General features: G+C 42.1%; 7 protein-coding genes across 17 annotated transcripts in view; 3 read left to right on the top strand and 4 right to left on the bottom strand.

The window, feature by feature from the left end:
- Nucleotides 1-10,592: 10,592 nt before the first annotated feature.
- Nucleotides 10,593-28,683, bottom strand: LOC117427672 (protein HIRA-like). 2 transcript variants are annotated; one of them, XM_058994201.1, is made up of 25 exons: nt 28,551-28,683; nt 27,314-27,376; nt 26,879-26,989; nt 26,706-26,796; nt 26,027-26,121; nt 25,297-25,392; nt 24,764-24,924; nt 24,503-24,670; nt 22,961-23,074; nt 21,124-21,194; nt 20,812-20,917; nt 20,032-20,238; nt 19,653-19,738; nt 19,104-19,289; nt 18,363-18,545; nt 17,637-17,847; nt 17,108-17,206; nt 16,811-16,959; nt 16,105-16,266; nt 15,913-15,971; nt 15,494-15,599; nt 12,950-13,072; nt 12,391-12,554; nt 11,931-12,019; nt 10,593-11,431 (listed from the first exon to the last, which is right to left on the bottom strand). In XM_058994201.1, exons 1-25 carry the CDS (start codon nt 28,585-28,587, stop codon nt 11,315-11,317), a joined length of 3,054 nt encoding a protein of 1,017 aa, XP_058850184.1. In that variant the 5' UTR covers nt 28,588-28,683; the 3' UTR covers nt 10,593-11,314. The 2 variants fall into 2 exon arrangements, with proteins under 2 accessions (XP_058850184.1, XP_058850185.1); XM_058994202.1 differs by having other exon boundaries at nt 28,538-28,628.
- Nucleotides 28,684-28,801: 118 nt separating this feature from the next.
- Nucleotides 28,802-31,511, top strand: LOC117427897 (large ribosomal subunit protein mL40-like). 5 transcript variants are annotated; one of them, XM_058994203.1, is made up of 6 exons: nt 28,827-28,889; nt 29,002-29,060; nt 29,366-29,473; nt 30,123-30,206; nt 30,602-30,757; nt 31,103-31,511. In XM_058994203.1, exons 2-6 carry the CDS (start codon nt 29,005-29,007, stop codon nt 31,410-31,412), a joined length of 714 nt encoding a protein of 237 aa, XP_058850186.1. In that variant the 5' UTR covers nt 28,827-28,889; nt 29,002-29,004; the 3' UTR covers nt 31,413-31,511. The 5 variants fall into 5 exon arrangements, with proteins under 5 accessions (XP_058850189.1, XP_058850187.1, XP_058850186.1 ...); XM_058994204.1 differs by lacking the exon at nt 29,002-29,060 and having other exon boundaries at nt 28,808-28,889; XM_058994205.1 differs by lacking the exon at nt 29,366-29,473.
- A 148-nt stretch (nt 31,512-31,659) lies between these two features.
- On the bottom strand, nt 31,660-33,937 carry LOC117963101 (UPF0545 protein C22orf39 homolog). Of its 5 annotated transcripts, XR_009307990.1 has the most exons (5): nt 33,850-33,937; nt 32,711-32,878; nt 31,911-32,260; nt 31,807-31,865; nt 31,660-31,762 (listed from the first exon to the last, which is right to left on the bottom strand). XR_009307990.1 is itself a non-coding variant. In XM_034901707.2 (3 exons), exons 1-3 carry the CDS (start codon nt 33,910-33,912, stop codon nt 32,129-32,131), a joined length of 363 nt encoding a protein of 120 aa, XP_034757598.2. In that variant the 5' UTR covers nt 33,913-33,937; the 3' UTR covers nt 31,660-32,128. The 5 variants fall into 5 exon arrangements, 1 of the variants encoding a protein (XP_034757598.2); XR_009307991.1 differs by lacking the exon at nt 31,807-31,865 and having other exon boundaries at nt 31,660-31,709; XR_004660623.2 differs by having other exon boundaries at nt 31,660-31,865.
- A 900-nt stretch (nt 33,938-34,837) lies between these two features.
- LOC131699010 (ubiquitin recognition factor in ER-associated degradation protein 1) lies at nt 34,838-44,432 on the bottom strand. Its single transcript, XM_058994207.1, has 12 exons — nt 44,281-44,432; nt 43,552-43,684; nt 43,141-43,173; nt 42,798-42,919; nt 42,530-42,660; nt 42,215-42,287; nt 41,938-42,006; nt 41,765-41,833; nt 41,496-41,546; nt 41,134-41,222; nt 40,788-40,869; nt 34,838-35,439 (listed from the first exon to the last, which is right to left on the bottom strand). The coding sequence occupies exons 1-12, from the start codon at nt 44,281-44,283 to the stop codon at nt 35,365-35,367; spliced, it is 930 nt and encodes a 309-aa protein (XP_058850190.1). The 5' UTR covers nt 44,284-44,432; the 3' UTR covers nt 34,838-35,364.
- A 231-nt stretch (nt 44,433-44,663) lies between these two features.
- LOC117427597 (cell division control protein 45 homolog) lies at nt 44,664-51,409 on the top strand. The gene is made up of 19 exons (XM_058994208.1): nt 44,664-44,851; nt 45,396-45,455; nt 45,747-45,839; nt 45,945-46,082; nt 46,259-46,414; nt 47,082-47,140; nt 47,235-47,283; nt 47,427-47,488; nt 47,687-47,737; nt 47,844-47,963; nt 48,296-48,427; nt 48,644-48,742; nt 48,832-48,993; nt 49,504-49,642; nt 49,973-50,056; nt 50,178-50,296; nt 50,569-50,645; nt 50,975-51,041; nt 51,221-51,409. Exons 1-18 carry the CDS (start codon nt 44,801-44,803, stop codon nt 51,037-51,039), a joined length of 1,716 nt encoding a protein of 571 aa, XP_058850191.1. The 5' UTR covers nt 44,664-44,800; the 3' UTR covers nt 51,040-51,041; nt 51,221-51,409.
- Nucleotides 51,410-60,586: 9,177 nt separating this feature from the next.
- LOC117427767 (claudin-4-like) lies at nt 60,587-62,684 on the bottom strand. Its single transcript, XM_034046036.3, has one exon. It carries the CDS (start codon nt 62,481-62,483, stop codon nt 61,836-61,838), a length of 648 nt encoding a protein of 215 aa, XP_033901927.1. The 5' UTR covers nt 62,484-62,684; the 3' UTR covers nt 60,587-61,835.
- A 3,227-nt stretch (nt 62,685-65,911) lies between these two features.
- The window catches only part of LOC117428048 (septin-2), a 19,293-nt gene continuing 16,068 nt past the window's right edge, over nt 65,912-69,136 (top strand). The window contains exons 1-4 of one of the 2 annotated variants that reach the window (XM_058994213.1): nt 65,912-66,055; nt 68,286-68,346; nt 68,838-68,937; nt 69,122-69,136. The exon at nt 69,122-69,136 is cut by the window's right edge and continues 72 nt beyond it. In XM_058994213.1, coding sequence (XP_058850196.1) covers nt 68,311-68,346; nt 68,838-68,937; nt 69,122-69,136 — 151 coding nt within the window. In that variant the 5' untranslated portion in view covers nt 65,912-66,055; nt 68,286-68,310. The remainder of the gene's footprint in view (nt 66,056-68,285; nt 68,347-68,837; nt 68,938-69,121) is intronic. The other variant, XM_034925479.2, reaches the window with a different exon arrangement.

Here is a 69,136-nt window from a genome sequence, read left to right on the forward strand (position 1 = left end):
GCAGAATCCCATCAGAAAAGTGTGATTTATTGTACTGGGAAGAAGCAAGACATCAGGGCTAGTCAGTACCAGGGTTTCAGTTTTAATTTTCACATGCAGAAAGGATGAACATGTTCAGATTCCCCATCGCTCATCCCTTGTCACCAGCATTGCATTGTGAGTCCCATTGGGAAGGGCCCTGCTACCACGGTAGCCATGGTAACTTGTAGCACAGTGCACCGTGGGATAGCGATCCGTTACCGGGGTAACTCTTTTTTTCTATACAAATGTGTCAACTAGATTTTGTGAAAAATCCCCAAAGAACCATAAAAAAAAATCTCCTGAATTGACACAAGGCAGTGTTGTTTCAAACTACGTAGCACTGTTTCCAGTAATACTAAGTGAGGTTACAGCTCTTCGATCTGAAACAGAGCATGACAATTGGTGATATTAATGATTAAATTAAAGATTATGATTGAAGTTATTGGACAATAAAGATCTATATACAAACTGCACAGGAGGAAACACAGCAACAGATGCTGCAGGACACAGGGACACAGAGGGTTAGGACAGCATTACTGTCTTACAGTGCATGGTCTGTTTAATAACTATTTGACTGTCAGGACCCACAGGGCCATCATGTTCGTGGTTAAGTTGCTGAGGTCCATCACTGTAAGCAATATACCGCAGCATTGAGACAATATAAATGTCTCTTTAAATAAAGCATGAGGTATATCCAAGAATCCTTTTCTGAACTAACTGGAAGGGTGTTTTATGAAAAGGGATCTCCGATATGCAGGGAACTGTGTCAGAAATAACTGCGATAATTGAATAGACACAGCGTTAGGGGGGTTCTTTTAGTAATAGATTGTGAATCAAGCAGACAGTTGAGCTGTACTCTACGAGTGCAGCCGGCTTCGCAGAGTGTCATCAAAATAAGGATGAAACCACGTTTTAGCACCGCTTCATAAATGCAAGCTGACAGGCGGGTGGGGTCGATTTCTGCATTTCTGTGCAAATGTATTTATTTCTCTTTTCAGTTTTTATGGAAAAACTAAAAAATAAGGGGAGAAGGAGAAATTTGAGTCAGCAGTTTTTTTTAACTCTGTGTTGAAAGCGGAATAGTTGTCAGCTCTGCATAATGAAAGCTGATATTGCAACTATGCCTAACAACATGCATTGTGTGTAAGTACACATGTATTTATTAAGTAACTGCTATGTAAAGACACAGTAATTAGAGACACTTCATGGAAAGCATTGCCAACACATATATAACAAAGTGTAACAAACGTATACAGTAAGTACAGAGCCATTAATCAAGCTCTCAGGATGACACATTAATGGATAGACGATGTTGTGACATTGACACATGAAAGGAAGGAGAGGGGTTTCATTTCCCTGGAGTATTTTACACTCACTGACCCACGAGAAGGAGCCTGGCTAAACTCAACACCTTTAGCAGCCAGTATCGGTGTGCACTATTCTCCAAAATGCTGGAAGTCTGATCTGTATATTCCTGTTAATGTGTTGACTTTATTTCTTGTACAAATGTTCAGTAGTGTTAGTTTTTACTGTCAAATGTGTATATTAACTGAACCCAGGAAAGGGTTTGGGGTAGGGTTAGGGGCAGAGTGTTGTCAAATGTGTATATTAACTGAACCCAGGAAAGGGTTTGGGGTAGGGTTAGGGGTAGGGGTAGGATTAGGGGTAAGGGTAGGAGTAAGGGCAGAGGTAAGATTAGGGTTAGGGGTAGGGGTGAGGGTGAGGGTGAGGATAAGGGTTAGGGTAGGGGTAGGGGCAGGGTGTTGTCAAATGTATATATTAACTGACCTCAGGAAAAGGTTCAGTTTGAGTCTTGGTTTCAATACCCTTTCCACGAGAGAATGTGGATGGAATGGAGAGAACGGTGGGTCTTAGTGGTGCAATCAATGCAGGAATTATTCAGTGTGGGTTAAATGATGCAGGTGAGCATGAAGGGCTGTAGCCTGCCTGTCTGTTAAGTCTTGTAGAGGCTGGGGATTAGGAAGGAGCTCCAGTGGGTTGCTATCAATAGGCAGCCAAAGCTTTGACTTGTTATTGTTTGTTAAAAATCCCTTGTGTGGCTCTTCCTGCCTTTTTGCCAAGCTCTCACAATGCCAGCATTGGGTTCTACGTGCATGCAGTACATGGTAGCTGTGCAGTGACCACTGGAAATCAAGGGATCTGTGTTCTGAAGTGTATCCAATATAATCGAAATGATCACGTTACTGTCCTTGCTCTCTTCATAATGGAACTCTCCTTAACCTTCAGGTAAAAATATATTCTAAAAAAAAATGCCTGTGAAAAGAAAAGAAAAGAAAAACACGCTTTTCAAAGAAACGAAAAACGTTAATGTAATGAAATACTCAAATCCACCTTCAATACTAGATGTACCTTTACTGACATCCAGTGGTATAACACTGCACCATTCCAATGAAATACACACAGTAATTATAATGTGATTGATTGATTTAAATTATTTACATTTATAGCGTGCAAAAGACTGACACATAAGTACATTGTAACCCACAGAAGCAGCGCTTATATTAACTAGACCTTCGACCCCCATCACTTGTGCCTGTTGACTCACCTCGTAGACTAGCAATGAACCTCATCTCTAACTCACCTAGCATGCGAACAATCTAATGTGCAAATCCACAGCCTCAGATTCTACATGAATGAATGTGACATTACATGGACACCGTGTGAATATAGATGAGCACAGTATCACAGCGATTCCTAGGGCTGGCTCAGATTCCAGTGACACTGAGCAGTGCCTCGGTCCGTGTCTGCGGCTCAGCCACACATTCTGGCCTGTGATGCACATCTTCACATGCTCGCCAAGCCCCTGTGCACGCACGCTGCAGCTCGGAATGTCACAGACTTTTGTGTTTCACGTGACAGTGTGGCAAAAAATAAAAAAATATATACTCTTTTTTTTATTAAAGTTAATTCTGTACAAACTGTATAGGTCATAATTGCATCAGATTGCTTAATTGTACTCCAATTAATAATAGAAAATCACAAAACTCTTTAAGGGGGCCTTGATGATTGAAAGATAAATGTGCCACATGGTAATTGCTTAGCTGCTTATAAGATGGTGTACCAGTTAACAGAATTAATAATAACCCAATCAAACTTAAAAAAAAGAACAAAGTCAGGAAAATAGTTACTGATTGCACACAGCAGGCTAGAGAGGAGGAGAAACGTTTCCAAACAGCTTTCAAAAATAAAGGGAGCCAAAGTGGAGCAAAATATTAAGCAGGTTGTAGTAGGTTGTAAAAAGCTGTAAAATTCAGTTTCTTTTTTTTCACCCAGTTTAAACCCGATCTCTCTCTACCAAGCTGTGTTTTCCAGGATCCATTAATACAACAGCCGCCTCATGGGTGGCTCAGAACAGGCCATATCAAGGCTGCAGAATCCAGTGCTTGCCGTCACCAGGAAATCACACATCACCTGTACCGGCATCCTTGCATTAGCTTCCACTTGGATTTCAAGGTCTTGCCTCTCACTTGTAAAGCTGTGCATGGCCTGGTCCCTGTGTACATGAATGAGCTGATTACCCAATACTCCCCCTCTCTGTCACTTTGCTTCTCTGACCTCGATTTTCTCTCCAGTCGCATCCCAAGCGCCGCACTGAAGAGGACGAGGCTTTCAGCTTCTCCCCTGCTGCCAGGCTGTGGAGCGCCTTTCCTGTCTCAGTCTGGGACTGGTTTTAATGGCTGTTTTTAAATCTAGACCTGTGTTCATTTTGTTAGCCCTTTTACTATATTGTTTGAATTTATCTATTGATTTAACTTTTCTGCGTGTTTCTTTTGTAAAGGTGTTAGCTACAAAGGACCCGGACAGGAAGATGCCTTTATTTTGCCCTTTTTTATTTTTGACCCTTCAGCTGCCATACCGTACTGCCCTTGGAGTCGGGTTACCGTGTGACTCCATGTACACTAGGGCAGTTTAGGACACCACAGTGCATTCTGGTAAGTGTAGTCCTGCTGTGAAAGGTACCTGAGACAGGTAAAACGTACCAGAATGCATTGCGATGTGAGTTGAAAAGTCCCCAACTGTCCTAGTATACATGGAGTCATGTGGTAACCCTGCCTTGGACTGCAAAGAAATGAAATATTTTCCTACTGCCATCCTTCCCCATGTCAATGATAATTATTTTCCTTTTCCTTGCACAGGTGAATCTCTCGGGAGCTCTCAGTAAACCATGATGCGGCTGTGACTGCTGTAATTACAGTGCGTTGTGTGGTTCTGAGAGCCAGGGAGATGTCTTCGTCTCAGTCATCGCTGTGCATTCCAGCAAGCACAAGGCAATTAGAGGTGACACGAGACCTCTGATCTCATCCCGTCAAAGAAATAATCAAGACAGGCTAATATATAACCCTGATAAGAGAGACCTTCATTGCTTTTCATTTAAACGACATTTGAAGTTGTTTATGTGTATCGTACTGGTGAATTCATGAAAAAAAAATATAATAATAATTATATCAAGTCCATTGATTGGTTTGTAAATGTTCAGCTGAGTCTTGAGTAATTCACAATAAATGCCTTTGTTTTTCAGGGTTTTTCATTTCATATGCATTAGTATGAAACTCTATTTCTTTATAAATACATAGCATGACTTGACCTGCGATTTCTACACAGCTACTGATGGCAATAACAACACGCTTTTGATTTGCGTTCCTGCTGCAATTGAACTTCGACTCAGCGCTGCAGAGAAATCATTTGCATGATAGAAGCTGCAAAACCCTTTCTTCCTTTAAGTGGCAGGATGTTTGGAATTTGCATATTATTCCCTATTAACTCCAATTTGAAGCTGCACAAAACGGAAAGATTTAGCTCTCTGATTATTTGGCTCTTCGTCTTTCTGTTCTACAAAGGCACACCTGATGCTTTTGAGCGAGGGCTATGACAGCTTGCACCTTGACTATTTATACAAGCCTGGTACAGCTTCTATACAAATGGGATGTTATTTCTAAGTGCTTTCATTGCAAGCCGGGGAAGATGAATACTGGAATTCTATGAGCTCAAGAGTACAGTGATTTGTGTCTGGAAACTTGTCACTCACACATATTATTCGGCTCAATCATGCGCTGTTCTTCAGCATTTTTTATGTTTGTGTCATTTTTGTTTTCCGAATCCTGTTTCTTATGAAAGATACTGGATTGGCACAGCACAAGCAGAGCCGACATGAGCTGCCATGGAGGGACCACCTCTGAGCCATCTGTGTCAGACTGTGGGATGCTATTGTGACAATGAAACCACCGACTGTTAGTTGCCCAGTCGAGGAGTGTCCTGGAAACCCTATGAGGTGATGCGCACTATTGCTGCATGTTATGAAGTAAAAACAGCCTGCTTCAGAAAGAAACATGACCGCCGAAACAGAAACATGAAATCCTCTACTCCTTCATGGAACTCCGTTGAATAGGGGTCAACAAAAAAAAAATAAAACTGCAGGCTTCTGTTTGTAACGCTTTGTAAATGAGGAACGGAAACCCCCGTTGTTAGCAAATTGTTCCAGAGCTTAAGTAACAAAGAGCTGACAAGTTAAAGTTCTTGGAAGGTCTAATCTGATCAATGAACAACATTTAATTAGTCTCTAATACACTGCCGGAGAAGCGTTGAGGGAGGGCGGGCGTGATTGAATGAATAGCAAATACCCGTTACTTATACAAGGGGAGAGATCGTTCATAGACTGTTACTTCCTCTCTGAGTTTGAAATCCATTCCATTGTGGGAAGAAATATATCTGTTAATTTCTGAAGAAAATCTAACAATTTGTATTATTATTGTGATACAGTTGTTATAAATCAGAACTATAACCCTAACCCTTACCGTAGCCCTCGCCATAACCCTAACCCTAATAGCTGAGATACCAAATACTATTATCATCCTAACACTTGCTCTACCAGTGCACTGTGAAAGCATGACTTCACACCAGAAAATGATTAATTATTACTGTTCAGGATTCATAAGATCTCTTTATATTAGGTCTAATCAGTGTTCTAATGATGTCCTGCGGATTTAAATGATGTTATATTGGAGCACATGCTGAGTTGAGCTTGGGTCAGGGAAGGTTAAGTATGAAATCTACATACACAGTGCTTTCTAATCAGACACCTGCGATTCTCCTGTCACCGGCTGCACCACTTTCATTCCTGCCGTTCATAATGTACAGAAGTGCATGCCTTTAAAAACAACGCACAGATCTGAGCATTATTTAATGGTGCAGATTTAAATATAAACAGCCTTTAAATGTTGTTGTGCTTGTGCTGCAAATTAAAGACCTACAGTTTCTTGGGGGGGGGGAATCAGTGCATCAAAAACACTGTTAGTTATATTCCTGAGCTGTGAAGGAGCTGTCCAATGTTATCATTCCCTTCAGGAACGCTCCTGTCCGGCTGACATCGGTCCAATGATATCATTCCCTTCAGGAACGCTCCTGTCCGGCTGACATCGGTCCAATGTTATCATTCCCTTCAGGAACGCTCCTGTCCGGCTGACATCGGTCCAATGATATCATTCCCTTCAGGAACGCTCCTGTCCGGCTGACATCGAGGCACCAAGTGTGTACCTGCAGCTCTGAGACAGTGAACAAGGCCTGCTTTCTGAAGGCATACAGAGCATTGGAGGCTAAACGATCGAAGAACGTAGTGATCAGACAAAACCGCACATGAAAGTGTATAGCATTGTACATCTTCCCCATTCTTACAGCCTACTACAGTATGTACCTGCCATCCGTTACCATGGCTTCTCTTATTATTTTCCATAGGCTTTTGCAATGCTGTACATTGCTGAGCTTTAACCCCAGTATACTGCAGTAAGCAGCTTCATTGTTTTAACAGTCTCATGCACGCTGCATCAAGTGCTAGGTTTAGCAGCAGACAGACAGCATGCTTTCAAATCCTTAATGAAATGTAATGCCGGCACGTCCCTGTAACCTTCTCTTAATGCGTTTGATTAGCGGGGCCCGCGATTTCACAACAGGCTGCTATGCGACAGCTTCATGCTTTTGAACCAAAGCTGGTTCCAATCTGTATCGTTTACTGCAGTAAAGATGGGAGAGGAGTTCATGGGCTGGAAATCAAACACTGAATAAAGAAGCCATTAGAAATACGACAGATACATGACTAGCAGAAATATGGTTGTGTGGAAAATGGGAATGTAGCTGTGGCTATGTGTAGGCATTAGTATTGAACACCCTGTACACACTACACAGTTACTACCAGTTTACTACTGCTAACGTATTAGCCACTTACTACACACCCAAGTGACCCACAAATTGACATTAAAACCTGCCGACCCGCGACAGTCACTTTATAACCTGCAAAATAAAATGTATGTGTAAGGTAACTGTTTGAGGGATGTAAAAAACTGAAGTTTGTCCATTGATTCGAAATCAGATTAATAAGGAAGTGCGCATAAAAAAATACTTATTTTCTTCGAATTAATAATAATTCAGTCATCGACTTGTTCTATAGACACATTAAATATGATGATGCATCGAGCTAGGGTTTCCTAAATATGTATTTAACCGCGCAGCAAGCTGAGTTTGAAATAAAGACAGTGAAAAAGTCATGCGGTTCACTTTTCATTGTGAGGGAAATGCAAGCATGTGTGGGTTTGCATGTGGAAAGAGCAGGGCCCATTGATCACAGGCTGTGTCCCAGCTGGCTCTCACTCTGGTGGCTCAGGATCCAGTAATATTAATAGGGTAATAAGAAGACCTCCTGAAGCTGGCAGATGACAAGCTTCATTAGAAACGAGAGGAGCTCAGAGCGGATACAGGGGGCAGCTCGGAGTTTTCAGTGATTGCCAACGTTGCTGGTTTATTCTCCTCCGTAGATTAAACCGAACGTTATTCATTGGCAGTCCTCACACTGAGACTGACAGCACCCCACAATGCCCCTCTCATACTGAGCTCCTGGTTAAGATGACCATGCATACCCTGATGAGCCTCAGAGCCCCCAGCCCTGCATGAATGAGGTGGTGTTGTTCTAGCATGCAGAATCTGGACCAGCAAGGCAAGCTGTAGCAACTCGGTTATTTGGTGGCACTCGGATCTCTCCAACACTTGAAGCCAATGATCTAGCCTCCCGTGAGGAGTTTAATGAATGTGCTGAATACGATGCGTAGCACTTATTATTGTGCTGTGCTAGCCACCCACAAAATGTTAAATTTCCAGATGTGATAGATTACACTTTTACTGCTGCTTCCCCCTTAACCTTTTCTGCTTCACCACAGCACTGCTCAGGCGCAGTGATCGATTGCACAGAACGTTCTTTAAGAGAAGCCAAGAAAGGGAGGCTTTCTATTCGATCCTCCAACCTCCCTCCCCTTTAAAATTCCAATTCAAACTGGATTGAGCAGGTGTGCTCCACTGCTGGAGTGTGCCAGCTGTAACAACAGCAAGCAGCAGGTTCCGAAAATCGATTTTAAAGTCTTATTAAATAACCCCACTCTGTTACCTCTCTCACAGGCAAACACAGACATAAAACTAATGTAACCAAGGAGAGGGGAGACCCTGTTTTAACCTGCATGTGTAATGGATGACTCTTTCGCTCTTCTGTTCATACCATAAACCTGTCAAGGGCAAGTCCATATAAGCAGCGTCTCCTTTGCCAGCACACCTCTGTGTTTATTAATACAGCAGTGATGGGTGTCTAAGAGTGTACAGGCTGGGACGAGCATTCATAAGAAAGTGTGGCTGCTAACGCTTTGCATGAGGTAGACAGTCATTGCTGTTTTCTTTATATATTATCCCGTTAAGTCGTACGTCTTGCTTTATTAGTTTTTTTTCAAACCCACAAATTCAATACCGCTATTCATTCGTTTGCTCGACATTGATCTCCCACAGGTGGCTGAAACAATTCTGGTGAATTCAGCGCCAGCAGTTTTCTGCTGATTAAATAGATCAACCGTAAGAATATCGCCCACTTTCAGCATCCCCGAATGTAAAAAGCACCTTGTCGACACTTTGAGAATATGCAAAGCGACCTGTCTATGAGACACACTGCTATTCCCTTTACTTGCTTTCTAAATGAAATGATTTATTTATTTTCTACTGAGATGCATACGTACCCAAACTAATCTTGTGTAATGTTACCTATGATTATATTTCTTGTTAACCTGTAATGAAGTTCATCACCTACACCTGTCATACATACATACATACATGAGTTATATTAATTTTCATAAACAGCTCATGTAAATGGCAATTCTTCTCATCATACATGAAGTAAAAACTCACAGTACTGTGTCCTGATCCCAGACCACACTTCCTTGGTCTTTCCAGCAGGACTCTGCTGCACCCTGGTGGTTAACTCTTTCATTGCACAGGTTCCTGGGTCCTGGATCTGGATTGCGGTTTAAAACCGCTCTGAACTGCTACCAGTGGAAAAAAGTCTCCAGTTATATACAGATGGTTCTATTGTGTTTTTGAGTCTCTGTTAGCTTTCCAGTAGTTTTGAAAGTGTTTTTCGTATTGATTATTCCAGCTGGGTTTGTCCACGTTTTCCAGTAAAATGATTTCATGAAGGGCTGGCTCCCTTTGGTAAGCACATTTCGTGTTGATCAGGCATCAATAAAATCACACAAACACCATTACTGTTTGCACAGATGAAAACTCAGGTGCCCAATTTGCAATTATCATCAAATAGAATGATTTCAATCTTCAGCGAGCAGGACTGGCATCAATAGTATTTATGGCTTTGAATTTTTCACAAAACTTTGCTTGGAAAATTCTTTTTGTTGTGCATCATGCAACCGTATAGCAGCCAAATCAGCTATTTAATAAATGGCACGGCAGGAAAACCGTGCCCTTAAAACTACTGCATTCGGGGTGTTCTCTTTTAAAACGTACCGTGCATTAACATTGAGATTTATAAGCAGTCTTTTTCATTTTTTGGAGCTCATATTTTCATTTTAATAGTTATTGATACCCTGTAGCTTGTGATGGGATCTTGGCCTTAATCAATGTACTAATTATATTATTATTATTATTATTTTTTTTTAAGGCTTCTATCATTCCTACCAGAAGGTCAAAACCTTTCCGAGTACCAGAATATGAACTCCTGCTGCATTCCTTTAAGAATTACACTACCCACCTCCTTCTAGGATGGATCGAAGCAGCACTATTTCATTTTTGCATTTTAAATAGCAGTTGGATTGTGAGCTGGTTGTTGTGTTAGGATGAGAGGTTCTTCTTTGCACCAGTAAAACACTTTTCTTCTATATTGGTCCCCGTCCCCCCCCCCCCCCCCAAAAAAAGGCTTTAGAACAAATATGCACTGTAGAATATTGCTTCTCAAATATATTATTCCAATCTTCCGAGAGCATATTTTAATTGGAGTCATCCATCCTGCCATATCTATTACAAAAATGAGTTTTTCCCCCATCTCTTCTTACGATACTTGAAATCGTTCTGAGAGATTGAGATGTGTTTCTCCAGTATGGGAGCTGTTTTCAGCTAAATTCACTCAGAGTGATTGAGATGAGAAATCAAAAGGCAATGCCCAGGCACTTAGCCTTGCACACTAGAGAAGAGTACCTGACTGCTAGAACAACATGGGGGGAAAATGAACAGAGCTCAGAAACCAACCAATCTATTTAATTACTGTTATTTAGTCGAATTTCCAATCACAGCAAAATATAAAATTATGCCAAAGCATTGCTCAATTAATTTATTTTGTAGAAAATGAAAAAAAAAAACTAAAACAAAAAACAAACAAAAACCTAAAAGAAAAAAAGAAAAACAGGTCTCTTGTACAAACATTTAGAAATTACAAACAAAACAGGACCTGTTTATCTCCATGTACAAACTGCACAGAGTCTGGTTGTTGCTACTGTTAAAATGTCCGTTCTTGGGTTGTTGCTGTTGTTGCTGTAGTGACGCGATGCACCAAGCACTGCCACTGTGTTACCTGCCCACACTCTACTGTACAGGCTTTCTGTTTCTAGTAGAAACATATTCCAACTGCTGATAGAAAAACTATGTTATTACCTCCCGTAAACATCAGGAGAATTTTTTTCTTTATTTTTTCTTTATTTTTATTTTTTTTTTTAAATGGTTTCCGCTGTTCTGCGTGACGGTGGCATTGTGCTTGTCCGAGCACCCCGTGACCCGTGCGGACAGTGGAATCTTAGTGCCTTCATACTGAAGAGAAGCGTCTCTTGTTTGTTCTTTTGTTTGCCCCCACCCCCTGCTTCACGGGGGTCCTTGCTCAGGGTAGCAGGTGTTGTGCTCCTCCCGAGACGGCACAGCGGGGCTCTGCTCTCTCGTGATGACGGTCTCCCTGTGGAACGATGGGAAAGTGCTACTTGTTTTTCAGCAGCTCCAGCTGATCCTGGTATTCTGTGAAGAGCCTCTGGAACTGCAGATTCTGGCCTATAACTGGAAGCACCTCTTTGAGAAGGTCTCGCTTCCTCAGTCCCTGCGTTGTGAAAACATGCAATATTGACACATTGATATCAGGATTACCAAACAATCATTTATTCTTAGTTTAAGATTTGCAGCTTGGAAATGATAACAACAAACATGTGTCTCTCTCAAGGTCTTCATGACAAACGTTTCGACTACAAGTTTCTCTCAATGACTTTGTTGAGAAAGAGTTATAACACGTTTGTCAAGTTTCTTCAAGTATTTCTAAATGTCACTCACTATTGAGTGTTATATAGTTACTGATGAAGATTTTGTAACATGAGAGACACCAGGCAAAACCCTCAGTTAAAACTGTAATGCTCATAATAATAATAATAATAATAATAATAATAATAATAATAATATTCCACACAGTAAGTGTACCACCACTTCCCCAAGTCCTCCCACTCTTCAAACTACGGTGAGTCAACAAGATCAAACTTGGGAGGCTGTAAGGCAGCAGACCAGAGCTAAACGTATTACTGAGGTATGTGAGAGCCTCATATTCTTACCAGCACAGTCGCCTCCCAAACGCTTGCCGCTGACTTGTGTACAGGACCCAACAAATCTTTACATAGCTCTCGTAAGCGATACTGCGATCCTGCAAGACGAAGTTCAACAGAACGTCATGAAAGAAGCCCATTGTAATGCTTTCTTCAATGCATGCATGTCTGTAATGTTTCCCTTTCCAGGCATTTTAGGAAACACTTTTTACTTTATTTACCTGCAACATTTGTTTCTGGATTGAAAACAGTTCTGTTTTGTAAGGCGCAATTAAAACTTGACAACCTACAATACAAACTTGTCTGCAAACTATGAAGATTTAAATTGTCTATCTACATTATCAATTCCACCACACCTTCAAGCTAAATCTTGCAGCCAAGCTAAAACAGCTGCAAATGACATGCAAAACGCAACGACGAGAACCAAACTGTTGAACAGAGGAATTCCCAGCGCTAGACCCGATCCTACCTTCATTTACCAGGAACCGTGCGTAGATGAGAAGCCAGTGCCTGTACTCCGGACTGGATTTCAATGCAAGTGCTGATGCCATCTGGTTCTCCAGGTAGGCCAGCGTCATTCCCTGCTGCAGGAGGTGTGGTGTGGACGACAGCCTGGACGCTTGCCTCCCAGCACTACATTGCAACAGAAGCAAAGGAAAACAATCAGAAGCAAGGCGCTTGCAACTTACTTCATTAACAGAGACGTTAAAGAGCTTTTTAGCATTGTCAAAAATATGCATGTCAAAAGGTAGGTGTTAACCTTGCACGGTGGTAAGTGCACATCACTTTTTTTTTTTTTTAAATGTAACTAATCAAATATTTTTTTAATATGCATGCATTTTTTTTCTATTGGAACTTGCAGACATTCCAGATCTTAACGCTGCTGTAACGCTTCACACTGGTTTAGTCTTACAGTTTAAATGCTTAGGAAATAAAACGCATACCAGCAACCCTACAATCTTTAACTGGTCGTCTTATCAGCTACCACACAATGACCATTGCCTGAAACATTTAAAAACCCAGCTTACTTCAAAGTGTGACCCTGCACGATGGCCAAGGGTCCAGAGGACAGCATGGCCTCCTGGGAAGGGAAGCAGTTCCTGTAATCGGCACACTGCACCAGGGAGTCCTGTTTGTCTGCTATCAGATTCCTTATGGAGAAACGGGAATGGGGATGTTAACAGGTCACTGGTACACCACAGTGGGAGCGTATTTCAATGATCTAAACACAGCTGCTGCCACTTACCTCTGAATGAATCCAGGCGTGAAAGAGGTGCTTTATGAAGTGTGGTGGTTAAATCAACTGCTTGTTACTGAAAACTAAACATGTGCTGCTAAGATGCATTGGGGGGGGGCAGCAGTGTAATGGAAAGTAGACTTCAAGCACTTTTTAAATGCCTGGAATCTCTGAAGTTAGTTTTATAAGTATAGCTGCATATATCATTGAAGACTCTGCACTTTCAGCATGTAGTGGCGAGGTGTCTACATATTTCCTGAAGTTTTAAGAAGCCTAATAAAACTGGAAGATTTATATGGCCTCGTAAGTCAGCTGACTAGAAAACGTGTGGGATTGGAGTGACTAAATGCCAGGTTGAGAAACCCAGTCTGTGTGAGCAGCTATGACAGCACTACCCAGACACATGAAATGAGCTGCCAGGCATTTGAAAAGGGCAGCATATCACTTCAGAATCTGATAAGGGCTACAGCAGTTATCATGGCCAAGGAAAGAGGGAAATTAAAATAAATAAATAAATAGAGGAGGTAGAATTACAACTGTTCCGCAGTTTAAAGGTTTTTTTTTCTTAAGGTTTAAGATATAGCAATCCGTGACTGACATAAAGAGCTGTGGTGCTTAAATGAATTTGCAAATAAATGTTTTCTTTGAATGTCACGGGAGCGGTTTTGTTGAAAGGGTAGAAGCGTTTTTATTCAGCTCAGTGTCTCAGATCTGAATGCACTTTCCCTGACGAGGTCAAAAAATATCTGCAATTAAATTTTAAACTGTCAAATCCACAAGCCAGTGGATGAGAGCGTTTTGAACAAAAATAACACAAAAGGTCACAGGGTGTGTTCATATTGAGGGTTTTCATGCGACGTCACATTTGTGACATATGTCACGTATGTCAAAGGCGGATTACTCATTATTATTATTATGAAGTTTAACACGCTTAATTGTATAGCCGATTTTTTCATTAAAATATACACTTAACAGATTAAACTTAAATGGGTTGGTGACTTTCGTCCTTTAAAAAAAAATCCTTCATCGTGAAAAGAATCACAAAGGCACTACATTGTGAATGAATTTACTAAGCATGGCGGTACAATAATAATAATAATAATAATAATAATAATAATAATAATAATAATAGTATTATAAATTAATTTAATCCTTTTAATTGTGTTTCATACACAATTTCTACAGCAAAAAAGTAATGTATTTTAAGTGTGGGATGCTAATAATAATAATAATAATAATAATAATAATAATAATAATAATAATAATAAATAAAAAATCTGTGGATTTGAATTTGAATCAGCACAGTCATTAATTATTAGCTATACTGTTCTATGTTTTTAATAGTGTAGATTCTAATTTCACGACTGTAATCACTAAAGACATTGTTTTGTTACAGTAAGTGTTCTGTACTGGGGGGGAAGAGACCTAGCATCACAGTCTGTTTATCATTGTGAGTTGCTGTGTTTTCATAGCTGAATATCTGCATTGTGCAAACATTAATCTGTATTTCAGTACTGAAAGAAAAACGAGTAAACGGAACAACTGTACTTGCTGTCTGTTCATCTTTTTTACAGGTAGAAATCATGTTTTGCCGTGTTGTTTGAGCCTGCGATAGTCATGTTCCTAACATTCCCTACCTTGGCCTTGATAACATAGAACAACTTCTTGTCTAAATGCCAGACAATCGGTAGGTTTACCCATCCTGAGATGAAGTGCTTATAACTATCGGTACTTTTACATGCCTTCATCTGGGAAGCGGTGTAGGGAGAAGGGTTCTCAACTAAATAGATCCAGATATCTCCGAAGTCGAGGTCGGGGAGTTCACGGCTCTCCAAGTGCTGTAAAAAGCACTGGCGGTGCACAATAGGGATCACAGACTCCTCGAATCTGGCACTTATCTCTGAGTCTTTTCAATTCCTGACACTGGAGGCGAGACGTGCGTTCTGTGGCAAATAACTCGCACTGTAGTGTGGAAGACACCGGATAACTCGCACTGTAGTGTGGAAGACACCGGATAACTCGCACTGTAGTGTGGAAGACACCGGATAACTCGCACTGTAGTGTGGAAGACACTGGATTTGCATTAGCTGCCATCGCTGTTTTGACCACCAGTATGGCGCTGGGGTCACGTGGGTGAAAACCCTCAATAGACAATAAAGAAAAGACTAATTTTTAGGACACATTTATAAAACTTGCAATTTCGATTCCATGGTATTTTAAGTCAGTAATGTTAAATAATGGGGTGAAACGAATCACAACAGGTGGAGCTGGATTACTGTTAATAGAGCGAAAGACTGGCTGCATTCTGATCAGTATAAATAGAATCGGACCTTACCATGTCCCAAGAGAGGAGTTGAAACAGTACGACTTTCCACTGGCCAGGCTCACAACCGGGACTCCGTGCTGGGTCAACAAGGACTGGGAGACTGTGGTATCTGTTCCTGTAGACAATCACAACCACCACAGATCAAACCTTACTCCAGAAAAACACTGCCGACCAGCAATAAGCTCAAAACAGTGAACCCATGAAATTATAACAAATCAGCTTCACTTGTGGAGAACTGGAGACTGAGTAACACTGCGCAACACTTCAAAACAATACGGGTGACTGGTGTGGGTGCCTGAAATATTTTTTTGGTTTTATGCTCAAGCTTTGTAAAGGTAAGCTTTTGTTGCTAGCTGCTTTTCAACATAAGTAAATGGAACAGAATGCAAAAAAAAAAAAAAAAAAAAAGCATTTAAATAAGCAATTACCTGATAAGATACTCTGTAGCGATTCATTCTTGACCAGTACCGACTGCTTCTGCACATCCCTGAAAACGCAAAAAATAATAAAATGATGACATCTGAACGGCATTGTCCAAAGCAGGCGTCTGTCCCGACCCATTTAAACAATGCATAAATATTGCTGTGGATATGCTTCCCACCTTCTCATGCCATACCTACCAGACTGACAGCGTGGCACAGGCAGTGAGGGCCATCACGTAGCAGCCAGAACAGTGCAGCGTGGACATGGGCGCCTGCAACAGGATGGCTGGGAGCAGCCGCCAGCCACAGGCAGAGAATACCGACAACGTCCTGTCCTCACAGGCCACCCCGATCACGTCCCTGAAAACCAACGAGATCCGCCTTTACTTAACACAGACCTCCTCAGTGCAGCACGAGCTAGGACGCGGGTCACAGAGACACTGAATCACGACTGCCTGCATCCATGGGGGGGGATTTCTGCATTTGATTGGGGTCTAACTCAAAAGCTGCACATGTATCATTCTGGTTTTTAAAACATGCTAAGGAATCCTTAAAACGCATCAAATTTTTAACCCCCAAAAAAGATAAAGGATCAGGGGTGGAAATAAGGCTCCCATTGCATAGTAGTTTGATCCCTTCCTGATTTTACAGCGAGTTTAATAAGACACACCTGAGCATGTTACCTATACACTGTGGCTAACCAAGCTCGCAGTAAAACCTGGAATGGGTGAAACTGCTGTGCAGTAGGAGTCTTGTTTCCATCCCTGAGGTTGTAGGCAGTTGAAAAGAAACACTATAGTATGGGTAAGCAGGTAGACTGAGACCCGCTGTGAATGTGTTGTCAGCCACCAGGAGGGTTACACACGACACACCGCAAACCCAGCTAATGTCTTCTCTGACTTACGAGCTTCCAGCAGCAGTCAGGACTCGACTGGTGAGAACCGTCTCCCACACTTTACCCTCCCGGTTACACTTCAGCCGGCTCAGCCTGGACCCCCCGGCGGTGGAGACCTCATTCTCCACCTCAATGAACACGGACGGATCCGAGCTGATCTGCAAGAGAGAGAGAGAAAAAAAACCCCTGACATTTGTGTTATCAAAATGAAAGCATTTTTTTTTAATATATAAAATAAATACTTTCACTTTTTCTGTAGTTTGCTGATCCGCTGTTGCTGAAGCCCATGACAGAAGCGTCTCTTACCTGTACAGTGAAAGCTTTCTGTGGTGCTGGTGTTGGCAGCTTCAACACTGCCATCGGCACAACAACTCTGGGGGGATCTTTGTCTGTTGTGGGCGCAGTCTGCAAAAACAACAAAAAAAGGGTTCTTCATTTCTTTATTCATTCATTAAAACTTTGTTTCACCACCACAGCTGCAAATACTGACGAAAGAAGAGCTTTACCAGTATCATGAACAAAATCGCCATGACCGAAATCCTCTACGTGCATGAAAACACACAAACGTGGCACACGTACAGACAGATTTCCTCCATATAACACACACAGTGCACCCATAGTAAAAACAAAACATCCCTTGTAAAAACCTTTTATCTGTTCTCTTCTTCAAACCGGTAACACCGTTCATAATTAACGGCTTTAAATATTTTGAGGACAGCAGCTATTTTTCCTGAATTCATCCGACACCTATAAAATTTCATAGACAATGAAAGCGGAATGATCACACTTCCTAGACACAGGCTGACCTTCAACGCCATGGTTAAAGTGGTTTTACCTGCAGCACGGCTACGTTCACCGGCAGTACTTTGGTATCTTTCCTCGGCCTTCCCTTCTTTCTCTTCTCGACCACCTCGCTCCCCTCCATCTCTATCTTCCTCTTGTTCAAGGCCAGAGACGGTGCTTTCATTTTCTCCTCGCTGTCGCTGCTGCTGTCCAGACATGTGATCCTGGGCCTCGGGTCCTTAAGGGCATTTGCATCTTTTACTCTGAAAAGCAAACAAGAACAGAAAGCTGCTAGAGAGAGGTGGAAGGTCGGATATTTGCATGCTGCAACTAGGATGACCAACCGGACTGCTTCCGAAGAAGTCATGGGTTTGAAACGGAGCCTGAGGCTGCAGACGCTGTTGAATTAAGAGCATCCTGCATGTATGCCATCATCATTTGTCACACATGTTTTTAAACTCTAATAATGCAAACCTGCCACTGAAGTCAAAAGTGGTCTGGTGGCCACTTTGCCACTACCTGTGCTGTCGCTGCTTTGCAGATAAATAAAGCAGACTATCCTCAGTCTACAGCTCTGCTCACAGCAACTTCCATGACAGAAGTGTGGTTAAAACTTATAGGCCTATACAAACTGCATGCATAATAAACATATGTGCCCATGTTTGAAAATCAGGCCAGTCCGATTGTATGTGTTGTACTGCATGTCCTTTCAGCTCAGTATTTGAGGTTTAACTGCAGTTTGAGACACAATCTTCATGGGTCTTTTTTTTTTTTTTACCTATCAAGGGGGGTGAGACTGACGAGAGAGGATATGGCTACTCCGGGCGTGGCTTTTGATCTTTCTGTAAACCTGGAATCAAGTGCTTTCATTGGCTCAATCTTGGCAGCAGACGTCAGAGAGTTTGGTTTCCCTGCAATGGAGTTTACAACGGCTGACAACGTGGTGGCTGTAGCATTGACGCTGGAAAAAAACGAATAAATAACCAAGTTAAAAAAGTTCCAGAACACATTGCATACAATGAGACATGGAAAGCTTTAAGGCAGAACGATGCTAATCCAGTCTTTTAGACATACACTTAAGACCCTAATCTGTACAGCTGTCCTTGAGATGGAATCACTTATTCGGGGGAAATCGAATCATACTTTTCAAGGCTTTTCTGCTCATTACCACAGTCTCTCACGCACACAACCTACACCCCCCAGGATGCCCATGAAAACAAGGATTAACCTCGATACAGAAATAGCAGCAAAGACTCCCATTGGACAGCAGTTTATTACATTCCAGGTTTCAGGATCTGAGCCTGGTTAGTCACACCGGAACTGGAGACAAGCTCAGGTGCACCAAATGGAACTGGAAAAAATATCTTTTAATACAAAATTCAATACAAAATCAGAGCTCGAGGAAGATCTTTATGAATTTTGCATGATTTTTTTTTTTTTTTTTAGGTCGATAACAAAATTGCACAATTAAAAAAGAAACTGAACCATTCTCGAGACTATTACAGCAGTTCCTACTGACCCCTCTTTGTGCAGTGCATCGTCTGCAGGCCTGGGAGCAGCAGCGGCTGTGGGCTCCGGACACGGCTTCAGGCTGAGGGAGTTGGCCGTGTTGGAGTCCGAGGAGGTCTGCTGCTGGGTCAGCTGGGAGGACACAGACGAGCCGGGAAGGATCGGGACACTGTTAAACAGGGCTGGGGAGAAGTCCCTGCGAACAAGATAAGCAGTTTCTTAAAAAAAAAATATTAAATACAAATTCCAAGCAGGCTACCTGTAGGTCAAAACATACCGCAGTACTATTCAAACAGGGTGCACCATCAGCATGTAGAAAATAATCACGCTTGTCCTCTTACGGGCGTGAGGGACAAGGGTTGATGTTTGTGGACACTGTTGCGTCCATCGCACCTGCAACGCCTTGAACAGTAACGGTACTGAAGGTGGTGCACCCTCAGCGAATCTTACTGTATACTCCAACGTATCTTGGAAACGCTGCATTGTTTGTTGCATTTAGAGAACCTGCCAGGCCCTCCTGACTGTGGTACGGTATAGCACTGCACTGAAATGCTCTCACCCCGTGTCTAACTGAGCAATGCATAGAGGGGTGATCCGTCTGCGGCCATCTGCTGTCCTCGTTTCCACCTGCTTTTTCAACAAATTCTGCAAAAGAGAATTAAATAAACACATCAGCAAAGTAAAGTGCCACCAGCCATTTAAAAGTGAAGTTTCAATTTTCAGCATTCCCTATTTCAGAACCGACTTATGGAGTTTATTTTGCTTTGTTTATTAAGCGTTTAGCTTATTTGCATGTATTTCAACTCAAGCAGTCTAGACCGATTAACAGATCAGCTCATTAGTGTGTCGAATCAATGAATTAGTCTTTATTTAGTGCATTAACACCCCTGTATTTCTTGGCAGGCAGAGGCTGGGGAGGAGCAGGGTGCAGTGCCCACCTTCCTGATATCCTCCAGGCTCTCCCCGTTCACCACGCTGGTGAGTTTGGGCGTGTGCGCCTCCCTGCTGGCCGCGTTCCTCTGCTCAGCCAGCTGCTTCTGCTGCTGGTACTTCAGCATCTCCGGGTTCTCGATGATGGTGGTGGGCAGCTGAGCCTCTGTGGTGATCGCCAGGCTTTTTCCGTAAATCTTTTGGTGAATCGAGTTCTACGATTAAAGAAAAAAAAAATAAATGTATTCGCAACGAATGAGAAAATGTACAGCAAGCAAGCAAGCCCTACAAAAGCAAAAACCTACAGAATCTTTAAAAACAGTGTGTTGGGTGGAGAGGGATTCTTTATGCTATGTATATGGGTATAACCCAAGGGGCCTTATTCTGAGGCAAAGGCTCATCTTTTGACATGAATCAAAACAACTCAGGATGGAAATAAGGCTACCATTGCATAGCAGTCTGGTCCCATTCCGGGTTTTACTGTGAGCTTAATTAACTACCAAGTATAGGTAACATGTTCCGGAGCAGCTGACAGTTGAACCTGGAATGGCTAAAGCTGCTATGCAATGCAAGTATTATTTGCATCTCTGCAACTGCCAAGGTGCGAAACAAGTAAAAACAAAATTGGTTAGCAGCCCAATCACAGATTGGCTGGTCTTGTGCAAGGAAACTGAACTGGAACTTGTACAGTACATCCCCAAACACACACAAGCTAAAAAGTGTAGTGGGATTTTGTAGCGTTGCTCTAGTCTTGCTCTAGACTATAGAGCACTGCCACTGTTGTGTACCTTCTCTTCCTCGTTGAGTGGATCCCCAAGCTCATCCTGAGAGAAATCCAGGTATGCCACAGTCCCATCCATGGAGCACACCAGGATCCCCAGGCCATTGAGGGTCCTGCAAGAAACACAAGAGCAATCGAAGCCATTGAGGAGCCTGGTTAACGTGTTGAAAAAAAATATATAATGTATGTATATATATATATATATATATATATATATATATATATATATATATATATATATATATATATATATATATATATATATATATATATATATATATATATACACAAACATGCATTTTCATCAGATTTATCTTACCATGAGATATCCATGATTGACTTGTCAAATAACTCATGGATAACCACAAGGGGGCGTTTCAGGCAAGTGAGCTGAAACAAAAATATATAAACACACATGGATATTGAGTTTTCACTATTCAATGTGTTTGCAAAGATACTGACAAAGACTTATCATGCAAGCAAAAGCACTGATGCCCATTCACTATACCAGAAAGTGTGTAGAACTGTAACCAATATTTCACTTTGGCTTATCTTGACCGTGTTACTGAGGTCTACAGCTGGGCACATACTATATCAAGAAGTTTAAAAATATACATCTCTCTATATAGTGGAGTAATTGCAATACGAACAAATTACAACGACTGCAAACACCATCAAATGAGAAGCGGACAAAATGCAACTGAAAGCTTTGTACCCTTTAAAGCTGTGGCCCCCAATCTGTTACACTCATGTGATTCATTTCACATGTCCATTGTTGAGTTATATTATTATTATTATTATTATTATTATTATTATTATTATTATTATTATTTATTTCTTAGCAGACGCCCTTATCCAGGGCGACTTACAATTGTTACAACATATCACATTATTTCACATTTTATAGATATCACATTATTTTTACATACAATTACCAATTTATACAGTTGGGTTATTACTGGAGCAATCTAGGTAAAGTACCTTGCTCAGGGGTACAGCAGCAGTGTCCCCCACTGGGGATTGAACCCACAAACCTCCGGTCAAGAGTCCAGAGCCCTAACCACTACTCCACACTGCTGCCCATACCACCCCATTGTGTGCACTTCATTTATGTGAGAGATTTCCATTCACTCACAGTCCTCCTCCGCTGAGCTTACTGCCAGCTGCCTTGACGTAATTGAAGGAGAGAGCCGTAGCAGGAAGCCTCAATGTGCAGAAGAATGAGCTCTCTGGCAGCGCCAGTCCGGTTTGACAGCTTTCTCAGTTTGGCACGTCACTACATATTTCTGTCTGCATACATCGGTACCTGAAACTAATCTTGAATAATTACTTTCCCATATAAGGCGCTGTCCTTCGATCTCCCTGTTTACGTGGATGCAGCGAGCTAAATTAAGAATACCATTCCTTACAGGCCTGTAGCTATTTCAGTCAAAAACAGCATGACAGTTTCAGAAGTATGTCTTTAATGTCGCTCACAATCTCTGGTTTGCACTGAAGCTCACAGTTCTATTTATCCTGCAATGACTCAGACTGTTGTGCCCAATAGCCCAAGATATTCTGCAGTGTTCTGCAGCACTCCTACTGTCTGTTTTGTTGGCATGTGTTTCTAACTCGTCGCAGAACACTTAATTACATTCAATAGAAAATCTATTATTACACTTCAAAGAGAAGTGGCCACAATGAACATCTTAGACTAAGCAGTTAACCCATTCTTGTACAGCTACATAGTCTGCTACACTAAAGTATATTATATATTTGCGAGGCATAGCTTTAATGTTTGGCTAGCTAACCTACGTTAAAAGCAGACTATAGCACACAATAATTAGGTTTTGAAACATATTTATGTCAACTACTGTGAACCAATTAGAGAACATGAATACGCAAATAACATGCCCCTCCTTGTTTTTGACTGATCTGTCAGCATCCCTTAGGACTACCCTCAGCCTATATAATCTACTGCGTGGTCTTCTGCCTCATCCGCCTGGCCAGGAGGTGGTTCTTCAAACCATGTAGGTTTGAGGCAATTAATGTCTATTTTTTTTTAAGGTGCACACTCCTCATTAAAAATCCATCATTCAGTTTGCGTGTTGTGGGGGTTTTGTCCTAAACTACTGATCTGTGGAAGAGCGCAGCCCCGTCTCTCTGACCTCACTCACCCACACAGACACAGAGCGGTCCTTACTGCCCACAGCGCAGCAGCAGTACGGACAGCTGGGCTTGGGAGAGCTGCCGTTCTTCTGCTTCTTCTTGAAAATCTTAGGGTTGAATTTCTGCAGGGAACACAATTAAAACATTGAACAATTTAAAAAGGCTAGCAGTACATTTCAGTTTCATACACCTTCACCTCCAATTCACTGCTGTGTTTTCTTATGTATTTATCACATCATGAACCCTGTTAGTTTTAAACATTAAACGAAAATAAAAACCCTAAAGCAGTATTTTACTAAACGCTTAACGGTAAATGTCCAGTTTTGTTTTTGGTTTGTACAGGATTTCTCATCATAATGTTTACCAAAGTAAATATAAAATATGAAGTAAAACATAAATACTAATTATTGATAGCGTCTGAATCTGGGGGTTTATAGAGGAGGCATGTCCATCTATCTATTTATCCTGTTTCTATATTTTTACAAATATCTCGAAGCGCTAATTCAATTGTGATCAATCTTGTTAGGACATTCTTTAGCTACTGATCTGTAGTTACTGAGAGCAGGACAGCATGGAGGTGTATACTGTATGAAGGCATCTGTCTGTATGTCAAACTGGATGTGTGGAAAGACTGCAGATTTTATATTTCTGTGCAGGGACCTGGATGCAGCCAAATCTACTGTCGTTATCTGCAGAAGGGAGAGAGACAGGCGACTCACAGGGGTGTTTCTCTGTATACATTAGCATAATCTGAAAGCAACTATAAATGTCATACAGGTCTGTAACCAAAGCAGACACACAGGAAGAAAGCTAGGCTTGCATGGGAATACCAATATATATTATATATATAAATGCTAAACTGTGACTCTGGCAGCAAGATTCTACTTCAAAAATCAATTTTGCTGGAGCACATTTTCTTCTCACTGCAGCTAATTTCACACCACTAATGTGGTTTCAGGAGATAAAAAACAGATTCAGCCCACTATATATAGGAAGGAGGTCTTTGTGTTTGAAGTATGCAGTGTGGTATTGCTACTTTTTCTGGATAAGAATCTTGCATATCTGCCTGTTGGGGGGGGGGGGGGGGGGGGGCTGAGGATCATAGACATCGAATTTACCGTGACTTGTCTGTGGTCGTGAGCAACCGAGACCACTGAGTAAAGAACAGGCTACTAGAAAGCCTTCAGCGGTTCCACACACTGCAGGCTGCACATTTATACATGTATACCGTGACCTGCTCCAAAAGCTGAAGGAAATCACAAGGAAATCAAAAGGGCAACGCTCCAGTTTAAGGATCCAATAGAAAAAAACATAATGTACTGTTAGAAACCAGTTATAAAATGACACTCGTTAGCGGTTATCACATCCCACGGCTGCACAGCGTTTTGTTTGTAAATCACAGCAACACAAAGCAAAGCGTTGGCATCTTTCACAACACGTTTACAGATTTGTGCTTTTATTCACCCTTTAACTAAAGCGTGTCTGTTCATGATAATTGAAAGCCTTCTCTGTCTCGTTCTCCACCTGCTGGCATCACAAAGCACACTTACCACTACTGTCACTGCTTTCCGATGACCCACAAAGTCCATGTTGGTCTTCCAGCCGTCCCTCTCAATGATCTGCGCTGTGGGGCCGGAGTTGTTCATGGCGTGGGCGGAGACTAGATACTGACCGTCGGGGGACCAGCTGAGCCGCAGCACGTGAGTGGTTCCACCGCACTGCGAAGAACACAGGACACGTTTATAATACCCTTACCTGAGCAACTCTGCTACTATGTGAAAGGCTGCTAACCCCTGGGATCTCCTGCTCACCTCGTCGAACGGTTTGGTTATGCTGGTTTCCAGCTGCCAGTCCATGGTCCGCCACACCTTCAAGTTGCGGTCGTCGGCCTGAGAGGCAATGTACTTCCCCACAGGGTCCCAGGTCAGCCCCTTCACCAGGCCTGTGTGACCCCGCAGGGTAGCGATGATCTCTGCAGAGGCAAGTCAAAATAAAACGGCATGCGTTTTAAATGACGATGCCTTGCATGTGCACAGCTGAAGTCCGACATTTTGCATAAAGCACTGCAGCATGTCTTGTGGTAAAGAAATGTCGTGATTTTAGATATCTGTCAGTTTTAAGCTGGTTGTCATGCATATAATGTATGAAGCATGGAATGTACTTGTTGTATGTTTTCTGCAAATTGTGCAATGTCTACTCTTGCAATTATCCTAGAACGTGCGTGAACTTTCATATCGTGTAAAGCAGAATTGTTATTATTGTCATTGTATTCAAGCCCCTTCAGGAGCTGGGCATAGCACACGTACCATCCTGCAAATATTATTTACGTTACAGTAACACCCACCTGGAAATTTGCGAGCGTTCCAGATGACAATGGTATTGTCAACGCTGCAGGAAGCGAGCCAGGCATCATGTGGTGACCAAGCAACGTCCATGACATCTGAAAGGACATTCCAAAGAGCACATTTCTCATGGTTAAGTTTCACACTCCGAAAACAGACAAGAGTTAACAGTGCAACTGGCAATGCATCGCAGTAGACGTTTGCTTCTTCTCTATAAAGAAAAGTCGTTTCCTAATCCACATGATCTCAGACAGCTGCTGTTTCAGGTGTCAGTGCTGCTCAGAAAGTAGGTCAAAGTCAGGGGAAAAAAAATAATATGAAACTGAGTGTGTGAGTGATGATCATATTATAGAGAATGTTATAGTGATGACTTATGACTTTAATAACTCATCATGAAAGGAGGGTGCAATTGGATTCCCAACCATTACATTTGAAAAGAACTGGAGAAAGTGACAGGACCACTAAGGTTTTGAAGACCTGTCTCGAAAACAAATTTTAAAAAGTAATTGTACTACAATTTTTTTCCATTGACTTAAGAGCTGTGTTAAAAATATATATATATATATATATATATATATATATATATATATAATTGGAAATAAAAAGATGAACAAAAAGGAGCAACTATGGAACAGTATGTGTTTGCATGGAGCCAACATGGATGTATTACCTCTTGAAAACATACTAGCAGATATGAAAGCAGGTTAGATATTTGTGAAGATCTTGTTTTACCTCCAGTGTGACTCCTCAGTATGGTTACACATCTCCACTGCTCCACGTTGGCCAGTTTACTGCTGGAACCGAACACAGTGCTGGGGCCAATGTACCTGCAACGCACAATACAAACTACATGTATTCACTTTTCTTTTCAGTGCTCATGAAATGTTCTGGAGATCATAGTCTTCTATATAGCCAAGATGTCATGCAGCAATTAAGCATGTTCCCATGGATGGATCTGAACTGAAAAATGCATGTGTACATTTTGGGAAAAGGCATTTTAAAGATCTCTCACTGGCCTGAAATTTTTTTTTTTTTTTTTCTTAATTTCGTGGAAACTTACCTGTGCAAAATAAACTACGGTTAACTGTAACATTTTGCAAAAAGGTTTGAAAGCAAAGTGGATTTTGTATGGTTGACCTTAAACTATAAAACAATAACCTACACTTAAAACTTTTTGGGCAATGCCGGGATGGAAATAAGACTCCTATTGCGTAGCAGAGTCACTCATTCCAGGTTTTTCTAAGAGCTTGATTATCCACAGTGTATAGGTAACAAGCTCAGCTGTGTCTTATTAAACTCATAGTAAAACCAGAACTGGATCAAACTGCTATGCAATGGGAGTCCTATTCCCACCCCTGCAGTGCCTGTATGTATTTGATATCTGTTCAGCTGTTTCTTATTAGTTACTCACGCTGCTCGTTTCCACACCATTATCAGCTTGTCATCCCCACCTGAAGCCAGGTACAGCCCATTGTTGGACCAGCGCACACAGTTCACGCAAGCTGGAACGACAGATCAAACATTTCATTGTTGACTGATCTTCGGGGGGGAATGCCCATCAGCAGAAAGGAGGCCTGCCCATACCTAAATGGTTGTCCATCTGGCAAAGCATCTTGGGAATGGTCTCGTTCTTCTCGTCCTCTTCTCGAAGGACTGGTGCCATGTTCCATATGACAACTTTCCCAGAATCCTCTCCTGCGGAGAAAACAATGGCATCAATGGTTGAGATTTATTTTTAAGGCCTGTAACTGGCAAAGACCTGGTTACCTCACACAAAAACAAACATATCCATTATGAAGCCAATAGCATGTAGGATACAATATGTATGCGGACTTCTAAAATGGTCTAACCTAAAAAAAAAAAAATAGAACATTAGAACAATCTCCACATACACTAGTCCAAATGTCATTGTCAAGAATAAACAATTACTGTTAAACGCTGTTCCTCAGGCAATCATTCTTATAAGAAAAAAAATGTAATTTTCATGAATATGTTAATTAAAAAAATTTAAAAAGTTACCTTGTCCTCCTGTTGCAAATTTTGTTCCCTCCGGGTGGATGTCAACAGAAAATATTGGCTTTCCTGGAAAACAACAACTTTGGTATCAAACAGATTGTTTTTAAGAAATTGCTACACAAGCACCATGTAGTTCAAGCCTATGAAAACACGTGTGTGTGTGTGTGTGTGTGTGTGTGTGTGTGTGTGTGTGTGTGTGGCGAAAGAGGAGAAAAACAAGCTTTCAAAGTGACACTGCAAGCGGCGTGGCTACAGAAAGTAAGTGAAAATATATACCGACAATGGCACATCCGTCAAAACAGTTGATCTACAGCAAACAAACTATAATTCTGGTAAAAACGAATCAATCTTATTATTGTTTTAAAAAGCTGACGCTGTGCAGTCCCGTCTTGAATCAATTAAAGTTAGGTGGGTGTGTTAGAAACCCACAAATAATGATTTAAAAACATGCATTTTATTTCTTATGATACATACGAGTTTCAAATTCAGTATTCACATTATACTTTGTCCCTGGTCTAGATCAAAGTGGTTATTTTAACAGTACCCTGTTCCTTCATTTTTACATGCATTCACGTGAATTTAGAAAATTGAAAAAATAAATGAAAAAAAATCGCATGTTTTGAACATAAATGTCACTAACAATATACCTCTACAAATAAGAATAGAAACAGAGACAGCAACACAGTTAATAATAATAATAATAATAATAATAATAATAATAATAATAATGTACTTTGTTTCCTCACAGAACCCCCGTTGCTATGCAGGCAACAGCTGCAGCGTTACTTCTTAGAAGTTTGCATCGCCCCTTTGTTGTAGGTTCAAAAGTCGCCCCCTCCAAAGCACCATTGCTAGGATCGCCAAGCAATGTTTTTTTTATTCAAGAAAGTGGTTTAAAATGTTTCAGCTAAAAAAACAAACAACAAGAAAACTTCAAATCTACTCTATTCAAAACCATAAAAAATAAAACTCATTTAAAAGCCACCTTCCCTGGCAGGTGTTACAGCTTGACTCTGTAGGTGGTGATGCTGTCGGGAGATAAACCTCAACAATAATATGTGCATGATACTGTCCCAAATACGAGCACAGTACCGCATCAGAGCGTGTATTATTATCATTAACGCGCTCCGATGTCACTGTGCAGCCATACAAGCGTGCCGGAGTCGAGCGTCCTCGATTTCAAACAAAACCCCAACTTCGCCACACGGATTCCAGCATTGCACTCACATTTACTGCTTACCATTGTGACTGATCCAACTTGGCTTCAAGAGCTTCATAATTTCCAGGACCTCTGAGAGAGAGAGAGAGAGAGAAAGTCTTTCTAACCGGCTGGGTTTCGCCCCCAGTTCCCCGTCGTCTCTCCGACGCGCTGTGGCTGCGCGTCCTCTCGCTTTCTGGACCGTTTTTGTGAAACGTGCCGGACCTGAGCGTTTTCAGCGGATCCTCAGAGCTGCTCCATTCCTCTCGCTCGCTCTTCGCATCCCTCTTCAGCTCCCTGCAGCAGGAGCAGCAGCAGCAGCAGCACAGGAAGTACCCGACCTTTCCTAAAGCTCCCCTGGAAACACATGCCCTCCAAGAGGTCAGGCCCGTGTGTGTTTTCAAACAAAGCATGCACCTGCTGGTACCTTCCTCGGAGGGTTCTTACAAAAATGTATTTTTATTTTTTTATTTTTGTTTGTATTGCTTCTTAGAGTATGGTAAAAACGCATTGCAACTGCTTTATTCAACTGGACACTATTGAGCTATTGAGGTGATTATTTTTTTTAAAAAAATTCCAATCCTTTAACTGCTTCGCATGGGGTACACAAGCAAAACGTCAATTTATAAGTCATTTTTATTTGACATGTTTAATTATTTAAAACAAAAAAAAGTATGGTTATTTTAAAGGTGCTTATAAACAACCAAGTATATGAATTCTAGATCATGGAATAACTGTTTGAAAGACAGTTTGCTTTACACTTCGTTTGTTTTATAAACATTTTAAAATGATCTGAACCCTTCAAATCTAGTTTGATTATAACATGGTAAATTAACACATTATTTGAACAATAATAGGGGCGACTTTGCTCAGCAAACCTGCCAACGGACACGGTGGAACTCGCAGTCGACGTTCAGTGTTACCAGACGGAGAAGGTCGAGTGGAGCACGAGGGACGGGTTGCAGGTAGAGAGTGAGGGAGGACGGAGGGGACAGAGGGGACAGGCTGGGGTTACAGTCTGGATAGCGTTATTGGGGTGTCGTTGTTTTATCGCAGGACTTTAAATTTTTAAAGGTGTCTCACCTTAGCAACAGTGGAATAGCAACAAGAAAAGAATCGAAATAAAATTAAAAAAATGTCTGGCGTTCTGTCTCAGACCTTGACGTTATTTTCCAGACAGAATAGTACATTGTGGTAAGTTATATGTTTCGTATTTATCTGTTTGTAACATGTATTTGTTTATTTGTACTTCATTGTAATAAATTAATTTATTAATCATTTGCCATAAACAGAGAAAGGGGCTGTGTTGTGTATACAGACAGGGTCTTGTCTAAGTAAACATGTTTTAGTTTTGACTGTCCAGGAACCGCTTGATCTTCCTGTTGTAGTCGGATCGAACGCCTAAACGTTTTTCTTTCTGTTTGTATTATTATTATTATTATTATTATTATTATTATTATTATTCTCCTCCTCCACACACATATTCAGGTAGTGGTCTCGCATAGTCCCGCGGTTGTGTTTTTCAGTCTGTGTTGATGTTCATGTATGATTTGATAGAGCTGTTGTGCAGCGACACTATATATTAATTATTCCTCCTCTCTCGTTCTTTTCTAGCTCTCTGGCTGTATTGAGCCTGCAGGCACGGCAGACCCACTGGCAAACAACTATTCTGGGGCTCAGGACGTCTCTGCCTATGAGGTAAATGTGTCTTATACCTTCGTAAACTCGCATGGTTCACCATGCACGTTTCTGAACTGCAGAACCCTGTGTTCTGACCTACAACCCGCAGTAATGTACGTTTGAAGACACGAACATATACCGCAGTGACAGTCTGCAAAGTCTGGACTGATGTGTGCTCCCCCCTCGTTTCTGAACCACAGCACGTTTCGTTTAAGCATACCCCTCTTGCGTTATGATCAGAATTGGGGAGGGGGCGATGACGAGCTTGGTTAGATATGATATGAAAAGACAGTATCCCAGTATTGACATTAAGAAAAAAGGTCCTATGCTATGATAAATATAACTTGCTTGAATTCAGTAACAAGAGCCTGTGTTGCTTGTCTATTCTGTTAATGTTGCTGATATCCTTACAGAGCAGAGCCTAAGAAAAAGAAGAAGGTGGACCCCAAGAGGGAGGTGGCGTTGAGAGACCGTCTGAAGAAGAAGCTTAAGAAGCTGGAGAGGGTTCCTCCAGAGCTGATCCCCATCGAGGACTTCATAACCCCGACTAAATACCTGGACGAAACAAGGTAGCGTTACAGAGCCAGGGAGCTCCTCCACGGAGCGTTCCTGAAGTCTCAGCAAAGACCGTCGGCACCTTGCAGAACTGATGAGTTACAGTTTACTGACCGTGCCTCCCATTCATGCAACACGCTGAGAAACATTCCAGTCCATGTCTACACCCGCTGCACCAGCCAGTAGAACTGCACTGTTAAAATCACAGAATGTCACTTTATGTAGAGTGAACCCGTTTCATTATCGGTCTAACTTGCTCCACTTGTTGTTCCGATCAGTTAAACCAGTCACCGGGATTATCTGTTTGGTCTGTTACATGTGCTGAATGCACGAGATGTTAAGTCTCTTTTGCGTTGCAGGGTACGAGAGCCTCCCCGGCTGTCCTTTGAGGAGAGTGAGCGCAGGGCGCTGCTGATGAAGGCGTGGTCTCGCTACAAGCAGGAGCAGCACGAGGCGGAGATGAAGACTATCAGTGACGCGCTGGAGGCTCAGAGGGAAGCGCTGGAGGAACTGCGACTGGAGTCAGAAGAGCTTTATCAAGCAGCCCTCAAACGAGACCAAAGGCTCTTTCCATACGAGAGCCAGGGACCCTGCTACACCCCACCAATACCTGGCTATCAGGCACCCGAAGGCAAATTCAATGACATAACCAAGGTGCATACGCAATAGAGAAGAGGCTGAAGGGTTCTGTGCATACATGTGTCTACTGTACGTTAAGCTTTTTTTGGATAAATAATAATAAAAAAAAACTGCTAGTGTGTTTCTTAATATGTGCCATGTGTGGCGTGCTGTGTAGTATCTTGACTGTGTGATGTCATTAAGAGGTACTCTCAAAAATTGTCACCACCATGGCTAGAAGAAAAAAACCCAATGTTCTGTATCTTCTCAAATATGTAACAATCTAGACGACACTGGATAGAGTTATTAGCATATTTTTATTATTATTATTTGGGGTATATTTTATTTCTCCATACATGTAGCGCTTTTACACAAAAACACCCTTAAGGTCCTTGGAGAACCTTAATAAAAAACCCTGCCATTCCAGTTCTAGAACAGGCACAACCCTAATAAAAAACCCTGCCATTCCAGTTCTAGAACAGGCACAACCCTAATAAAAAAAATCTGCCATTCCAGTTCTAGAACAGGCACAACCCTAATAAAAAAAACCTGCCGTTCCAGTTCTAGAACAGGCATGTAGATAAGAGTTACAGATGACGTTGAAATTAATTAAACAAATGTAAACCTTAAGGTAATGTAGCATTAGCATCGAATGATGGTCAAGTATGTTCTGTTATATTTTGGATTAAATGTAAAGAAAAAAAAAAAAAAAAAGATTGCTCATCAGATTCCCGGAGCCCCCCCAGTCCTGCTCCTCCGGTTGCTGCTCACGAGTCCTTTGGGTTCCGGTAGTCGAGAGGCAGGTGCCAGTCAGCGGGTGGTTTCTTTCTCAGCTCCCAGACAGGGGCGTGCTTCTGCTGCTGCGCAACCCTCTGACGCTCACTTCCACGCAATGCTTCCTACAGTCAAAAAAAAAAAAAAAAAAGAGACTTATTTAAATAAAAACATGCAAGGCTTTAATCACTGGTCCAGCGAGCTTGTTTATCGGTACTCAGCATCACGTGATCATGTCTTTGACCACATACAGCGGCTGGCTGAATAAAACGATAGCTTTGGATCTAATTACATTACGTGTCAGAGTTAAATTAACCAGTGATTCTATTAAGCACTTTTCACTGTATGTGCATGTATGTGTGTGTGTGACATTTGCAATTATTACACTGTTTTAAAACACTTGTGGTGCTTTATAGTTTGTTGTGTTGGGGTCATTCCAGCTCAAGTTGATTACATTCTGGTGAGGTGTCTCCAGCTGTCTGGTGGATGATTGCATAGAAACTGGCGTTTCAGTCCAGGTCTTTCTGTTTTCAATTTACATTTCGGGAATTCTTGCTTTGAAAAAGGTCTCCCACCTTAGCTTCAGTGGTCTGGTGCTTCTCCCAGTCTCTGCAGGTGTAATAGTCTGCTTTCCATTGCTGACAGGAGGGCGCCTCTCCCAGGGTGTAATAACAGTGAAAGCGATGCAGGAGGCTTTTGCAGTGCTTGTATTCGCTCCAGTAATCGTCGCACGCCCGAGGAGGCTGGAAAGAGAAACGTCTGAATGCTAGTCGCTATGCGTATCTGCTCACAATATAGCGTTCCTGCAGTTTTATAAAATAGAAAAAAAACGAACCGGGGAAGTTGTATGTGTAACTAGTCTTGCCAACTTCTGCCTATAATTCCGGGGCACTAAGACAGGTCAGGTTAACTGATTGTATATTACACGTGTAAAGTGAGTGTGGATTGCGTGAGCTGTCGCTAAAGGAACTGAATTGTTTCACTAACGAGTTCCTCAAAGCGCACACCTGTCCGGGCAGGAATTACTTCCTGTGAGCATCGTTTCCATCAATCAGACAGCTCTTTGACTTGCTGTGTTTGTCTGATTGGCCCGGGACAGTGTAACGCAGGTAGAAGTATTAAATAAATAGAAACGTAACCCACAGGTTAAATGAGAGAGTGCGGAAGTGTGCAAATTCCCTATAGCGGCAGAACGGCACTATTTTGATAAGATACTGTTTGCAGTACGATTTTAATACCTGTTATGATGCTCTCCCGATAGAATCGCCACCGCAATTCAACACATTTACTGAAGCCGCTCACGCAATCCACTCTCAATTTACTTGTAGATTTAAAATCGGTTCATTTGTGGTTTAGAGGCGAGTTAGTGTCCCGGATTTATGGGGCCAGTTGGCCACCCTATGTGTAACACACCGGGTAAACCTAACCGTTCACAACACCAGTAACCGCTTAAACGGCTCAGCGTAAAGCAGCATTTCTCAAAGCGTCTTTTTTAAACTGCACGGTATACTGTAGGTTTAGTTGCCATATTGTATTTGTGTATTTGATATACACTCAGCGTGTAAACTAAAAACACCCTGGTATATATTTCTAGCTTCAGCTAAAGGGTTGTCTACAATGGCACAATGCCAGGTGCATAATTAAAGGCGACGTCTTTATGAAGTGTCATTTCATTCAGCTTTCTTAAAGGTTATACATTTCTGACAACACTCACCCTCCACGCAGTTCCCGTGCCAGCCATGCTACGTAGTTCACCTTCAGCCACAGCCACGCCCATTACAAGAAATTAACCAATACGCAGGCCAGACTCGAAGAATCAACCCTTGCTGCCCTTCCGAAACAACCAATTGAAAACGGAACATGTTAGATCGAAAGGTAAGTAACCCAATCGTCAGCAGTATTTGTAGCGCACGCCCCTTTAAGCTGCACGTCTTTTTCAACCTTGTAGAATTGTATTGCCGACCAAAACAATGGGGAGCAAATTAGCCTTCAGAAATGTGATATTGCAAAGTGTTGAAAAGGTGCATGCTGACCAAACCGTATGGTTACCAAAAGAAGCAGCCTATAAGAAAATTAACTAGAGTTGCATGTAACCCTTTACTACATAAAGTACTTGCAGTACGGTTCATTCTAATAGCTGTTTGTGTGTACAGTACAGTGGATTCTGTAAGAATACTGTCAATTACCTGTGCCCCACTCCAACACCAGACTGCCCGTTTCCATGGCAGCTACATAGTTCTGTTATTAGGAGACCATGGCGGGCAAACATCCATACCCATAATATCTTATCAAAGAAGTGAAGGTTTTTTTTTTTTTTTTTTAAAATTTAAAACAAGTATTTTGTTATTAGGTTTCAATATGTGCCGTGCATCTTTGTAATATCTGGGAAGTGCTGTTGTATTTGTTTTAGATTGATTTTATTTGATGCAGTGTTTCTTTGTAAATTAGGTTTGATACTAAACTATAATTACAAACAGTGAAGGCGGGTGGGGATGAACAGGCCATATTCTGAAATAACCATTACCTTGGATCTCGTAAGTGCGCACCAACACTCAATGCTTCTTCTGAACATGAAGGCATTCGTGTTTCCTTTTGTATTTTTGCAGGCATTGTACATCATATCAATATCAAAATAATAAAAGGCAATCTCGTAAGGGGTGGTCACGTAAAACATTCAAGGCACACAAATGAACCTGTAGCGGTGACGTTTTGCTCTTTATTAAAAGTACTACATACTTTTGTTTTAAACTTGTATATAATTTAAACTCACATTCCTTTCAAATGAAACTCTTCCAGATGTATTTTATAAGAGCCTCTTTCCTTAAACTTCAAATCCAGTAAAAGGCCATTTCATACACTATTATCAAAATACAAAAATAATGCCAAAACATTGGTGTCACCATGTGAAAACTCCACTCCAAACATGTGTGATTCCATGCACTGCATTCATTCATCAGATCCGATCCAGCAGGCTGTAAAAGCTGTTTTTAACATGGCTAACAGTATATCTTAAAATGTCTGTCCGTTACACGGTTCTGAATGCTATTATATGCTAGACAAGACATAATGCAGCAGAAAGTTTCTCCAGAAAGGCAACGAGTTCCAGTTTTTTTATTATTTATTTTTAAACACAGCATTATATTCATGTTTTATTACTAGTCAAGCAATAACTTAAATTAGCAGGAAGCCTCGAGTTACACTTTCTTCAGCACACAGCTGTCTCCTCCTCTTAAGGGTTCCTTCCTTTCTTGCGCAGTGATTGTCCTTCCCCTGAAAAGGCGATGAACCTGCTCAGAGCATCATCCTGCAAGGAAACAGAGCGGAGAAGTGAACAGCAGCAACGACTGAAACAGAGCGGAGAAGTGAACAGCAACAACGACACCGAAACAGAGCAGAGAAGTGAACAGCAGCAACGACTGAAACAGAGCGGAGAAGTGAACAGCAGCAACGACACCGAAACAGAGCGGAGAAGTGAACAGCAACAACGATACCGAAACAGAGCGGAGAAGTGAACAGCAACAACGACACCGAAACAGAGCGGAGAAGTGAACAGCAACAACGATACCGAAACAGAGCGGAGAAGTGAACAGCAACAACGACACCGAAACAGAGCGGAGAAGTGAACAGCAGCAACGACTGAAACAAAGCAGAGAAGTGAACAGCAACAACGACACCGAAACAGAGCAGAGAAGTGAACAGCAGCAACGACACCGAAACAGAGCGGAGAAGTGAACAGCAGCAACGACACCGAAACAGAGCGGAGAAGTGAACAGCAGCAACGACACCGAAACAGAGCGGAGAAGTGAACAGCAACAACGACATCGAAACAGAGCGGAGAAGTGAACAGCAACAACGACTGAAACAGAGCGGAGAAGTGAACAGCAACAACGACACCGAAACAGAGCGGAGAAGTGAACAGCAACAACGACACCGAAACAGAGCGGAGAAGTGAACAGCAACAACGACACCGAAACAGAGCGGAGAAGTGAACAGCAACAACGACTGAAACAGAGCGGAGAAGTGAACAGCAGCAACGACACCGAAACAGAGCGGAGAAGTGAACAGCAGCAACGACACCGAAACAGAGCGGAGAAGTGAACAGCAGCAACGACACCGAAACAGAGCGGAGAAGTGAACAGCAACAACGACTGAAACAGAGCGGAGAAGTGAACAGCAACAACGACAGAAACAGAGCGGAGAAGTGAACAGCAACAACGACAGAAACAGAGCGGAGAAGTGAACAGCAACAACGACACCGAAACAGAGCGGAGAAGTGAACAGCAACAACGACACCGAAACAGAGCGGAGAAGTGAACAGCAACAACGACACCGAAACAGAGCGGAGAAGTGAACAGCAACAACGACACCGAAACAGAGCGGAGAAGTGAACAGCAACAACGACACCGAAACAGAGCGGAGAAGTGAACAGCAACAACGACACCGAAACAGAGCGGAGAAGTGAACAGCAACAACGACACCGAAACAGAGCGGAGAAGTGAACAGCAACAACGACACCGAAACAGAGCGGAGAAGTGAACAGCAGCAACGACTGAAACAGAGCGGAGAAGTGAACAGCAACAACGACACCGAAACAGAGCGGAGAAGTGAACAGCACCAACGACACCGAAACAGAGCGGAGAAGTGAACAGCAGCAACGACTGAAACAGAGAGGAGAAGTGAACAGCAGCAACGACACCGAAACAGAGCGGAGAAGTGAACAGCAGCAACGACTGAAACAGAGCGGAGAAGTGAACAGCAACAACGACTGAAACAGAGCGGAGAAGTGAACAGCAACAACGACACCGAAACAGAGCGGAGAAGTGAACAGCAACAACGACACCGAAACAGAGCGGAGAAGTGAACAGCAACAACGACACCGAAACAGAGCGGAGAAGTGAACAGCAACAACGACACCGAAACAGAGCGGAGAAGTGAACAGCAGCAACGACACCGAAACAGAGCGGAGAAGTGAACAGCAACAACGACTGAAACAGAGCGGAGAAGTGAACAGCAACAACGACACCGAAACAGAGCGGAGAAGTGAACAGCAACAACGACTGAAACAGAGCGGAGAAGTGAACAGCAACAACGACACCGAAACAGAGCGGAGAAGTGAACAGCAACAACGACACCGAAACAGAGCGGAGAAGTGAACAGCAACAACGACACCGAAACAGAGCGGAGAAGTGAACAGCAGCAACGACTGAAACAGAGCGGAGAAGTGAACAGCAACAACGACACCGAAACAGAGCGGAGAAGTGAACAGCAACAACGACACCGAAACAGAGCGGAGAAGTGAACAGCAACAACGACACCGAAACAGAGCGGAGAAGTGAACAGCAACAACGACACCGAAACAGAGCGGAGAAGTGAACAGCAACAACGACACCGAAACAGAGCGGAGAAGTGAACAGCAGCAACGACACCGAAACAGAGCGGAGAAGTGAACAGCAGCAACGACACCGAAACAGAGCGGAGAAGTGAACAGCAGCAACGACACCGAAACAGAGCGGAGAAGTGAACAGCAACAACGACACCGAAACAGAGCGGAGAAGTGAACAGCAACAACGACTGAAACAGAGCGGAGAAGTGAACAGCAGCAACGACACCGAAACAGAGCGGAGAAGTGAACAGCAGCAACGACTGAAACAGAGCGGAGAAGTGAACAGCAGCAACGACTGAAACAGAGCGGAGAAGTGAACAGCAACAACGACTGAAACAGAGCGGAGAAGTGAACAGCAGCAACGACACCGAAACAGAGCGGAGAAGTGAACAGCAACAACGACACCGAAACAGAGCGGAGAAGTGAACAGCAACAACGACACCGAAACAGAGCGGAGAAGTGAACAGCAACAACGACACCGAAACAGAGCGGAGAAGTGAACAGCAACAACGACTGAAACAGAGCGGAGAAGTGAACAGCAACAACGACACCGAAACAGAGCGGAGAAGTGAACAGCAACAACGACACCGAAACAGAGCGGAGAAGTGAACAGCAACAACGACACCGAAACAGAGCGGAGAAGTGAACAGCAACAACGACACCGAAACAGAGCGGAGAAGTGAACAGCAGCAACGACACCGAAACAGAGCGGAGAAGTGAACAGCAGCAACGACACCGAAACAGAGCGGAGAAGTGAACAGCAACAACGACACCGAAACAGAGCGGAGAAGTGAACAGCAGCAACGACACCGAAACAGAGCGGAGAAGTGAACAGCAACAACGACACCGAAACAGAGCGGAGAAGTGAACAGCAACAACGACACCGAAACAGAGCGGAGAAGTGAACAGCAACAACGACACCGAAACAGAGCGGAGAAGTGAACAGCAGCAACGACACCGAAACAGAGCGGAGAAGTGAACAGCAACAACGACTGAAACAGAGCGGAGAAGTGAACAGCAACAACGACACCGAAACAGAGCGGAGAAGTGAACAGCAACAACGACACCGAAACAGAGCGGAGAAGTGAACAGCAGCAACGACACCGAAACAGAGCGGAGAAGTGAACAGCAACAACGACAGAAACAGAGCGGAGAAGTGAACAGCAACAACGACACCGAAACAGAGCGGAGAAGTGAACAGCAACAACGACACCGAAACAGAGCGGAGAAGTGAACAGCAGCAACGACACCGAAACAGAGCGGAGAAGTGAACAGCAACAACGACTGAAACAGAGCGGAGAAGTGAACAGCAACAACGACACCGAAACAGAGCAGAGAAGTGAACAGCAACAACGACTGAAACAGAGCGGAGAAGTGAACAGCAACAACGACACCGAAACAGAGCAGAGAAGTGAACAGCAGCAACGACACCGAAACAGAGCGGAGAAGTGAACAGCAGCAACGACACCGAAACAGAGCGGAGAAGTGAACAGCAACAACGACACCGAAACAGAGCGGAGAAGTGAACAGCAACAACGACACCGAAACAGAGCGGAGAAGTGAACAGCAGCAACGACACCGAAACAGAGCGGAGAAGTGAACAGCAGCAACGACACCGAAACAGAGCGGAGAAGTGAACAGCAACAACGACACCGAAACAGAGCGGAGAAGTGAACAGCAGCAACGACTGAAACAGAGCGGAGAAGTGAACAGCAACAACGACACCAAAACAGAGCGGAGAAGTGAACAGCAACAACGACTGAAACAGAGCGGAGAAGTGAACAGCAACAACGACACCGAAACAGAGCGGAGAAGTGAACAGCAACAACGACACCGAAACAGAGCGGAGAAGTGAACAGCAACAACGACACCGAAACAGAGCGGAGAAGTGAACAGCAGCAACGACACCGAAACAGAGCGGAGAAGTGAACAGCAACAACGACAGAAACAGAGCGGAGAAGTGAACAGCAACAACGACACCGAAACAGAGCGGAGAAGTGAACAGCAACAACGACACCGAAACAGAGCGGAGAAGTGAACAGCAACAACGACACCGAAACAGAGCGGAGAAGTGAACAGCAGCAACGACACCGAAACAGAGCGGAGAAGTGAACAGCAGCAACGACACCGAAACAGAGCGGAGAAGTGAACAGCAGCAACGACACCGAAACAGAGCGGAGAAGTGAACAGCAGCAACGACACCGAAACAGAGCGGAGAAGTGAACAGCAACAACGACTGAAACAGAGCGGAGAAGTGAACAGCAACAACGACACCGAAACAGAGCGGAGAAGTGAACAGCAGCAACGACACCGAAACAGAGCGGAGAAGTGAACAGCAACAACGACACCGAAACAGAGCGGAGAAGTGAACAGCAACAACGACACCGAAACAGAGCGGAGAAGTGAACAGCAGCAACGACACCGAAACAGAGCGGAGAAGTGAACAGCAACAACGACGACTGAAACAGAGCGGAGAAGTGAACAGCAACAACGACACCGAAACAGAGCGGAGAAGTGAACAGCAGCAACGACTGAAACAGAGCGGAGAAGTGAACAGCAACAACGACTGAAACAGAGCGGAGAAGTGAACAGCAGCAACGACACCGAAACAGAGCGGAGAAGTGAACAGCAGCAACGACACCGAAACAGAGCGGAGAAGTGAACAGCAACAACGACACCGAAACAGAGCGGAGAAGTGAACAGCAGCAACGACACCGAAACAGAGCGGAGAAGTGAACAGCAACAACGACACCGAAACAGAGCGGAGAAGTGAACAGCAACAACGACACCGAAACAGAGCGGAGAAGTGAACAGCAACAACGACACCGAAACAGAGCGGAGAAGTGAACAGCAACAACGACACCGAAACAGAGCGGAGAAGTGAACAGCAACAACGACACCGAAACAGAGCGGAGAAGTGAACAGCAACAACGACACCGAAACAGAGCGGAGAAGTGAACAGCAGCAACGACACCGAAACAGAGCGGAGAAGTGAACAGCAACAGATATATTTATGAAGGTAGTCTGGCGCTAGGCGTGTAATCTGTTCCAAAGTCATAAAGCAGCATTTCTTTCAAAAAAGATTGCAGCTTTAAATAATTCAATTTTGTTTTAATATTGAAGTCCTTATTCATTAAATGATATACATTTTCCTAAGTCTGTAAAATTGCATTTTACTTGTTGGAATTATAGATCTGTCCCCTTTTCATTCATTTGAACAATTTAATACATTAAAATATAATAATAATAATAAAAAATTACAATCTTACATCATCCACTTTCTTTGGCTGTGGTCGTGAATTTCTGATGAATGTGATCCTTCCAACTTTGTAGTCATAGTTAGGGATCCCTCTGGCAATGACAAAATAGCACCTCGGTTATTGCATTGGCAGATCAGCTTTGACTGGATTAGTAAACCCATGCTTATTCATTTCCATTTCCAGCACACTACCAGTGATGCAATGAACCAGGTGATGGTGTGACATTAACACTTTGGTAGGAGTGCTGTACAGTGCAGCCATTGCCAAACCCACATTTACCCAGGACTTCCAATAGAGAAAGCACCCAACAATCAGTATCATTCATTTCTGGATCAGTAAAGGAGTTTCCTCAAACCTCTTAATGTCGCTTGGATCAATGGGCACTGGGCTGGGCTCAATTCCTTTCGTCTTCCCATCAAGTCGGTTTCCTGAGCAAGCGAATGCCTACAAAACATGCAAAGACAACACTTCTTTCTTTTCACTTTAATACGGAATCCACTTCTGTAGGTTTTCCCACTTTGTGCCAGTTAACAACATTTAAATGGCTATCCTTGAGTTGTGTCACTAAAAGCCAGTCGAATGCAGAGGCCTCTAGGATAGTATGGTACTTACCAATAAAATGCACTAGCACACAGAAGCGCTCTGTCATATTCAAGTATTTGTTTGGTTTCATTGGTTATTTTTCCAGCTCACAACATGACGTTTCAGTTCACTTACTCTGAATCCTAAATCCATCTCACCGTAGCTGCTTGGATCAGCCTCTTCTTCCTACAAAGAAAAACAACGTGGCATGTCAGAAGCATACATACAGGGATTTAAATGAACACATCACAGTGATGTTACTGTATCACTGCCATTACGTACAGCTGCAACGTGAAACTGCACTTTCAGAACATGCAAGTCATTTCTCTCTTATGAGGGGTATCTGACTTTTAACATTATAGTGGCTGGAGTTTCAACCTCAAAACTAAACCAGGTTGACATACGGTGGGCTCCTCGCGCTGTTGTGGTCTTCTCTCTGGCTCTTTGTACCCCAATGGGGCATCGAAATCCACCTACAAGAAGAAGATGATCATGAAAATACTACCCCTTACTAGTGTACTGTTGGGTTTTTTTTCATGTATTATAACAAGTGTATCCGATAAGTGTGAAGACTCACATTCATGTCACATTCAATGATAGATACAGCCTTGTCTGGTTTGGTTTCCATTACTCGTAGTTCATAGATCTGAAATGAGAACAGAGGGTTAACGTTACGTGAAGTGTTCCAAACTGAAGGAAACTGCAACGCTAATGCACTCACATTTTATTTTCAAGTACTGAAAACATACAAAATTAAAAATTAAAAAAAAATAACAGCCGACTGCCTATTCTAAATGTCTTCTCAATAAAACTCCACACCCACTTTTATAAATACATTTTCATTAGCAAATTACCTTTTCATTGTAGTTGATTGCAACCACATCACCAGTGGTTAAGCATGCAAAATTTCTCAAAGCATTTTCTAACCTGCAGAAAGGCTAGTTAAGGACAATGTTGCAGTAATAATATATATATATATATATATATATATATATATATATATATATATATATATATGGTAGAGTCACAAACATTTTACAGGAATATGCAGGAATCCAAATAAAATGATTCATGAAGTAATAGAGATGTTTACAGATTTTAATGAAGTGAAGCTCAAGATATGCGTTCCGTGCATATCTGAACAGCTCTAACATTCACAGAAAGGATACACTGCTTTGGGATTGGTTATATCCAGGAAATCAGGACTCTGTGGCTGGAATTTGGAGTATGTAGCCACCATGAGATTGACACTCTCCACCTGCACCAGACCCCCCTCTTCCAACAACAGGTTCTGCATCATCTGAGCAAAAACAGAGAAAGCATGCACAGAATGAGGAAAGACATGGCTTACAACAGTCACACTGTAGACAGGCTTTAGAACAAGCTGATGAGTAAACCTCTGTGCATTACTATAAGGCACATGACCTGGGAACTCACCCAGTGTGGAAGATAACAGATGCCCTCATCTGCAACAAACTCCAGCACACCACAATGTGTCATGCGATCTGAATTTTTATTTGTCAGCTTAAACAGCATTGGATACGTGATATTAAGTCGACCTAAGGGGAGGGGAAAATATAATCAGTGTTTTTAGAATTCAAATTGGTAAAAAAAAAAAAAAAAAAGATATATACATAAATAATAATACTAATAATAATGACCTGGTACAGCATTCAACATCATCTGTAGTTATTATGCAACATACAGTCATCACTCATATTTGTAATATGACACGTGTAATTAATCTGAATGTAAAGGATATAAAAACTCTGGTACTTACTAAGCTGGTCCAGGGCAGATGGGGGCATAATGACTGAAATAAACACAACAAAAATGTGAATGCAAGCACAAACAGATACATTGAACTACCAATAATCTCATGCATGCTTACAAAACACTTCGATTAGTTACAAATGGACTCTTTTGTTATTTTACTTATATTACTAGTATACAGGATAGGTACTGATTACAACAGTATGCTTTAAATTAAGCTTGCTAAGAAGGCTGTTTTATCACCGGATCCTGCAGATTAATAATACTATTGAAGAATGGGGAAACGGGCTAACTCCAAGAGCTCTGCAAAAATCAGAGTAAGTCAAGGCAGATGCGGCGGGCGTATACATGCTGGATACTAGGGCCGGGGTATATGATTAGTATACATCCTCAAGCAAGTCCATCCTCATTCCCTTACTCTTTCCACCTTTGTCCACGTCCGAGCGGTCATTGGGTCCCGCAAGCATAGACACGGAGTAGCAGCGGTACTGCGTGGAGAAGCGATTCTGGAAAGCCCGAGGAATCGGGTGGTCAAACATATTGAAGGAAAACTGGAAAAGAAAGAAATGTAAAAACAAAAGAAAACAACGGATAACAAAATACAAAAAAAAAAAAAGTAACCGTGATCGATCTGTAAACAAGCAGGGTATCAAGGCCACCGCTTTTCTTTCTTAATGGACATGCAAGTCGTCGGGTTTTACGGAAGAAATAAAAGAGACGTGCTTGCGTTGTATTGACTTTGAGTTTAGAGAAAGTGAAACGGGTGGTTACATTAACAAAATGTTTTATTCGGCTACTGGCAGCAGCGGCATCAGCTGCCTTAGTAACTTAGTGCCATTATAAACCCTACCAGTAGGCATCAGACAGGGACGAACTACATGGCATCCTATAGTCTGTATTACAACCATTATTTACATTTTATAAACAGGCACCCACTGGCCCAGAGTTATAAAAACACAGTCACACTACACGTTGAAGTACAGCGGCCGCTTCCACCGGGCAGAGTAGAAATCAGCTGTTTTTTGGTTGTTTTTTCCACTCTGTTTTGTTTTCACAGTGACGGTGCATCTTTGTACCTCTGCTATGATACACGAACACGCCTTTAATTACTACCGATGCCAGAATGCCAGTGCGCCACACTACTTACCATATTGCCGAATCGTTTTCTACTTCGTTCTAGGTTACAATAATGGCTTGGTTATTGTTACTACGCAATACTGCTCCGCTTTCTCAAAACATCTACCACGCTGTCCGCTGCAGTCAGCAGGAAGTAGCTTGCCTCACAGGGAAATGATCTTTTTAGCGTCGCTGTCCAATCACAAGACAGTTTGTTTCAATTCTGCCCAATCACACAATGGCGTTCTCGTTTTCTAAACTTTGATTGGTGCATGGCTTTGTTTTCATTTTTACAATTTTTTTAAGCGAAAACGCTTTCTATTGGTTCAAAGTCTATCTGCTTTAAATCACCAATGACAGGAAGGATTTGAAGATAGGCTGTTGGTTATTGGCTATTGGGTTGCCTAACTAGCCAATTGAAAACAAGGGTGGACAGAACAATTTGGCGCCCGTGTTTGATGTCCGGACTTTGTGTGTACGAGTTACATTTGTTTTAAAAACGATTATACAGACACATTTCTAGTATAATCTTTGTAAGAAAGCGTTTTGAAATGTTTGTGTCCGATATCCGAAAGGAGTTTTATGACGTTATTGTAAACCAGGTAAGCGAGTAGCAAGCAGAAAGAGAGAGTCGTTTTGTCTGCATTTACACCAAACTCGTAAGAGTCCTAGAAATTGAATGCGAATTTGTGTCTGTGAATATGACAAACTTTAAATATGAATTTTATCGTGAGGTGTTTTTTTGTTCTAACAGTACGATTGGGGCTAGATATACAAGCTAGACTTCAGTGGTACGACCTTATTGGAGAGGCGAATGGTGATGCTGTTTAATTTTCCTGTGCTCGAGTCGGGGCTGTAATGAATCCTACATGAAAAGCTGTTTGAAATGGCCGGAGTTTTATATATATATATATATATATATATATATATATATATATATATATATATATATATATATATATATATAATGTGTGTGTGTGTGTGTGTGTGTGTGTGTGTGTGTGTGTGTGTGTGTGTGTCAGTCGTAGGCCTTGCTATGACGCGTGAAAGCTCTTGCCTAGACTTCAGTATCTTCTATTTTTAGTGCGCTAGTGTACATGACTACATCGGTTCATGTTAAGTGCGTGTCGTTGTGTTTGTTTTCAGAGGGTGGCACTTCTTGTTTCCGCGGATGTAGATGCCCTGTGTGCCTGCAAAATACTCCAGGTAAACAAAACAAGCATACCATGACCGCTCTTGATTTTCCCTTGAAACTTGTCCAAAAAAATAATAATCAATTAAGACATTCTACAAGCTACTGTAGACATGAATTGTGCCATCGCAGGTTATGGGATTCATATGCAATCAAGGAACTAATTGAACTGCCTCACTTGTTTTAGAAGATATATAATGAATTACACATACATACATACACACATTGGTGTAATCTGTGTATTCCCTTTGCCATTAACACGTGTGCACTCAAAGCATTGTTAAAGTGTTCCTCTCACTGGCTAGGCGCTGTTCCATTGTGACCATGTCCAATACACACTGGTTCCTGTGACGGGCTGGCAGGAACTGGAAACTGCATTTCTGGAGCACAAGGAGCAGGTAGGGGTCGGTTATGGGCAGTCTGTTTTGTTTATACAGTGTATTGTCAAGTTGACCATAATACACACTTGTTTTTTTTTTTTTTTTCTTGTGTTACACTTGCAGTTCCGGTACTTCGTTCTGATTAACTGCGGTGCTAACATTGACCTGCTGGAGACCCTTCAGCCGGACGAGGACTCTGTGTTCTTTATCTGTGACACGCACAGGCCTATTGATGTTGTCAATGTCTACAATGATACACAGGTACAGCTGCGTGCCACTCCTAAATACCAAACCCGGTGGTGTTACATTTGAAACTGTGTGCTTTAGATTAAGACTTGTGTTCTTTTTTTTTTGTATATTTTCCACATAAACCCTGATGGGTTCTTCTATTCAGGCATAGTGTTTTTATTTAAGCATGCTTTCCCATCTCTTCCTAGATCAAGCTGCTCATAAAGCAGGATGATGATCTCGGCATTCCTTCCTATGACGATATCTTCAGAGATGATGAAGAGGAGGGTGAGGATGGGGATGACTCTGGAAACGAGAGCGAGGGTGGCTCTGAGCCCTCTGGTAAACGAAGGCGGTTTGATGAGGCAAGTTAATCCTGTATGACGCAACCATTTCAAACATGCGGAAGTGTGGTCGTGTTGTGAGGCGGCAGCCAGCTGTGAGTCTGTTTCAATCTTGGGTGTCCAAGCTGCAAGAATATCTGAAGTTTCCATGACCCAGGATGGTATTGGACTGGACACCCCATCAAGATATATTGCATTTCTATAATTAATTATACTTAATTGAAGATAAATGATGGTACTATAATACCTTAAATCCTAGTTTAGACCTGTTGCACTTCACAGAGCCTGTTTATCCATCATGATGATGATGATGATGATGATGATGATGAAGATGATGTTTTGTTTGTTTATTTTAGCAGACACCCTTCTCCAGGGTGACTTAAAGTTGTTAAAGTATCACATTACAGATAAGAGCAGTTATAAAATACATTAAAATCAGGAATAAGAATTCAAATGAGAGAAAATAAAAAATACAGTAATTGTTTGAGAGCAGTTGCAGTTAAATATTTCTTTGTAAGAGTGAATTCCATTAAGAACGAGTAGTAAGTATGATAAATGGATAAGATGTCAACGCTTCAGACAAAAAAAAAAAAAGCTGCATGTGGTTTGGGATATTTCCCAGTTATGAAAGGCTTGATAAAATGATTGAAGGCTTAAAGGGACAATACTGAACTTTTTATTTCAATAGGGTGCTGTGGAGAGAAGAATAGAAAGACGAAGGGAGAAGCGGGACTGGGAAGCTCGGAGGTAAGAGCGCGATGTACAGTATCTTGTTGCACCGCATGTTTACAGTGGATGGTTTGTTACAGCAGCCTGTTAACCTCCCTGTTCTCTTTTACAGAAGAGAAATCTTGTTTGACTACGAGCAGTATGAATACCATGGAACCTCTGTAAGTGCTAAGCATGAACGTTCTGCGCTTCTAGAACTGCTTCTACGTCCTGTAATTTGGTATTTGAAGTTCCCAAGGATCGGATTAATTCAGCCTTAAATGTCAGGTTTGTTTTGTTGAAGTTATCTTTTTTTCTCTTCTAGTCTGCACTAGTAATGTTTGAGCTGGCCTGGGTTATGTCCAAGGACTCCAAAGACATGCTTTGGTAAGTTTGCTAAATACTGCCAGTGTTACATAAATGTCAAATACAATCTCAGTCTGTACTTTAACACTTAAATGTTTTTTAATTGACTTTTTCCTATGATTTATAGTTACAAAAATGCAATGACAAGCTAATGCACAAGATTTGTTTTCCTCTCTCTCTCTCTCTCTCTCTCTCTCTCTCTCTCTCTCTGTCTGACAGGTGGTCAATTGTTGGTTTAACAGACCAGTGGGTTCAAGACAAAATCACACAGTAAGGACACTACTTTCCCATATGATTTATAGTGTCAAACATCACTTGACTTTTTTTTTTTTTTTTTAAACAAAACACTGACGCAAAGTTTTCTTGCATTTCGCAGCATGAAATACGTCACAGACGTGGGCACGCTGCAACGCCACGTTTCCCGACACAACCATCGCAACGAGGACGAAGAGAACTCGCTCTCCATCGACTGCATGAGAATCTCGTTTGAGTACGAGTATCCTTTCCATGGTTAGAAAGGGAGAACCCTGTCTAAAAATCTACCCAGTGACGCAGCATAGCGTTACAAATGTATACCGTGTTTATCCTACTCTTGAGTTCTCTCTGGACTCCCTGTTGGAAGCAGATGAATTTTCAAAAAACCCAACCCCAGATACAGCTAGCTTGTTTTAAAGTGAGGGAAAACTGTGCTAGTTTTTCATGGAGATTGATTAGCTGCACCTGGTATGGAGGCGGGGTCTCTGGAAAGCCATGCCCTGTACTCCCTGTAAAGTAGTATTTCATTGCTCATTTTCACTATCAGTAGACATCCTTCACTGTGTCTCCCAGCCTGCACCTGGCCCTGTACCAGCACTGGTCCCTCTACGAGAGTATCTGCAACTCTTGTTACACATCGTCACATTTTAAGCTCTGGTCTATTCATGGACAGAAGAAGCTGCAGGAGTTCCTTGCTGATATGGGGTATGTGACCTGAATGAGATTTCTAAAATGATTTTTTATTAATGCTGAGCCTGACATTCAGGCATTGCCGTTATGTATTCTCTGGTCGACCTGTGAGCTGCTGGTATTTGAAATGCAGGTTTTCAGTTTCGGATTGTCTGGACTGCAGTGGGTTTGTTTGTGTAATTCATTCTTGCATGAACTCCCTTTTATTTTGTTGGCACTTCTGGGTTTCAGCCTTCCACTGAAACAAGTGAGACAGAAATTCAACTCTATGGACCTCTCCATAAAGGACAATCTCCGGGAAGTCATTGAAGAATCTTCAAATAAATACGGGTACTTTGCTTTTGTATATTGGTTGCATTTTATATTATTTGTTTTGAGCAAATTTTATAAATCCTATATATTTTTGTTCTCTCTCCCAGAATGAAAGATATCCGAATACAGACATTCAGTGTTCATTTTGGCTTTAAGAATAAATTCCTTGCCAGTGACGTGGTCCATGCTGCAGCAGCCCTTCTTGAAAACATTGAGAAGGATGAGAGTGGAACCGATAACTTTATTAAGGCTTTAGACAGCCTGTCCAGGTACTCCCACGCTTCATTAACTCAAGGTCTTTGTGTTATTTATGGAAGTCTGCATTCTGAACTGGATTTGTGGGAAACTAGATTAATTACAGCAATTAAATTAGTCTTTTGGGCTGTTTAATTATTAAAGGGAAATTTGCACTTTTTTTAAAATGCCTTGTTAAAAGAAAAGTCTTTTGTATTTCAATTTTTTTTTTTTTTTTTTGCATGTTCTGAATTTTGTTGGAACAATTTAGTCACATTTTGTGACTTGCCTCTCTGTATATGGTGGCTTTATTTGAAATGGTAATCAGCATTTCTGATAGTTAAAACACACACAGGGACAGATTCTGCTTAGGTCTAAATATGCTAACTAATAAACTACATATCTGTAATCTAGTAAAGTAAATTAATAGCTGCTTATACTTTTTTTAATATTGTAAAAAAGCTTAATAAATCTGTCCCATAAACTCTGTTCATTTTTTGCAAATTGTTCCTGTAATACACTGCATATCGTATCTTGTAATGCAGAAGCAACCTGGAGAAGCTGCACCATGGGATCAAACTGGCCAAGAAAAAGCTTATTTCTGTTCAGCAGACCATAGCCAGCTGCATCTGTACGAACCAGATCCTCTCCCAGGGGCCCTTCCTCTACTGCTACCTGATGGAGGTCAGAATAGACACTTTATATTGCGAGGGTCCTGAAATCGTTCGGTGTGCATTGGGCACGGTCTTTTAATTGTGTTCATAAAGGTGCATGCAAAGCAATCCTGTCTTGTGTTAATTGGTCACTGTATTTATGTTACTTGGAAGCATTCTGATTGAATGTTGCCTCCTTTAGTGTCCGACCCTCCCGTTTTTAATTAGTCGTCTTGTTTCTTTTTCTTTGCATCAGTGGGTTGTTTTGTGTTTTTTTTTGTATTTGAAGCAGTTTGTGGTTCATCACTCCTCCCCACCACCGGGTGTTAATTGCTTTTTTTTTTTTTTTTTTTCTTTGCAGGGCACTCCAGACGTGAAGCTGTTTTCCAAGCCAATGTCCTTAAGCATTCTCAGTAAATACCTGCTAAAGGCATTTGTTCGTTCAGTAAGTATGCTTCCACCCAATACAGGGGGGGTGGCGGAGAGGGTCTTGAGCTCTTCCCTGCAGAAAGGAAAATTTAAAAATGTTTGTAAGTGACGCAGTTTAATGTCTTGATGTCTTCTAGACGAAGAACAAGCGTTGCAGGCTGCTGCCTTTGATAATGGCGGCCCCCATGGATGTGGAGAAGGGCACTGTGATCGTGCTGGGAATTCCACCAGAGGCGGAGAGCTCGGACAAAAAGAAGTGCGTGCTCTCAAAATATCTCTCCGTTAGCTGGGATAATCCCTCATGTACATCAGCAAGGCTGTGTTGAAACATACTGTCGGTGAAGCGCTTATCTGGACAACTCTGTGTGTGTGTGTGAGACTGATCCACAGTTAGGGGCTTTCTTACTAGAGACCCTCCAAGTCCTCCAAGTGACGGGCATGCATTTCATTGTGCTCGTACTGGTTCATATTAAGACACTTCTTTGTTTAATCAAACATTAACACAAGCATTTCTTTTGTGTGTGTTAGTTTCTTTGGAAGGGCGTTTGAGAAAGCAGCTGAAAGTACCAGCTCCAGGACGCTGCATGACCACTTTGACACATCTAGTAAGTGTTTTGCATTTTTATTTGAGAGTTACATAGGAGGAAAATAACTTTAAACCTGGCATTTTAGTAGTTTTGTAAACTGATCTGATTTTGCCGCTAGGTGGCAGCATACTTCTACAAATAGTCTGTCGACATTTTCACTTTTGAAGTCTACGGCATTGCATGCAACAGTATACAGAATTTTGGGTGTTTTTTGTATTTGTGTGCTTAGTTTATTCTTGAAACGGGTGTAGCTGTTAAGCACGTGGGTTTGTTTTGTTCTTTGCTTATTTACAGTAGAATAGCATAGATGGGTATAAGTCTTACACATAACTCTAATTGTGTTTCAGTTATTGAGCTTAAGACTGAAGACAGAAGCAAGTTTCTGGACGCTCTTATTACACTCCTGTCGTGAAGGTAAACATACTCAAGTTATCAGAAAGATGATGTCTGAGCCACTGCCTTCCCTCGTTCATGGATATCCTAACCATACTCTGTTTTTAGATTGCCAGCCTTAAATATATTTAAAGAACTGCAGTTTACAGTAAAGTTGATATCTACAGTAAATATTCACTTTTTTTTGTTTTGTTTTTTAGGTCTGAAACTTTTTTGTGTGTCCTGTCTGCTGCTTAAATGTTTTCTCCATGTAATGTGTAAAACTCATGTCTAGTTTCTTCTTTGTATTATGCTGTTTTTAATAGATTTTTATATTGTATGTAAATATTCAATTGATGTAGCAAACGTCGTTGTTTTACACATTTTTAAATAAAATGCTGTGCCGTTAATTGTGTGGCTAGCCTTCATTGAAACTCTGAGAAAATGTCCTTTTTGCCATCTTGCACGTGTTCTCCTTTTTGAAGTGTTTAAAACCAGAGACCCTGCCCTCCACTTTGGAAACCTTGAGAAGCAAGCATCCCGTTATCTGGGTACTTTGGGTACTTTTGAAAAAGGAACTACATGAGCCTTTTAAACTGCTCTAAATACCACTCCTGTTTTTATTGTTTTTAATGAGAGGAAGGAATATATCATTAAAAGCTGTATCTGTCTGTTTTAAAGGTTTCATACCAACCCCCCCCCCCCCCAAGGAATAAACCCACAGAAGTCCTACAGTCACTGACCCATCATTTTAAAGGTGTATTTTATAAATAGTCCTTTTTATAGTATAACTTTAATTCTAGCTGCAACAGTAGTTTGAATTGCTGTAACGTTAAAACAATTGAGGTTCTTTTTTTAGTTGTAATTTTATTGCCACGAATGAATGGTTATAGCTGCCTATTGTGCTGTGGGCTGTGAGCTTTCCTCCCATCTGTTTTCTATACAATGAAGAAGTTATTCAGCAAAAACTAATTATGAAAGGTGGTGTTTTTTTTCATGTTTGTTTTTTTTCATGTTTGTTTATTTCCATTTACCTTAATACTTTATCACCTTTAATTTAATCTAGGATTTCTGTAATACTGAGGTGTCTCGAACCCTCAACTCACAGAACACGGCAGACGTTCCAAAAAAAATGACATTATATACAATTATAAAAAAACACACTGGTAAGGTCCATGAGACTAAAGGCAGACTCAATATATTTGTGCAGATGATTCTATCCTCATATCTACAGCAGTTATCTGTTCCCACCAAATGCAGCTTTTATAAAATAAACAAAGCAATCACACCCCTGCATAGTGTGATTGCTGATGAAGTTTGTTCTGACGTGTGTTGTACACTGTGTACTGAGACAAGCCCAAAGATTGCCTGTTTATGAAGCACTATTGTTGTACGTCAGTGATGTGATCAAGGAAAGATATTTCCAAACAAAACTAGAGTGCTATTAGCAGAGAACACCGGGGACTATACCCCCCCCCCCCATGGGCAAATTACAGGCAAACGCCCCACACTGTAGTAAATCTATTACATGGGTAATTTGCCCACAGTGGAAAACCTGAGCCCTACATCAGTAACCTAATTTTGTGTGCATAAATTTATAACTAGAATTATAAAAATATATCTAATTATTTAAACCTTAAATATGACTTTATTTATTTTCCTGGATTTTTTTTTTCTCAAAATACTCCAAACCTCTCTCTCATGGGATGGGGATGGGGGATGGGGGGGAGACCATAATTACATACTTTTTGATATGGGAAAGAAAATAGAGCGGACAAATCAGTCTGCACACACAGCCAGCATGTTTACAAACACTGAGCTGATTGCAGGGTGGGTCTCCCTGCCCTGCCAGTGTTTATTCTGTGTAATTGTATTTATGAATTTGGTATGGGACAAATCGCTGTTTACGCATGCTTAGTTTATAAGAATGTATTGTGTTGGAATTCATTGAGAACTTGACAGTGCCGTGATTGAGTAGAAACTTAGTGACCCCACCAAACATAAAAATGAAGTGCTGGTTTTTATTATTATTCTTTAAACCAATCTCTCGTTACTGTATTGTGCATGTGCGATTCTGCATTCTGTGAACTCTGACCTGTTTCCCCTTGGGCAGCCTTGGAAGTTATGAATAGCCTGTCCTGCTGAGACACATGCAAACCCGAGAAGCTCGTGACTGTAATGTGGCTGTGGAGAAGCTTGTCTGGAGGGCAGCGGGGGGGCAGTTCTTCAGTGATGTGGTGCTAGACTGCCTTCACGGGGGGAGCAGTGAGCAGGGGTAGCACGGTCCATCCTGCAGGATGGGTGGAGGAGGTCATCTTGGGACGTTTAATTACTTGACAGGGGATTTATAAATAGTTTTGTGTTGTGTACATGACATGGCTGTGCTTGGGTGGGTTTTCTGGGGGGGCTAATTCATTCTTTCCTTACAGTAATGTATCCCGGGGTTCAGTTCATCATCAAAAGCAGCACGCTCTTCAAAGGTGTTTTCACAGGTGTTTCTTGCTCGGCTCTCTTAATTAAAGTCTTGACTTGGTGAAGCGGGACAGTTTTTCACCTTTTGCTTGAGGTTCGGCCACAGCCTTTCCGCTGGGCGCGGGTCACAGGATGTGTGAAGTCCAGCAGCAGAGGATCTCTGTGTGGAAGGGAGACCTGTCAAAGGGATCCTGGTTCTGCACACTCACAAAGAGAAGCTGAGAAGTAGACAGCAGCTTCATGTTTTGCATGTCGACGTACACAAGATCTTTAGTCTCGGATCTAAGTTTTTTCTCTTTGGATCATGCAGTTTTCAGCATGCTGTATGTATGTCTCTGCTTTACCATACTTTTCTGTAATTTTACCATGCTTTTGCTTTGCCTTCACTAAAGCAAATATGTTGAAATAAATACAGCACACAAAATGATGCAAAATAAGTGCATTTCATTTATTTACTTTTCACTCCAGGGGAAATAAAGTATGTGTTATATATTGCAAGCTTACTGGAAAACCTAATATACTTAATAAAGCTAACCAAAGTAATAATAGAACAGGAAGCATTGCATCTGTGTGAATTAATAGCTGCTGTGCTGCTTCATCGGTGTCTCCTGCAGCAGCAGCAGCAGCAGCGAATGCCTTTCTGCTGTGTGGCTCTCAGGAATGCTGAGTTCTCATTTAATAAGACATTCACAGCATGGCTGCAGACAGTCCGAGTCACCCGCCACTGAGCCGGAATGAGCAGCTTCGCAGGCTCTGGGTCTCCAGCGGATTCGGGGAATGTGCTCCAGGGGCACACGCGGGGTCCCGCAGCCCACCAAGACCACATTAAACACACAGCACTGGGGATTTGGTTTTGTTTTTGTTTTTTCAATTATTTAATCTAGTGAACACCAAACAAAAGTAGCCCCCCTCTGGGATACAAAAACAATTTAATTAAAAGTTTCCTTTTTTTCATAACATTTCTAATATTGATTCACTTAAAAAAGAAAGTAATACTGCATAAGTTTTTGTTGCTGTTGTTTCAAAACTAGTAATCGCTGGCTTTCGTGCCTTTTACCTCTAGAGAGGTATTATAAAGTGTATTAGAAAACATGGCAAACCATGGTAAATGCATAGCATAACCATGGGTAAACTGCTAAATTACCGTGGACACTAGTCTGCATCCCCAAACCACCTCACAAACCGTCACTATTGGCAGTCTCTGAGAGCGCCTCAGACAATATTGAGGTGTGCTGTCAGACTGCTGGCTGCTGTAGCCAGAGCCATTGTCTATCCATCACCTTTCTCGAAAAACTAAATTCACAAGTTAAAAAATAATCATTCGACTAAATTAAAAAGTGCAAAGAAAAAGAGAGCAGAGAGCAAACTGAACGGACCATCCTACCAGCAATTAAAACATGCGTGGGTAACGCTTCTCTCTGAACGACTGACAGCACTTCATTAGGATGAGGCAGCCCTGTTCTCAGTAAATACGGGAGATTGTAAACGGGTCAGATGTGACTAGCTAGGTAGTCCCAGCCCTTTCATTGTACACGTCGAAACCATTCCAAGACACGTCACACCGATTTGAGCTAGATATTTAACAGACTATAGAAAGTGTCGCATGATTGTGGGTATGGGACGGCCTCAATTGTGTATCCCAAAAAAAAAAAGTATGAAAAAGAAGTTTTGTGAAGCTGAAATGAGTAATAAAGTAATAAACAGTAGAAATGCCCTCCCCTGCATCAATGACAGTATCATGCATAATCAACGTTATCAAGGCAAACACATGCAGGAAATACATTTTTAAATGTGACACGGACTTGGGCAGCTCCACCCTTTTATTATACCCATTCCTGCAAAAACAAAACAAAAAGGAACAACCAGAAAGCTCCAGGGCAATGCTCTGGTGAGCCAGAGAAAGGGTTGAGATGTCTGGTGTGTACGCCAGGCAGTTACCTCTAGAGCATGACAAAGGACACCGCAATTTGCATAACAAAGCACTCTTATTAAGCCAACGAATCCTACGATGATGTAATTAAGGCTGCAGCAGATATAAGCTATGGGGTCCAGTGGCATGTTGGAAAATAAGAAATAAATCAAAGTACTTGTGTGTCTACAGTGGTGTCGCTACTCCCACATGTCTGCCACCACAAAGAGGTTAAACATCAACTATACTATACTGTGGCCATCAAAAATGTTACTGTGTTTTTCTTCCAGGGTCACAAACACATGCTAACAAACAAATACAGGAATATTCAGGGTTTTTTTTTTTTTTTAAACAACATACTGTCATACATTTCTTGTTTCTAGGCTATTTTGTGCATTTCTTTTCCAGTAGTGCCAGTTTCTGCTTTCCTTTGTGTTTGTTTTTTTAGGTGCTGCCAATGCTGGCTCTGGCACACCAACACAAAGCATGTACCCTTTGCAGTGTTTGCGATGCCCTCACGATGAGCAGTGCCCCTCCAGTGAATGGGGATGAGAGAATAGCTGTGCTCTCTAACTAGCCTTGCTCCAGACCTCCCTCCACTTACAGAATGCAGAGCAAGCCTTTCTGAAAGGTCTGTAGAAGTGAAAATAAATAGATACAATAAAACCAACAGCAGAATATGAATTGTTTTCTGGAGACGCGGAAGTCTAGAATAAGATGTAAGAAAAACTGGCTTCACAGCGCTGGTCACAACACTTATTTTTGTAATAGCAATATTTTCATTATTAGTGAGAAAACAGTAATGTTTAAACATGGTTTTGGGATGTGCTGCTGTGTACTCTCCAAAACAGCCCAATTGTTTAATAATATGCTTAACCTATAGTATCACAGGGGTCTTTCCTGTACGCAGCATGATTTCACTTGCATGACAGCACACTGTAAACACCTGCATCCTAATTGTATTTCCTTTTCCAGTTTTACTCCAGAAGCCAGACAGCCTGATAACCCTTCATTCTCTTCAGCTATTCTTAAACAATTCAAGGTCATTGGATGGATTCGAAGGACCGCTGTGAATCATGATAACAAATAAAACAAACAATCAAAATGCAATTATTGACACATGCAACTAGCCCACACAAGCTCAAAGGACTTGGCAGCATGCTTGTGGTTGCATTATTCTGTGTTTTCCTAACATAGCCCTTGTAACTGTTTTAGTGATCTAAATGGGAGCAGTATGTGGATCCGCCACAGCGCCGCCTGATGATTTGAATAGACCCAGGGAGGCTCATTGAATTTTGAATTGGGAGTGTGTGGTGGACAGGTCACTGGGTCACAGACCAGCAGAATTCTTGTGTGATGAGATCATGCACTGTCATCAGAGGGAAATGACTTCTCGCTCTCCATGACTCACGCTGGGGGACGCCCGGGGTCGAAGGTGAACGGGTCAGTGCACACTCTATGGGCAGCTCCAGCCAGCCAACCAAACCTCTCCAGGACTGCAGGGGTCAAGTTTACAGCTTAACATGCTTGTGGGTTTTTTTTTAATTCTTTGTTTAATTAGAAATAAAAAGCAGGAGAGTGTTTCACCTGTTGCTGTGATCTACAGGCCCTTTGGAGCACTCTTTTCATGGGATTCATTGTTAGTTTAGAATTAGATTGTCTGGCTCAGAATTGCTTTGTTGAATATCTATGGCTAAGGTATAACAAGAGCCTGTATCTAGGCAACTGAAAGCCCTCCACAGTTGCCGTGGGGAGAATTCCGCCAAAGTGTTCCTTTTGTCTCACAGCCAAAGCCGGGAATAAGGGTGGGAGGGAGGGAGGGAGGAGGGGCTCATGGTTTGTCAAAGATGACACATTTGTACTAAACAGTTAAATTAAATAAACTTCCGTTGATTGTCAATACTTGCTGCATTGTTTCACGTCTTTGTTTAAACACAGGTTGTAAGGGACATATGCTGCATTTCCTTTCAGGGCACTTTCACAAGAATTATGTTTTTCAGAGAATGGGGAACATGCTCAAGGAAGGTGGAATTATTCACAGTTTCAATCTGAGTTCAACAGCCACTGCACTTCAGACACCTGCTCCATGAGCACATTCAGCACAGAGTCATTCCTACAACAGGCAAGTGAGTCATGAGGAAGTGCAGAGATGCAATCAGAGTCCAGCTACAATAGCACTGCCAGGATCCCTGATTACAACAGCACCAGTATGGCACTGCCAGATATGAACCTATAAAACATTATCCTGGGATCCTTATTCAAAAGAAGCTAGCAGGAACTTGCTGTTACTTCAGTTGCAAAAATAATAACATTTTTACGTTGTTCACCCACAGTTGCTGAGATTGTAGCGTGGTGCTTTCTGTGTCTCAGCTGTTTGCTGCTAGATTTTGTAGTGTGTCTTGATGTAAGGGTAGCTTAGCCGGAGGTAGATTTTGGGGGGTAATCAGCAGACAACGCTGTTTGAATAAAGAACACTGCTTTTTATTTCATTTTCTTAGTGCCACAATTGCAAAAGGACATTATTTTCTGTTGAACACATCTAGAACAGAGAACAGGTAGACTTGACAGACTGGAACAAAACAAGAAAACTATCAGAGTAATTATTAACCCGGCTCGATTCTCTACCATGTAGCTGTACTATGAAGTAACCAATAGCTAGCACTCCAAACATTGGTCAGCTGAATATCCCTGGTTACCTGGAGCACAGACTGCACTGCAACACTCCCATCCTGTGTGAGCCACAGAGCGGTACATACACGCTGCTCCCTCTGCAGCATCCTTAACTCATACACTAGCAATTACTATGATTATACAAAATTACATTCAAACGTTTATTTTCCTTTCACAAAAACAAATTGGAGTTTGACATCAAGATCTCTCTTTCAGTTCTGGAGTCGAGAGCATTGGATTATTATTATTTTTTTTTTTTTTTTCTGACAGGTCTCATGCATCTGCTCAGGAAAAGGAAATGTTCCATATCCTGGAGTAAGCGTTCTGGGCTGGGTGTGGGACTACGGGACTTTCCTGATTCGGCAGCCTGCTTTACAACCGAGCCAGCGGGTTCAGCCAGCGGGGTGAGATTCAGAGTGGTGTGTGGAACAGGACAAAGCGCTGAGCAGCTACATACCTCTCCCTGACAGTGTGAGCCGGTATGCTAATGCTGAGAGAGGGAGAGGGAGAGGGAGAGGGAGAGGGAGAGGGAGGGGGAGAGAGAGGAGAGAGAGGGAGAGAGAGAGAGGGAGAGGGAGGGCACTGCTGTCTAACTCTTTGTCTGCTTGGTGACTTAGAGAGTGAATGTGGGATGAAGGGGGCTGCGGGGGGGGGGGCATATTTAATTGAAAGACCTTTCCAGTAAATGAACGCATCTGGTTGTCTTCATCTTTACCATTTTCATAAATAAATGCTTACCCCTGCCCTGCCCTCCCCTCCATCCCTCCCTCACTCCCTCACTCCCAGGGGGCTGGGAAAAAAGAAAGACAGTACTGTATTGTTCTGGGGAAAAAATACTTATTTTTGCATGGTAGAGTTTAGTGTCAGATGTAAAGGTATCTGCTGGTAAATGTAAATGTTAATTTTAGGGTATTATGTCTGCACATTGCACCACTTAGATTGTCTTCCAATGGCAGCAACGTTCTCAATGCTATTTACTGATCTATAGATCAAGTCAGTTGAATCATTTCAGAAAGGGCGACCTTTAGGATTCAGGGAAGAGTGATTCAATACAATAAGACTCACACAGACTCTCAACATAAAAGCATGTACCAGCAGCTGATAACTAACCAGAAATGAGACACTTAGAACATAAGAACATAAGAAAGTTTACAAACGAGAGGAGGCCATTCAGCCCATCTTGCTTGTTTGGTTGTTAGTAGCTTATTGATCCCAGAATCTCATCAAGCAGCTTCTTGAAGGATCCCAGGGTGTCCGCTTCAACAACATTACACCACGAGGTCGGCTGGCCACTTTGGCATCTTAAAACACCACATTTTCTGAGCTGACCGTCACAAACTGGACATTCTCAAGAACACCCACCCCAGCTAATGAGGGGCCCAACTAGCATCTTTAAAGTTTAGTTATTTTCATCGTGGCTAAAATAACAAACTCTTGAACACCGTAGCTTGGAAGAATATAACAAAACACACACGCACGCACGCACGCACACACAAACACACACACGCACGCACACACGCACGGACACAAACACGCACGCACGTACGCACGCACACACGCACACGCACGCACGCACGCACGCACACAAACACGCACGCACGCAGGAACACACACACACACAAACACACGCATGCACGCACGCACACACACACACACACAAACACATGCATGCACACACGCACGCACACACACACACACAAACACATGCATGCACGCACGTACACACACACGCACGCACACACGCACACATACACACAGTACAAAAGTAAATGTCTGTGTCATCCATACAAACTTGGGGTACTCTAGAGCCTAGGGGCTTAAGTTTTGAATAAAGAAGATCCCTGGTTCAAATGTCACTGGAGAAGTTTGTTTGTGGCGTAGTCAATTCAACTGATGGACAATTTGTTTCAGTATTTCCAAGTTTCTATACTTCTTGGAATGATTTTGAAAAGGACAGAGAGAGATTAACAGATGGACACTTTTAGGCTGCAAGCCCCAATGTGACCAAACATTTCCTCGCTCCTGTATGTGGAAAACACTGCGTTTATTTAAGTGCTGGGGGCATCCTGAAGCCTGATGCTTGTCACAACCTGAGCAATTAAGATAACAGATAACAGAGACACCAACAACCAAGGATAAATGAACCACCCTAAAACTTAACGCATAGATATTTTGAATGCCAGAAAATATCAAATGTAGGGATATCGCAGATTCAAATGACAAGTGTCAAACGTGTAAACATGCTGTTTATCATTCATGAATAAACTTGTTTTGCTATGAAACTAATATGAACTATGAATATGCCTAAAGGAATTGCAACAAACGGCCATAAGAAAAAGCATAGTCTATATTCATTAATACTTCTAAGTAAAGAATTCACAAACACACCTTCAAAATGTAGTGTTATTTTCTGGGCTATCTCTTTGAGAAGAGTGAAAGGGTTAGTTAAGCTGCACTTGCCTTCCTAAACATATTTGGGTGTGGGTGTCAGGAACCCGATTTGCAAACCTGCACAGAGAAAACAGTTCAAAACACGTTCAATTTCAGCATCACAGTTTATTTCTCTAAACAACAACTCAGACAGCTCTGAATGCGTCAAGCAATACATTTTAAATACAAAAAGAAATGCTTACAGTCCAGGACACAAAAAGGAATGCGCAGCGTTTACTGTGCAGAACTCGGAGGACGCCGTGTACAGTAAAGGTTCGCACATCCTGTGAAGCACCTGTCGGTTCTGCCATCTACCACGGGCAGCGGGGGGGCTGTCTGTCTGATCAGCGTTCAAACTAAAGCAGGGCTGCTGAATCTTAGTGGTTACATCGGAACACGTCAATGCGGAGAATTCACCACGTTGCGCGCCTCTTAGAATGTCCTCTCACAAACCCGTTATTTATTACAGCAGCCACGTAGGGGCTCATACATGAGAGTTTAAAGTGAGATCGTCTCGAAAGGCGGTTTGTGGGTTTATCACAAGGAGAAATGTGCTGTGATTTTACAGTGAACCCTTCAAACACTGCGCCGGTCTTCTCTTTTATAGCGAGCTATGTACATGGTGGGACTGGTGCGGATATTGCCGTATTTAACATGCAGTAATATTAGAGTGGACTGTGCTATAGTGCGGTTATTACGCACAGTCGATTTTAGATGTAGCACAATCAATTAATACTGCAAATGGACAGAGTTCTGCTTTCAAAGTTCCTATTCAAAACACAGCAGTATTACTGCGTAAATTACATGAGTTTAAGTGCATTCGGGAATACACACAATTGAATATAACAATACAATATATCCAGTACAAATACAGCTGTATAATTATGGAAAAGAGACAAACTAAATAGCTATGGCTATATACATTAATTCATAACTGAAACCCCGCAATCTTAATTGCGTGAATAAACGGGTGGTAAATGCTGGTAGGTACCTTATAAACGAACAAACAGTCGATGGTTTATTAAAAGCGTTTCTTTTACATGTCAACAAAATGTCTCTAAGTCCTTGGTTTATTATACGCCGATAAAAACATATATCAAAGTGTTTTTTTTCTTTTTCTTTTTTCTTCTTATTCTTCTGAAAGTCTACATTTTAAGTTCAGTTGTTTTGTTTTTGTATTGTTGCTTTTAAAAAATGAAATCGTTTTTTTTGGTTTTTGTTTTTTTTTTCCGTTGTACAAATCTTAACTTCGTGAAATGTATTCTATCTTGAGAACAGGTAGAGAAAGTTGGATGATTCTTCAAGTCCAGTATGTGGTTGAGACGACACGTGGATTCAAAAAAATTAAAAAATAATTAAACGTAATTTTTTTTATCATACTCCCCGTTCTGAGCCGCTCTGATTGGCGGCGCGTATTTGACCGCATAAGAACTGGCCCCTCTTTGGGGACAAGAGCAACAAAGCATCCCTCCTCCGACGAACAGAAGCGCTGTCGCCGCCCAGCCGATGTACAGAGCGGCTCCCATCTCTCGCTTCATCGGTGAGGGGACTTGAGGGTCGTAGAAATCCACGATGATTCTGTGGGCCATCCAGCAGAGAGGTATCAATAGTAAAAAGCCGCTGACGATGTAGGTCACTCCTCCCGCGTTCACGATTCTCACCTTGGACCCTTCGCCTTGGATGCAGTTGGTGCACTGCGCCCCGGCGATCGTCACCAGCAGCCCGAAGACTCCGAGCACTGAGGAGATGATGGTGAGGGCGCGGGCTGCCTGCAGGTCCCGGGTCAGGGACAGCATCGAATCGTGCGTCTTGCACTGCATCTGCCCCGTGCTCTGGACCACGCAGGTCATCCACAGACCGTCCCAGACCGTCTGGGCCAGCACAATATTGCCGTCAATAAAGGCAGTCACTTTCCACATGGGTAGCCCGCAGGCCAGCATCACCAGCAGCCAGCCAATGACACACAGTCCCAAGCCAAACACTTCCAAAACTGCAGAAACCATCTTCCAATAACTTTTGTTATAAATATATATATATAAACAACACAAGTCTTTTTCTGTTGTGAAGTAGCGGTTCTCCCTCTTGCTTTTTCTCCTTGCTTGAAAAGTTGAGTTGCTTATCTTACCGGTACATAGATTTCTGTTTTCTTTGTCTCTCACTGTCTGGGTTGTAAATTCAAACTGACGTGTGGTTTAGTTCTATAGAACCCCACAGTATTTAGCTTTTTGGGAGAAAGTATCCACCAGTGAGCGAGCTGGAGGAAAAGAGCAGCGGACCAATCAGGAGCTCGACGCACCCGTGGCCAGCCAATAGCGAGAGAGAACCGCTAGATGAAAAGAGACAAAGGGAAAGCGACGCGGCGTTTCTTATAAACAGTTAGCTGCCTTTGAATTGGGACGGGACGGGCAAAGAAATACAGCCTGCCCGGAATTTACTCTGCTTTAGAGAGCGCTCCTGGGCTGCTTCACACCAGAATCAGGAATGCATTGTGTGGCGTGGGCTTTGTGTAAAATAGGATATTTAAAAACAAGAAGCAGCTGCATGTATATTTATTGGGGGTAAAATCAACGTAACTAAGCAATTAAAGATCCACTTTGTGGAATATGTAGCATTAAAAAATAACACTTTATTTTGAGTGGCATGAATGCGTATTTAATTGATATGCAATAACCCGTTTATTGAAGTTCAATGTTATAACACAGGCAATAGCTACTAGATGTGCAATTGGGTGCGCGTGTGCTTCCACCAGTACACTGCCATTGCAATTCTGTGCAAATATTCTACATGCATGTTGAGTAGATTTTTTAAGACTTTCCTGTAGTGCAAATAATATTTAAGACTTTAAAAACCTGCTATATAAAACATGGTAAATGCTTAAAATACAGAGTAATGCAATGGGGCAGTCAGGTTTTCTAACTGTTAGTGTTTGAAACTATGCTGTGATATTTAAAGGATAGTGCAGACTTAAGAAACGCCACTTTTGTGAACTAGAAACACTGATTGTAATCTCACAGGTTCTTAAACTGCCCGTGTGGTGCTCTGCAGAAAGGAAGCCTCGAGACTCCAGCACTGTCTGAAAAACAAAAAGAATCGTGACCCCTAGTACTGATTCACTTGATGGATTATCTGTAATTATGCCCATGTGGTAAAACAAATATGAATCATAGCTGAAAATTGTGTCTTAATTAAGTTATCTAATAATTAACTAGAAACACAACCAAGCAAGCACGAGGCCTACGGTATCCGCACTGTATGCTGTCTATTAAAGGGCTGCTTGCCTTAAACACAGAGCACAAACACAGCTCCGGTTGTTATGTACAGCTCATTTCATTTGGAAGCTGGAGAGTTAGAGTCTGGGGATCTGACAGAGTTCGCTCCAGTCAGAACTGGTTTCCCGTCAGCTCGCCCTGTACCCCTCATCACGTGTACGTCACGATTGTTCAGTAAACCAAACATATAAACAATGTAGTTCCTGGGCCGTTCATCACGTAGCGGTGCGCACGCACATGGAGCTGGACGGAATCGCTTTCCTTTCCTTTCCGCCGTCATTAGGGATATGCATAATATCACGCAATAGTAATTACAATGATCTTCAATCGCTGAAGGGGTAATGAGGTGATCTCCAAGGAGTCGTCTGTTAACTCGTAGCAGCCTCCTGCAAGAACGTTGCAGAAGCATCAACAAACAGAGCCACCGCTGAAGCAGCTGTTTTCCACCAAGTCAACTTTTATCGTAAATATTAAAAAAAAAACAATAATAAAAACAATACAAAAGTAGGAAACATCTGGCAATATTGCTTTACCAGCTGCTACCTGCATTTTTTTTTTTTTTTTTTTTTTTTTTTTGCAGGGGTAGAAGGATCTGCTTTGTGTAATGTTTTGATATTCATACCTTCAGCAATTCAGCATCACACTGACAAGACACCAATTTATGCTACGATTGTAAGAATAGTGAAACGGAACCAGTAGCGTAGAGCGCACTGGTAAGGGGACTGCATAGGTAAAATATGACTGCTCTGGTACAAGCGGACTGCGGTAATGCAGCGCAGACACCAAAGCCCAATCAATCAATCAGTGAATATTTATCCAGATGAGTCCATTGAGAACACATTCTCATTTACAATGACGAGCTGGCAAGAGGCTCACACCACCAAACACAAGAAATACGGAGTTTAAAAAAAAAACAAAAACATAACTAATCATAAAACAGAAAACTCCGCAGCAACTCCGCAGGTACAGATGTCAAAACCAAAGAGCGCGGCCTCTTTTTGCTTTCCAGGACACCTGGTGCTACAGGAACTTTTTACAATATCATTTTGATTTATTTTGTATTTAGTAAGAATGCTGCCATCAATAACTGAACTCTAACACAGGGGTATGTTTAACATTTAATATTGGATTCTCTCTCTTTGACATTATAGGCTGTAAAAAAAATAAAAAAATAAATAAGCCAAGCTAATTGAAACAGCTCTCCAGATCCAGCGTGTATCCGTCTTTTAAAAAGCCTGTCAGCCGCAGAGGAGCTGTATAATATATTTCTTAATTGCACATGACCGTTCCAGAAAACAAGGTTCAGCATTTTTTAGTTCAACAGCAAGCCAGAATCTACAGGAAATGTAGTGGAACATTCTCGCTGCAGCCGTGTCTATTTCAATCCAAAATCCACACAGCCCTGAACAAATGCCTTCCTATAATGTCAGTGCATGCCAACCCCGAATGAATTGCGTTCTGAATTGCCGGCTCCTTGTTCCTCGGTGCCGAATACGCAATAGCGTTGTTTTTCGATACTTCACCGTGCTGCTCACGAAGAGTTTATACAATGACTGTACTTTGAAACAAATAGCACAACTAAAAACAAACAACCTCGGTAAACATCTGAGATTTGTGTTTTTGTAAGAGTTATTTCTCTTCCAATCGAAATTGTGTAAATTGCACCCTGTGGGAAATAGCAAAATGCATTGCACTTTATTGAACATACATTATAATTATTTTATTGTTCAGGTTTGGAGCAGGTGGGACTCATGTCCCAGTAAGATTAGCTGTACTGTTAGTTTTCATATTTCACTTTATAAATATACAATAATAATACATGTAAAATACAAGCTTAACTTTATACATTTCAAATCTAGTATGGATGGTGTAAAATGCCAGCCGATTCGCACCCATCCAAGAAGCTCTGCGCCTCTCATCATGGGGATATATCAGCTTGCACCCTACAATAGCACCTGCATACTGGGGGGCCCGCTTCTTACTCATTCTTAAAAGGATACATTATGAAATATTATTAAATAAAACCCGAGGGACTAGAACAGATTTAGTTGAGCTAAATACAGCTTCAATATTTCTAGAACAAAGGCGTTAATGAGAATGCGCGCTACACCCTCCATATTAGCTCGGACGTGTCTATACTATAGTCTCGATGGTCTCCGCTCCTCTTGAGCATGGAGCTGAGCACTGTGGGATAAGGGCGGATTACATCAGGGAGGTTCCGGATTCCTGACAGCGGCCTGGGATTGAGTACCGACAAGCAGGAACAGCTCCATTCAACATTATTTATAACTTTACACTAAACAGAGGTAAGCGATCTCATTACACACACTGAAGAAGATTTCATATGTGCCATTCGTGCGGTCAGAATGCCGAGTCGCGGAGCTGACCGGATAGTTACATTAAATAAAAAACAGAAGGATACTTCTTTGGAAAAGTTAGCTGATTTAGAATACTTTGTTCCGAATCGGATTAAGTTGTGTGTTTTAAAACGAAACTGCAGATGCAGTTGTTTGTATTACTCGCATTGACTAAATTAGCAATAGTTTGACGGTACAAAAAAACCGATTGTAAATTATTGGAGGATTTAGTTTAGCCGTAGTGTAGTTCTTGTTGGGTGTGGGTATTTTTTTTTTAACAGGAAGTTCCCGTCTACCCCCTTTACTGAAATGCTGCCATTTGTCAAAGTGCTAAACAAGAACAACGTTTTCACAACACTGTGTGTACAGATATGCCTCAAGTGAGAGCCCGCTGCGCGTAGGATACTGTAGCGAATCAAAATGAAGTCACACTTCGCAAAAATGTTGCTGGCAGTAATTCGCTACCGTGCTTTGTAAAGTTTGAATTAGTTTGAGTGATAAGGGCGGGGCCCGGGCATTATTCCGATTTGACCAAAGTAGTGTATCATTTTGAAACTGTATATGAACACAAAAAAAAATCGAAAAACATATTTTCGTATGATTTCGGGGCATTACCGAGAAGTGTTTCGTAAGGGGTTAGTTAAAGCATTTTTAGTACTGACGTTCCCCAGCCTCTTTATGTTACCGGATGTTTATTTGTTTAAGCTCTGCAAACTGTTTTTCTGTTTTTTTTTTGTGTGTGTTGTTCAATAAAGCATTAAGGAAGCGCTCGAGTGTGTGTGAGACATTACAACGACATGGCTGTGCGCCACTATTGAAATATTCAACTGAGATTATTTAAAATTTTCTGGATGCTTCTAACAACTAACAAACTTACTCTGGCATCCTACCCATCTGATTGCAGTAAGAAGAAAAACAATATATTAACACTTTATTGAAATAATATCGGGGCCAGGCCGGAGTGTAACGATTCGTTGTGTATCGATGAATCGCGATACTTTCTTTAGCGATATGTCGCATTTTAAGAGAGGTGTCGATCGTTTGTATTGCAACACAAGACCAGTAGCACAACATAGCTTATTGTAGTTCACCCAATGGTTCTAGTCCATCATTAAATGATCATTTGGTCTTATTAATCGTCATAAAAGCAATCAGCGACCTCCCATCCCTGTTGATTCATTGAGATATTAGGCAGTCATGGGGCTGCCATGTGCAGACGCCCTGGAACAATTTCTAAAGTGGGGGTGCTGAAAGCATTGAACAAAACTGTACCCCCTGTATATGATGGCTGCCGCACCCCCAGCGCCCCTGGATTTGTGTATAAAATAAATGTTGACCACCTTTTGAATCAGGAAGCAACCAGCTGGGAGGCAGAAAAAACAGTGCGAGTGGGTAATGGGCTTCTGTAAACCACATGTAGCCTGTTTTTAGTCTGATTAAAGGCTGATTACATTGTACAAATGTTTAGCAAACCCCCCGCTTCAAGATCTGCGTTATTTAAAACTATTTAAAAATAATAATAATACATGTAAAGAGCTCCCATGTTTTTCTAGTTGGTCATTGAAATCATCTGACGCATAAGAGACACCGCGATTGGAAGAGAGTTCCAAGCAGCCAGCAGAAAACAACCGCTGTGTCTCCACTGAGGCGTCTTCAACCAGGCAATGCATTGGGGAAGCTAAAACAGTCCTCATTCCCTGTTACAAAATGCTTTCATTAGCAAGTCAACCACCACGAGCAGCATCTGAGCATCTTAAACCAAGCATTGTATTAGTGAAGCTGGCGAAGGATGGGGGAAGCTACAGGCAGTTTCTTAAATTATAACACCGTATCGTGTTACAGGGCAGCCCCGGGTTTTTTCAATCCTTGTTGGTGTGAAAAGGATGGTGTGTAAAGGTCAGACCTTTGGTGTTTGCTTTGAATTTTCCGCCTGAAAACGCGTATACCCTGGGATCACTCACCAAGCGTATCATTGCTTCAGTGAGGCGTTTTATTACTAGGAAAGGAGTCAGGACGGGCCGGCACCTTCATAATCAATCAGCCCTTTCCATCGCCAGCTGGGCTCAGCGTCATATCATTCCCTCAGAGAAGCTCAGCCTGTGATCAGAGACCCAGTTCCACAGTCCCAGCGTTTGCCCCTATGGGCATATCACAGCCTGTGTGCTCTTCCTCCTCACAGGTCCTGTCTCTTGGCTGTCGTCAGAATGTCTCAATCCGGAGAGAAAGGGAAGGTGGGTGAGGTACCTGATTTACTTGTATCAAATTATTTCTCTTACAGTCCACTCTGTAACAGATGCAGTCCACTCTGATACAGTCCACTCTGTTACTGATAAAGTCCACTCTGTAACAGATGCAGTCCACTCTGATACAGCCCACTCTGTTACTGATACAGTCCACTCTGTTACTGATGCAGTCCTCTCTGATAAAGTCCACTCTGTTACTGATGCAGTCCACTCCGATACAGTCCACTCTGTTACTGATGCAGTCCACTGATACAGTCCACTCTGATACAGTCCACTCTGTTACTGATGCAGTCCACTCTGATACAGTCCACTCTGTTACTGATGCAGTCCTCTCTGATAAAGTCCACTCTGTTACTGATACAGTCCACTCTGATACAGTCCACTCTGTTACTGATACAGTCCTCTCTGATACAGTCCACTGTGATACAGAAGTTTAGTTTTTTAAAGCTCATCAGTTGTTGCCTAGTAAAGTGTGCTGCTTTCTTCAGTTTCCAGAAGCTGCTGGGTATGTGGGCTTTGCTAACTTGCCCAACCAGGTACACAGAAAATCAGTCAAGAAAGGCTTCGAGTTCACCTTGATGGTAGTTGGTAAGTCCTGCTTTTTAGTGTCGTTGCTGCGGTTTATATTTCTTATTGCCCTCCCATATCTATAATGTTCTCTTTGCAATGATCTAAATGTGTTGTATGTAGCACTAAACATGCATACATGCATTTGTGGACGCTCCCGTCCACCCTGTAAGTAAATGAGCTTGTGTCCTTTTCCTCCTGACAGGCGAGTCGGGTCTAG

Source organism: Acipenser ruthenus, chromosome 21 (assembly GCF_902713425.1).
Source record: "Acipenser ruthenus chromosome 21, fAciRut3.2 maternal haplotype, whole genome shotgun sequence".
NCBI classification, from domain to species: domain Eukaryota; kingdom Metazoa; phylum Chordata; class Actinopteri; order Acipenseriformes; family Acipenseridae; genus Acipenser; species Acipenser ruthenus.

Excerpts from the sequence above, each read along its gene's own strand:
- LOC117427672 (XM_058994201.1), bottom strand. The coding sequence starts at position 28,587 with ATGAAGCTCTTGAAGCCAAGTTGGATCAGTCACAATG. Across the intron at positions 24,671-24,763 it reads TAACCAAACCGTTCGACGAG|TGCGGTGGAACCACTCACGT; the intron begins GTGAGCAGGAGA and ends TGTTCTTCGCAG. Across the intron at positions 23,075-24,502 it reads GGAAAGCAGTGACAGTAGTG|AAATTCAACCCTAAGATTTT; the intron begins GTAAGTGTGCTT and ends TGTTCCCTGCAG.
- LOC117427897 (XM_058994203.1), top strand. The coding sequence starts at position 29,005 with ATGGTAAAAACGCATTGCAACTGCTTTATTCAACTGGACACTATTGAG. Across the intron at positions 29,474-30,122 it reads GCACGAGGGACGGGTTGCAG|CTCTCTGGCTGTATTGAGCC; the intron begins GTAGAGAGTGAG and ends GTTCTTTTCTAG. Across the intron at positions 30,758-31,102 it reads AAATACCTGGACGAAACAAG|GGTACGAGAGCCTCCCCGGC; the intron begins GTAGCGTTACAG and ends TTTGCGTTGCAG.
- LOC117963101 (XM_034901707.2), bottom strand. The coding sequence starts at position 33,912 with ATGGGCGTGGCTGTGGCTGAAGGTGAACTACGTAGCATGGCTGGCACG. Across the intron at positions 32,879-33,849 it reads GCACGGGAACTGCGTGGAGG|CCTCCTCGGGCGTGCGACGA; the intron begins GTGAGTGTTGTC and ends TTCTCTTTCCAG. Across the intron at positions 32,261-32,710 it reads ACCAGACCACTGAAGCTAAG|GAAGCATTGCGTGGAAGTGA; the intron begins GTGGGAGACCTT and ends TTTTGACTGTAG.
- LOC131699010 (XM_058994207.1), bottom strand. Across the intron at positions 41,834-41,937 it reads TCATTGAATGTGACATGAAT|GTGGATTTCGATGCCCCATT; the intron begins GTGAGTCTTCAC and ends TTCTTCTTGTAG. Across the intron at positions 35,440-40,787 it reads AGCCAAAGAAAGTGGATGAT|GATGATGCTCTGAGCAGGTT; the intron begins GTAAGATTGTAA and ends GTTTCCTTGCAG.
- LOC117427597 (XM_058994208.1), top strand. The coding sequence starts at position 44,801 with ATGTTTGTGTCCGATATCCGAAAGGAGTTTTATGACGTTATTGTAAAC. Across the intron at positions 49,643-49,972 it reads TCTACTGCTACCTGATGGAG|GGCACTCCAGACGTGAAGCT; the intron begins GTCAGAATAGAC and ends TTTTCTTTGCAG. Across the intron at positions 50,057-50,177 it reads TAAAGGCATTTGTTCGTTCA|ACGAAGAACAAGCGTTGCAG; the intron begins GTAAGTATGCTT and ends GATGTCTTCTAG.
- LOC117427767 (XM_034046036.3), bottom strand. The coding sequence starts at position 62,483 with ATGGTTTCTGCAGTTTTGGAAGTGTTTGGCTTGGGACTGTGTGTCATT.